Below are 72089 nucleotides of genomic sequence, written 5' to 3'. Positions count from 1 at the left end.
TAGAATCATTCTTAGAAAGAAGATACTTAAGTGCCGCATGATCTGTGTAGATAATGATCTTGGATCCGATCAAGTAGGACCTAAATTTGTCCAAGGCGAACACTACAGCTAAGAGTTCCTTTTCCGTAGTCAAGTAGTTCACCTGGGCAGAATTTAAAGTTCTACTTGCGTAATGAATGACGTAGGGCCTCTTATCTTTTCTCTGGCCTAGGACCGCCCCAAGAGCATAATCAAAAGCGTCACACATAAGCTCAAAAGGAAGGCTCCAATCGGGTGGCTGCATGATAGGTGCAGTGGTTAACGTGCCCTTAAGCTTGGTGAAAGCTTCCTGGCATTGCTCAGTCCACTCGTACGGAGCATCCTTTTGAAGAAGATTACATAAAGGACGAGAGAGGAGACTAAAGTCCTTTATGAATCGCCTGTAAAATCCTGCGTGTCCTAAGAAGGATCGCACGTCTCTGATGTTCTTGGGTGGAGGTAGGTTAGAGATAAGATCGATTTTTGCCTTATCTACCTCGATTCCCTTGGACGAGATGATATGCCCAAGGACAATTCCCTTCTGAACCATGAAATGACACTTCTCCCAATTAAGTACCAAGTTCTTTTCTTCACATCTTTTCAGCACACATTTAAGACTTTCCAAGCACTTGCTGAAAGATGGACCGTAAACAGAGAAATCGTCCATGAAGACCTCTAGATATTGCCCCACCATATCAGAAAAGATACTAAGCTGAAAGGTGACGGGGGCATTACATAGTCCGAATGGCATCCTTCGATAGGCAAAGGTGCCGTAGGGACATGTAAATGTGGTCTTTTCCTGGTCTTCAGGGGCTATCTCTATCTGGTTGTAGCCCGAATATCCGTCAAGGAAACTGTAATAGGAATGACCAGCTAACCTTTTCAGGATCTGATCAATGAATGGTAAAGGAAAGTGGTCTTTCCTCGTGACGGTATTCAACTTCCTGTAGTCAATGCACATTCTCCAACCAGTAGTGACTCTAGTTGGCACGAGTTCATTATTAGCATTGGCTACGATGGTGATTCCGGACTTCTTAGGGACCACTTGAGTTGGACTCACCCATTGACTATCAGATATAGGGTATATGATACCCACGTCCAATAGTTTAAGAACCTCGGCCTTAACCACTTCCTTCATATTTGGATTTAGTCTGCGTTGTGGTTGCCGAGCGATTTTTCCATTATCCTCAAGATATATGTGGTGAGTACAAATCGAGGGATCGATTCCCTTGAGGTCCGCTATCGTCCATCCCAGGGCTCCTTTATGCTCAATGAGAGTAGATATGAGCATACTCTCTTGTTCTTTCTCCAGGTGGGCAGAGATCACCACTGGGTATGTCTCATCTTGACCTAAATAAGCATATTTCAAATCAAAGGGCAAAAGTTTTAGGTCAAACTTCGGCGGCTTGAGGTTAGACGGTAGAGGCACTACATCGGTTTGTGGTAATTCTTCAAATTGTGGCCTCCACCGATTAACTTCAAGTACCGGTGCAGTATTAAGCAAGGCGCATGTCTCCCTAAGCATGTCATCATCAAAATCATGGGAGTGGGCCAGGCATGTCTCTAGATGGTCGGAGGATAAGGTCAGCGGTGTCGTATCTTCCACGAAAGAGTCAATCATGTTAATGTCGTGGAAATCGTCATCATCCTCTGAGTTACTGCTATTATTGAAAAAAATGTTTGACTCTAATGTCAAATTTCCAAAAGACATAGTCATAACACCATTCCTGCAATTGATAATTGCATTTTACGTGGCAAGGAATGGGCGACCAAGAATGATGGGAATCTGAGTGCTCATGTTATTGATGGGTTCGGTGTCCAGGATGATAAAATCTACAGGTTAGTAAAATCTATCGACCTGGACTAACACATCCTCAATTATTCCTCTTGGTACACGAACAGAGTGATCAGCAAGTTGTAGTGTGGTTAGGGTGGGTTTTAATTCACCCAAACCTAACTGTTTGTATACCGAGTAGGGAATCAGATTGACGCTCGCTCCTAAGTCAAGAAGTGCATGATCAATTCGATGGTTCCCGATTACACATGATATGGTTGAGCTACCGGGATCCTTGAATTTCTGTGGCACGTCTTACTTCAGGATGACACTCACTTTCTCAGTCAAGAAGATTTTCTTTTGAATAATTTTTCGTCTTTTGGTCGTGCATAAGTCTTTTAGAAATTTGGCATATGAAGGTATCTGTTTAACGACATCAAGTAGAGGAATGTTGACTTTCACCTGTTTCAACACCTCTAGGATATCCTGAGAGTTAGAGAGAGGTTTTGGTGAAACCAACTGTTGAGGGAATGGAGCAACTGACTTCTCTAGAAGTTCCGGTTCTACTTTTTGTGGGGCATCACTGGATCCATCATTGTTGTCCTCTTCTGGTTCTTGAGGCTTTTCGGGCCTAACCGGAAGAGTTTTAACAATGATCTTCCCACTCCTAAGAGTGGTGATGGATTTAGCATGCCCCATCTGATTTAAAGAGCTGGGATCATTACTCTCTACTACGGTTTAGGATTGGGGAGAGGTTGTGCAGGAAGCATCCCCTTTTCTATAACCGTCATACGAGAATCTATCTTTTGCATAAAATCTGTAATTCCCCGCATTGCCTGAGCCAGCTCTTGTATGGGATTTTGAACCGGTTCCTCTTGAGGTTTCACTTGATTTGGATTTTGATTGAAGAAACCTGGAGGAGTCGCCATTTGTCCATTCCTCCAACTAAAGTTTGGATGATTTTTCCAGCCAGGATTGTATGTATTGGAGTTAGGTCCAGTAAAAGGTCTTTGATAGTTGTTTACGGCATTGGCTTGTTCATTCAACACTCCTCGAAAGGCAGGTATTGTAGGACAGTTTTCAGTTGTGTGAATGTTGCAATCACAGATGCCGCAAACAATTTCATTGACCTTATCCTTCTTTCCTTCCATGGCCTCAACTTTCCTTATGAGCGTAGTCACTTTACACTTGAGATCATCCTCTTATTTCAAGAGATATAATCCACCTTTCTCCTTTAATTGAGTCGGCCTAGACGTGGTGTTCCACTTTGGGTAATAGTCCCAAGATTGTGTTTTTTCAGCCAAACTGTCGAGGTAGTCCCATACCTCGTCGACATCTTTATTAATGAACTCTCCATTAAACATTATCTCGACCATTTGGCGCATGGAAGATGTCAGTCCATCGTAGAAAAAATTTGTAATGCGCCACGTTTCAAATCCGTGTTGTGGGCATGAACTGACCAAGTCTTTGAACCTTTCCCAACATTAGAAGAATGTTTTATCTTCCTTTTGGGCAAAGTTCATGATCGCTTTTCTGAGGGTAATCGTTTTATGATGTGGAAAGAATTTTTTTATGAATTCCCTCTGCATGTCGTTCCATGTGCCAATGGATCTAGGACGCAGTGAATGTAACCACGTCTTAGCTTTCTCTTTTAAGGAAAAAGGAAAGAGTTTCAGCCTAATTGTATCCTCAGATACATTAAAAAACCATAATGTAGCTATAATCTCATCGAACTCTTTCAAATGTAAATATAGACTTTTTGATTCAAGTCCATGGAATTTGGGAAGGAGTTGGATAACTCCTGGCTTGATGTCCATTTGTCCCATGTTTTCAGGAAAAATCATGCATGAGGGCGTACTCACTCCCACCGGTTGTAGATAATCTCGTAAAGTACGAGGCGGGGGTGCCTGTTGCACCTCATTCTCATCTTGGGTATCCTCCACCCTAGGTGGAAGTAGAGGAGGTTGGTCTTCAGCCATAACCTCAGTTAACTCAGGGGATTTCGAGCGGTGTCTAATCCTGCGATGGATAGTCAACCCCTCAACCAATCCTCCTTCAGTCAAGAGACGTCGAGTGTTATCACGGGCCCACTTGGGCATGAAACACTCGCAGCCCTCAATCAAATTCAAAGCCTAATCCTAAGAAAGGAAAAGAATATCTAAAAAGAAAGAGAGGGAGAGTTGGAAGGAAATTACCAAATTGAAGCCCCTAAGTTAAGGACATGCAAAATAAAACAAAATAAGTTAGATTCTAAAAAGAGAAGAACGATCCTTTCAAAGAAAAATAGCAGTAAATTAGTTTCTAAAAGAAGGAATTCCTAAAAGAAAGTGGAAATTTCTAAAATAAATTAGGAAAGACCTAAACTAGAAAGTAAATTATTAAAAGAGAACTGAAAAATAAAAAGTAGGGAAGGAGCTTACTGAATTAGAAATTTCTATCTTAAAGGCATACAAAATAGGAAGGTTAGTTTTTAAACTAAAATTCTACAATTAGAAAGTAAAAAAATAAAAATTGAAAGTAACTTTCTAAAAAGGGGAATAACTAACCAAGTTTCTAAAAATAAAAGAGGAAATTTCTAAAAATAAACTATTTCCTACAAATAGGAAAATACTAGAATTAGAAAAATTTAAACCCTAACTTTAAAAATAGGAAAAAGTAGAGAGATTAGGAAGGAATTACCAATCGAGAAACTTATGTCAAGATCCTATAAAACAGGAAACAAGTTAGTTTTGAACTCAAATAAAAATAAATAAAAACTAAGGTTAGTAAAATCCTAATCTTAAACTAATCCTAAAACCAATTAATTTCAGAGAATCGTAACCGTCAGTCCCCGGCAACGGTGCCAAAAACTTGTTCACTCCCCAAGTATAGGGTTGTGATGTAGTAATAAACTCGGTAAGACCGAGGTCAAATCCACAGGGACTGATACCTGTACGTTATCTGAAACCAAGTAGAACTAGAACTAGGCTAAGATGCAATGTAAATAAAATAGAATTTAATGAATAATTGTGGAATAATTATCTAAAACTTTAAGGAATTCAGAGGAAGAAACTAGGGATTCAGAGGATCCACTTGTAGAGATCAGGGAGAAATTATGCCTGCTTCAGAAATCATGGAATTTAACTAGACTTCCTTTGAAATAGTTTTCAAGAGGTGAAAGGTATATGAATTAGAATGGATTCCATCATCTAACCATGCCCAAGAGACAAAGCAAACAACAGGATTAAACTAATTACCAACCAATCAATAATGTATGAGGATTAGGAAGGGTACTGTCATCCTACCATGCCCATGGAGCAATGATGAACAACAGGTATTCCTGACTTCATAAACATAAAAAGGGGAAAGAAATATTCAAAGCCATTGCAAACCCATTGTAATTTCAGTCACAACAGACCATTAAAGACTAATAAAAATATTCCTTATAATGATCAACTAAATCAAATTAAGTTCAGAAATTTAATTTAAATGCATAGAATAGACTCTCCCATCTCGCTACAGGCTTCACCTCTTAGCCCTAGCTAAGAGGTTTAGCCACACATGATTGGCCTAAACCCAAAACAAATAGAAAGAAAAAGAAAACGAAAAAGAGAAGAAGAGAAGAAGAAAGAACTTATTGTCTTTTCATCCTCCACGTTCCAGCTTCTCTCCCACGGCCTCCTGACATGGGTCCCTGCCAAAACCGATCCCTGTCCTTTCGTTTCTTCCTCCAAAACCGAGCCTTTTCCTTCAAATCGTGCAACCATCCAAGCCCCACTGTCCTGCCTTCTCGTACTCCCTGCTTAAGCTTTCCACGGCTCAGCAGCAGCCAAGGTGCCTCCACGGCTGCCCTTTCTCTCCCCGTTTCTCTTCCTTCCTTCCCTTTTTTCCAAAACTCCTCCTCCCTTCCTTCCTTTCCTTTTTTTCTCTTTATAGAGCTATCGTCCGGGACGGATTTCCGCACTCCCTGCGGAAGTTTCACGAGAGGAAGACTCCTTACACAACAAGGCCAGTGCGTAGGTCTTTCCGCAGCCAAGAAAACGGAAGAAAAACTTTCGCTTCCCTCACTTTCTTTCCAAATAAATAACGTCACTTGGGAAATATTTGGACGAGATACACGATGGACGGTTTGGATCATACCTCTGATCAACTATGGTGGGCCAGAACCGCACGGAAAACCCGGTTTTTCGGGACGCAAAAACAGAGGAGCGTCATTGACGCTGTGACGATGGTGGGGCCCTCTTCACTGTTTTTCTGGGAAATCCAAGCCGTCCATTGGATTCAGGACGAAAAACTGTTCAGGAAAGGATAGTTTTGGTTAGATTTCAGTGTGGCCCACAAGCTGGTTTAGTCCACCGTTCATCTTCCGTTCGATCTTTTTTTTTTACACGTGTGTGCATAATGGGACGAAAAGGACATCTAGGTAGGGATTACGCCCCACCTATTGATCGAATGGATGGTCCGGATTAACAGAATACCCGATGGGTGGGGCCCACTAGCCAAAAATGGCCAGCCCACGTCCGTCTGCTGGACGCTGGTGCGGAAGAAGACGGGTCAACCGTCTGCGGACTGATTTGGTCGTATGGTGCGGCGCGCATGCATGTACCCTATGTACATGCGCTGTACATGCGGAATCATCTGTGATGTACATGTGGAATCCATTCCGTCCATTCCCTTCCTTATCCTATTTAACATGTCGAGAACAAAATTGAAGCATATCCAGATATCAAGCGGGCCCCACATAATGATTAAAGGGGTTGATCTGTCTATTGGGCCACTTCCAGAGGGATCCAATGGATGAAATTTTATGTGTGCGGTTAATTTTTGGTCCTCGAGCCATGAATAAAGTTTCGAGCTAAACGGATAGTGGGAACCCTGTGACCTTGCATTCTGGACCAATTTCGGGCCACTTGAGCTTCAATTTCCCGATTTCCGCTGATCCTCGGCGTGTAGTTCCGTCGATCTTGGTCCCCTGGAGTCCGTCCCTTGCCTTGGTGCATTCTGAACGTTAAATCCGTGCTTTTAGCATCCCGATCCAGTCTCAGCTCGCAATTTCACCTTGCAACACAAACATGATTAAAATGGGTTATTCAATGGTACCATGTTCATAAATCCAGGCAATAAATGGGTCTGATATGTAATATTTAACCCTCAACAACGAGCCCTTTGTAGTGACCTCGAACATGCCTGGATACCGCATTGAGGTGACAAGCCTTGGTGTAGTAATGAAGGTATAATAGGCGTGCATTGATTGGTGACGAGCCCTTTGCAACGACCTGAAAACATATGATCGTATGAGATGCCTAGGACTGACGACCTTAGAATGGATCACTGTTTGGATGATAATATGAGGAAGGTACCTTAGCTTCCCAAACCTGCTGTATGAAAAGGACTAATAACAACTTGGTAATCATGTTCATGCACCGCATTTGCATGTGCTTTGTAGACATGGCGCACTTTGAGGCGATGCCATGCATAATGTAAGATGAAGACGCTGAGAGTGTACGCGTGAGGGCACACATCATTCTGCATACATCCTTGCATTAACAAGAGTACTTAGGACATATTTGATTGTTCTGCTTTATCATTACTACTTGATTGAACTGATAACATGTTAACCTTTGCTTTATTGTTCCACTGAGTTGATCACTCACTCCCACGTTCTGAGGCGGTGTTAAACACCCACCAGACTTTGTCTTAGTTGCTGATGTTGCAGATGTTGAGGCGACTTCTGAGGCAGAGCGGGAGATTGATGATGATGAGGCTGCTTTCTCTTTTATGCAGTTTTCAGACGGGTTCTAGTGAGCCTTGTTCTGATGCGCAGGATGCTGGGATTTCTTTTGGGAATTAAATGATGTAATTTGATACTTGTAATTTTGATAGCAACACTTACATTACAACCTGGTATGTGTATGTATTTCAGGGATTCGCACATGTACACACATATATTTCTTTAAGTCTTCTGCTTGCATTCTTCACTTATCCCTGAATTATATTTGCAATTTGGCTTAATCTATTCCATGTTTTATGCACTAATACAGACAGCATATATCCATTATTAAATGTGTTGCATAAGTGATGTTTTGGAACTCGGGAGTTGAGTTGTGCTCGACCCCCGAATTCTAGGGCGTTACATTAATCATGGTGCTTTCCACCATACCTTGTAGGAATTATCCAAATCTTGGAGTTCACCATGTGTACGGATTGGGCCCCTTAGGAAGGCCCAGTTTATTACATGATAAGAGAGGGTGAGGAAGCACACTTGTTGTACATAGTTTCACCCTCTCAACTCACCTTGTTGTATAGCCATTAGACTCACCCATGAGGCCCATTCTTGATATAAGTATGATGCCTAGGCCATTCATTATCTATAGGAGAGTACATCATCACCCCTTGCCGTAAATGGAAGAGTATGCAATACTAGGTTTGGTATATCCACTATTTAGACCCTATATGGAAGTTTGGGCTAGATCCGCCGTCCCTCTGTGGACCCCACCATGTATTTAGGCCGATTATTGTTTATATCTGATAATCATGCTAGTGTACTTAGTCTAGTAGGACACACTGAGAACATGTTTAGAATTACATCATGATACATGCCCATACACATCATTTATATCCCTGTTGTAAGGAATGATTGATCATAGCATTTATCATTGGGCTAAGTTATTTAGCGGACTCCTTGTGTGACGGAGTTGTCCCACATGATTGTGCGGTACATGCAGGTTTGATGCATGACTTGGTGCCCTAGCGATATCAGGGTTGTGGCTTCCACAAGCATATCGTGGATGGTCTGATTAGATACCTAAAATATTTGGTTCTAGCATTGTAGGCGCTTAAGATGTCCTTGGGTGAAAGTATCAGAACCCTTTTAGTACCAGGAGATGCTCCAACGTTTAGACCGAGTGGATACATGAGCGCACAAGTGTCGAATACTAGTAGGCCGTTTCTCCCATTGTGTTGTAGTCGGTTGTGAAAGGGGTGTAACCTTATCGGCCCGAGTGAGGGGCTTGTAAGCTAGGCTGAGTCTGACCAACTCATAAATGGGTCCACTATCAACAAGCCAGGTAGGTATTGGTAGACTACTGGGCAGGCGGGTAGTGAGGTCTTTTCCACTCGCTGGTAGTGCAGCTATGGAGGTAGTAGCCAGCGTGGAGTGTAATAGACCTCGGTGATATTCCAGAGATGAACTGTATTGACATGTGGACTCAATAAGGACTGGCATGCTTACATTGTATCTTGCATATGATATTTGGCTACGTAGGCCTTGCATCGCATAGTTTTAGTATAGTTGATAGCATTCATGGACTTGCCAGTATTTTCGCTTACTCTGATACTGCATGCTTGGTACATGCATTGCACACACACAAACACACCCTCTAAGCTTCGTTGTAAGCTTATGCACAACCGTTGCATGCAAATGACACTAAGACGCAGCAACACTGAGGAGGTAGCGTGTGGTGATCTTTCTAGACTTTCATTATACCTTTATATTCCCTTTTCGCATTGTACTCAAATGGTTTATTATAGTAGATATGTGGTGATGTTGTTTTGTGACTTGGTTATGCTTGTGGTTATGCTCCTTACAAAAAAAAATCTCATTAAAAATCCTCCTTGTAGGATCACAGGATCGGAATCTGGCATATGGGTGACGGGAGCCAAGAATAGGGTACTACAGTGGCTGTCGGCATCGGATTCGGCGATCGAGAATTCTGTGAGCCCGGTTTCTGAGTTTGGGGCATGGAAACTTTCATCGCTTTAGTAGGAGTTTGAGGATTAATGATTGAGATTCCTACACCGTCCTCCTCTGAATCAGAATGATTTATCCATGATGGTCTGTAATAAGTTTTTATTCCTTAGATTTCTTGCACTTGGATTTATCTCTATATTTCTTAGATAATTGTCTTGATATGTCTTGATACATTTAAATGATCTTATTTATGACATTATCTTTGTTATTTATGCTTTCTATTATGTATCTTTTGATTTCTTTCTTCCTTTGTCAACTTCTGACAAAAAAGGGGGAGAGAATTATAAGAGATTTATGAGAGACTTATGATTTTATATATATATATATATATATATGGAGATTGATAAATGATTTTTTTTAGACTATATTTGTTTGCATTGGATTGCATATGGTGAAAAATTGGATATATATATATATATATATATCTTTTAAACCACAACATATTTTGTATGATGAGTTTGTGAGAAGTTGTAATGTTGTATGATGAGTTGTGTATGATTGTGTTTTGTCACGAAATTGATGAAAGGGGAGATTGTAAGTACCTATACTCAAAGCACAGTTAAGATTGTCAAATTTTGCAGTCCCGAATGGATAACAAGCACTCATGAAGATGTTCTTCGACGACTCATGAAAACTACATAAAGACCAAATCAATATCTCAAAGAAGACTCATCATAAGCTTTATGTTGACTTGGTTCAAAGATTGAAGATGTATGTGTCAACCATCAAGTAGTATAACCTTAGATTGACCTTAGGTTAGGTGTATTTCACATGGTATCATAATGAATATTATTCTAAGTAAAATACACTGAAGTTAGGCCAGCTCGACTTCTAGTTAGGCCAGCCTAACTACCTTCGGCTAACCCAACATAATTCAGGTGAGTATACAGCAAGTTAAAGATTTTCCACGTCAAGTTCGGCTAACCCAACCTTGGGTTCGGCTAGCTGATTTTTTTAAAGATCTTATCCTGTGAAATTCGAGAGTCATTGGAACACTATCTTTGGAATTTGGCCAGTCGAACCTAAAATTGGGCCAATCGAATTTCTAAATCCTTTGTCTATAAATAAAGGCATTCTCTCATTCATTCAGTATATGAAAAATTGTGAAAGATCTCCTCTAAGTCAGAAAGAAAGTCAGGCCTTCCTTAAACTAGTTGTGCAGTAATTCTAATATTTGTTTAGCTCATTTTATTGTCTCTCTCAAGGTAATTTTAATCATTTTTAAATAGAGTAATCCACACTCTACTTGAGATTTAGATAATAGAATTTTCAGCTATTAGGGTTTTTGCTTATAATATTGAAAATACATTAGATCCTTATATTTTTTTTGGGTTGAACACATATACGGCTTCATCAACATCCTAAGAAAGAAGATCGTTGCAATCAAGTTACAGTTACGTCTTCGACTCGCTAATTGAAGATAAGAATTGTATTTACTTTCATTTAATTTTGGATTTTTCTACGATAGCTCGAAAATCTCAGTGGGTTGTTTTGTGGTGAGCCCGTGAAAATCACAAAGTGAATTTTGTTGTGATATCCCGTGAAAATCATAAGAACTGTATAAGGCTGTTAAGATAACCTTGTGAAAACCTTGAAATATTGAAAGCCAAAATTACGAGAGTAGTAATTTTGGGAGAAGAGTAGGTATGGAGTTTAAGCACCTAACCACTATAACTCCTTTGTGTATTGTGGTGAATGCATAATTTTTTAATTAATTGTCTCTTGCTAAGTTTGTTATTATGATCTCAAAATAATCATGAAATAAGGTTGTCCTGCCTAAATCTTTTGGGTGAAGGTTGTCGTACAAACTATTTGGAAACAAGATTTCAACACTCTAAACAATTGAGAGTATTTGTTTCATTATTCCGTATTATATCGAAATATTTTGTATTGTCCTATTCAACGCCTTCTAGGACATCTATAGCTCGTCCTTTCATATTGTTTTTTATTTCTACATGTCGAATCTTTTTAATTAATTCCTTAATTTTCAGATTCGCATCTACTACTTCTTTTCCTAGCATGTTTTTCTTTGTAAAAAATTCAACATTAACATTGGCTAGCTTCTTGTTGACAACAAATGCTTCATCCAACACTTCTTTCAGGTATTTAACTTCATTATTTGCTTGACCAAGTTTTTTTAGAGTGTTTTTATTATGTATATAAAGTTGATCATAAGCCTCATGAATGTTTTCTTCTTCATATGAGGAGGAGGCCTTTTCAATTGGTTCCTCATCTATCTCATCATTATCACCATTGGTCATATTTCCAACTTTAGTTAAGATCTTCCTCTAGGTTGAACAATGGTCGATGTCATCAATAAATGTTTGATGCCATTGAAAATTTTAAAAAATCCGTGTTTGTTGCTAGAACGTTTTGATGTTTTCCTCGATGCCATCGAATCCCATCGAACGTGCGCACATATATATATATATATATATATATATATATATATATATATATATATATATATATATATATATATATATATATATATATATATATATATATATATATATATCGGGTGTAATCAGCATTTAGGAAAGAAGAGAGGTGTTCTAGTCCTTCTAATTTGTTCCTAAGGGTTTCAAGGGCATAGCTTGGGCTTGTGGAGTAGATTCGAGGCTTGTTCGAATCGGTAATCTGTATCTCTTATAATCTCTGCTTTCATAGTGCATTACTCGTCACTTTGTGCCATGGTTTTTTCCTCGAAAAGATTTTTCAATGTAAAATTTAGATTGTTTGTGTTTGAACTTGGTTGTGCGATTGATAGTACTTAGCTTGATTCCTCTCCATTGTTTCCACAGTTTCCCAACATACCCATCTTCAATAGTGGTGCTGCCGCTTCAGCGCAAGTATGACTTCCTTGACACTTTGCTAACAAAGTGCTTTTGTCCACTGACAGAAAAGTTACTTGAGTGAATCAACAAGTTCTATCAACAAATAGGTCGGATGTCATGCATGGGTTTAAAACAAGTTCTATCAACAAATAGGTCAGATGTCATGCATGGCTTTAAAACAAATTCTATCAACAATAGGTTGTGAGTCTATGCATGGGTGAAGCTCATAATAGATTAGCATAGGCGCTTAACCTATTGATTAGGCGTGATGAATCAGTGAGTTGCTTGTAGGGAGACATACGTGTGCTTTTTTGAAGGTTTGGGATTGGAATTGGAAGCCATGCACATGACCACTTAGCATACACAAGTAATTTCTTTTGAGCTGAAAGCAAATATGATCATGCGAACCATCTTTAGAGTAATGAGCATGGGTGCATATAGGCGCTTGGGGTTTACCAAGATAAGGGCATAGACGGGTGGGCCGATTTTGTCATGCACATGGGCTCAAAATCCTTTAGCTTTGTGAAATAGGCCTAAGTGCTAAAATCCTTTCCAACAAACAAAAACTAAGCCCAATCCAAAATTCACATGAGAACATAAAATCGACTGAGTACTCTCTCAAAGCCCCATTTTTGTGGGACTCGTTGACTTGAACTTTTAAAATCCACTCCATCCATCGTGTTTGACTTCACATATTCACCGTAGATATTCACTAAAGGGGACAATGTAAAACCACTCCATCCTCTCAAATCACTCAATTTTCTCTATCATGTATATGTTTACCAAACAAGTTTATTGATATATAGTATTGCACAAGCAACTCTCAATAAACGATTCTAGAGAATTGCTTATTAGGAATCAATTGTGCCAGTACTAGAAGCAATGACAAACAACCCTGAGCATGTTGCTTCCTGTCATTTTCTCAAAATTAAAACGCTCTTGGAATCTTTCTTATAGCTAATTTTTCCGGTATCATTCGTCAAATTACCATCCAACATCTAACTAAATGGTCCCTTTTCTGCCACTTGCAAAACATTACAATACGCTACCATCCTCAACCGTTATGTAAAGGGTACAAACCAAACAGTTTCCTTGTATTGATTCACAACTATATAACAAACCATTTCCTTGTACTGATTCACAACTATATAACAAATGTCGTCACATATTTATAAAATAAAATAAATTAAAAAAAAAAAAAAATGGTATCTGCAAACAAAGGTCTTCAATAAAAACTTCTCCCCAAAGCAAGCTGCAAGTCGAGAGCTGGAAACTAGCCATTGTCGGATTTGAAGTGGCATGTTGAAATTATAAATCTAGTATAATTTATCTACAAACAATCACGCATACATTCATTCGTAAATAGATTACATGTATAGACCTAGATTTTGGTAAATTTGGTATAGACATATGTGAAGCAAATGTATAGGATGGTAATAGCGAGTGTGATCAACATCTGATCCATCAAAGATAGGGTCTTTGCCACATGAACGAGCTTGTGATTTATAGATGAAGGTGAAGATGCGAATTCTATCGAAAAAGAGGGATTGGCATCAATGCTTGGCTCAAATATGGGCTCCCCAATGACACTTTTAAATTCTCCTTGGCTCCATTCCTAAATCACAAGGAAATTATTCAATAATCAGATGGTAGAAGATATGGGTGGAGAAAATGTCATGCCCTTTGGTTTTGAAAATTTCACAGTGATGCACAAACCATGGAAACTGTAATTGGGAATTTTAATGAGTAGCAAAAAGAGTTCATGCAAATAGATATTCTGGTCATATGTTATCCCCATATGGAAAGCACCCACTCAATTGAGTTCTATTTTCCACACGGCATCAAATACTGGTAACAATGTCATCAATGGCTTAGCCTAAACAATCAGGTCTTCAGACTTGGGGTGGACCAATTAAGGCATGTTTAGTTGTCGGGAATCATTCCCTAACTTTTATGTTTCCTAGGCAATGTTAGAGTTGGACTAACATTTCTTGGAGAATGCTTAAATTTTGTTTGGTTGGTGCAATTTTTTATTTTTTATTTTGGAAAACTTGGAAATTAAAGTCTAAATTTTTTTTTAATTTCTCAGGTTTTTCATTTTTCAACAAAAAATTGGAGAAAATTTTTTTAGAAGCAACCAAGGAATATATACGTGGATAATTATAATTATACCGTAAATATAGGTATTTGTACATAATTTTCCTAAATTGACTTAGAATGAACTGAGTATTTAAAACAGGTCAAAATACACATTTAAATCAGATCGGGTACTTTGGATATCAACTTAGTGTGTAACTAACTACCAATGTGTTAGGTTTGTACAACATTAACTGGTCTGAAATATTTGCTTCCCTCTCTACAACAACTAATGCAAAAATAGGCCGATCTACTCATCTAATGGGCCAATCAATTTGTGGAACAATGAGCAACTATCTACAAGATCCAAAATACATGTATAGCCCAAATATTGATTGGATCAGCATGGTTTTTGGGCTAAGTGATGTAGAGCAAGGCGCAGACACTTTCATGATAAAGATGGACCAAAGAAGGCCTGATCGGAGGTGGAAATGATCTAGACCATTAGAACCTTAAAACATTTGTATCTTGCAAGTTGGAATGAATTTTTTGACATATCATATATAATTTTGGGTAGGAGAAGCTACTTTGGCCAACCAACCTGCTATGCCGGATTGCCAACAGTTGAAAGTCCCTTTTATTTTTATTTTTTACTATAAATACTAAGTTTTAGTTCGAGTATAACTTTTTATGCTTTCAATAGTAGGAGTCGTGCCCAACATGAAAAACACCAAGAAAAATTAGAAGAATAACGCGGTTAGGCCAAATTGAACACTTATTATTTTTGGCCAAAATCATGAATTCTGGTGAGAATGGTGACCGTCTACAAATAGTAACTTTACTATTTATAGTAAGTCGCTGTTTTAGGGTGTTTGAGTTGGAGTTTGAGTATAAAACTCCATCCTAGGGTTAAACTTATTGTTTAAAGGATTGTAATTTTGTTTTTCTCATCAATTAATTTATTTCACAGTTATTAAAAATTATTTCTATTTTTTTTTATCCCTTGTGGACTCAAGGAACCTCTGTGAGGAGTCTAGAGAGCCCTGTGGATTCAGAGTAGTTATTCCTTGAGGAAGATGGTGATCGACCTCATCACATCCCTCTCAATATCAATTGGTATTAGAGAGAGGACTCTCCATGGACCGATGGCAACTAATGATGAAATGGACCAAAATCCTATGGACAATGATCCAAGGATTCGTTATCTATTGGAAAGAATTGAAGCTTCCACCGGAAGAGTCAGTTGACCATGAAAGGGTTGCAGGCAACCCTTGACTATATTGTGGGAGCACTAATTCTGCCCCGAGCCCCATGTGATGCTCAGCCACCCATAATTGTTGTACGACACAACTCCGATTTTCGTAAAGTGCTTTCAGAGGCGAATCATTGGGCTACCTTATATGAGTCAAGCTCTAATGACGAGGACATCAGTGGTAAGGTTGAATTTTTCAGTTTTAATAGCTTATTACTTATAAAAGACTTCCTCGATTGGTTTTCTCAAGTATATCATTATTTTGATTACATGGACATGTCAGAACATAAGAAAATGAAATTAGTTGCATTCAAATTAAATTTTGGTGCTTTTGCATAGTGGGAGCAATTACAACTCTCCTGTGCCCGACATAACAAGTCGCCCATCTGATCATGGTGGCGAATGAGACATCTTGTTCAATCACGATTCATCCTTAGTAATTATCAGTAGGTATTGTTCAAGCGATACCAAAATTTTCGGCAAGGGAATCGAACTATCATAGATTACACTGAAAATTTCTAGTGATTGACAATGCGAAATGATTTGTCGGAGACCAAATCACAGAAGGTAACACAGTTCATATACAGTTTATGATCAATAATTTAAGATTGAGTTCAAATGCAATTGGTCGGGATAGTCGATGAAGCAGTTCAGTTGGCAAGTAGAGTGGAAATGCAACTTACAAGAGTTCCTACTCGGCGTTATCCTTCAACTCGACCCCCCATGACGGGTCTCATACATGATTCAATGTTGGGATTACCCAGGTCGGCATGACCCTGGATGGCATTACCTAGGCCATGAGGACTCAGGTAGGCATACCCTAGGTCGGCACGCACCAGGTCAACTTAACCCACCCCTTATCGAGGTGCGACTGCATCCACCCAAGATCTTAGCCAAAGATCTTGGAAGCCTATTACAATAGAGATCCATCCAAGGCCTTTAGAGGACATCCAGGACATGCTTGGGATCCCGAGATCTGCGGTAATGATCTTAGGAGATTCACTATGCATTCGAAACCCAAATCCCTCTACAATACACATTTATTAAATTGGAAGATCTCCTCTACATCACCGCCTCTCCCGAACTATAAATAGGGATACCTCTTACGGTGAAAGGTATGCACAATCTTTATCTCTAAACCCCCAATACTTGACTAGACCCAGATCCCTTTCCTGACTTAGGCATCGGAGGGTCCCCTACTTTATATAGCGTCTTCCTTGTTTATTCTTTGTGCGGGTAAACAGGTCCAAAGGGAGCTAACCAGATTTCTGTATCAACAATTTGGCGTCGTCTGTGGGAATGACATCGAAAGTCGTTCTCATCTCATCGTAGTTTAACAATGGTGAAAAGGAAGAAGAAATCTCCACCCTCCTCTGTTGCACCCGTCCTCGCACGGCTGGAGCAGTCCGCCAGCCACCGAGATTCCTCTTCCCAGCTGCAGGCTGACTCCGTGCCTGCAAGGCCGACACAGCAATCCCTCAGTCCGGGAGGATGACTTACCTCCCTCGAGCAACAAGTTGAGATGTTAAACACAAACATGAACTTCACAAAACAGCTATTGGAGCAGATATAGCCCCGCCCCACACAAAGGGATGGGCCAGTGGTAAGAACAATGGTTCGAGAGCTCCCCTAGTCATTCGATATACCTGTTGTCTCCTATAGGAGTTGGAAACTCGAAACATCAAGGCCGGCGCCTTCTCACGTCTCTGGAACCACCGTACTAGTCGCTTCTGACCTACGCCATGAATTAGATCGAAAGAAGCGTGATAAAGCACCTAAAGCAGCCGCCAAGGTTATTGCTGAGAGAAGAGATCATTGGGAAGTCGAGCTCAATGATCTACGAGGTCATATTGTCGACATGCAATAGGCCTACTACGCTACCGTCCTGATCTCAGTGGAGGCAATACTTGAGGAGACCGAACTTCCATTCACTACCGACATTATGCATGCACAACTCCCGCCCAGGTTTCGTATGCCTCAGATCGCCCCGTACTTCGGAAGTACAGACCCAGCTGAACACTTGGAATCCTTCAGGGCTTGGATGGAATTGCATGGCGCATCAACCTCAGTCATGTGCTGCGCATTTTCACTAACCCTAACCAGAGTAGCTCGAAAGTGGTTCTGGCAATTGAAACCCCAGTCAATCAACTCTTTCACGCAGCTCAACAAGGCCTTCATCACCAATTTCATTGGAGGGAAGAAAAGCCTTAAACCCTTCCCACCTCATCAAGATAATGCAGAAAGAAAGACAGCTACTGAAGGATTACATAAAGCACTTCAATGAAGAAACCATGCAAGTACACGCACATTCAGAAGAAATTGCTTTAACTGCCATGATGGGAGGCCTCGGGGAAGGACGATTCCTCTTTTCGGTTGACAAGAGTCCTCCCCTAATGATGGCTAAACTCCTCAACAGAGCCTAAAAGTACTCTAACGTAGAGGAGATCACTACTTTATGGAAAGCTGATCGGAACAAAGGAAGCTCGGTCAAAGAAAGACGACCTAAAGAAGAATCTACCTCGGCCAATGATAGCAAGAGACGGAAAGATAATGAACCCCTAAGGAACCATCACCCGAGCATGCGACCTGATAGCAGATTCAGTTCGTACACCACTCTCAACGCGACAGCTGAGCAGGTCCTCATGGAAGTAAGAGACAAACAAATCCTCAAATGACTGAACAAGATGAAATCCAATACAAATAGATGAGACAAGTGAAAATACTGTCACTTTCACCAAGACCATGACTACTCAACTAGTAACTGTTTCGACCTGAAAGAGGACATTGAAGCTCTCATCCGTAATGGGCACCTGCGTGAATATGTCAACAGAAAGGAAGAACGAGCTGACCCGAAAAATCAGCAACCCATTAACAATGAGCCAACAAGGAAAATTCTCACAATCTTCAGCGGGCTAGCCAAAGGAGGCGACTCAAACCAAGATCAAAAATCCCACACTAGAAGCATCAGTTGCCCTAGCTCGGAGCTGAAAGAGAAGAACATAATGCCTTGTGATTTGACATTCACTGAAGACGACGCCTGGGGTGTTCACCACCCCCATAACAACGCACTTGTGGGAACTATGACTATAGCTAACTGCGGAGTGTTCCGTGTCCTAATAGACACCGATAGCTTGGCAAACATCCTCTATGCTGAAGCATTCCAAAAAAATGGGAGGTGGACAACCTCGACTCTGATCCATCAAGACTCCCTTGCTTAGATTTGCAGGGGACATGGTCACATCACAAGGATCGATTCAATTCCTAGTCATGGCTGAAGAAGGGTAGAACCAGACTACAACCATGATCGACTTCTTGGTGGTAGACTGTCCCTCCGTATACAATGTCATTCTTGGATGACCTTCGCTCAACACTCTTCGGGTTGTCATGTTGACGCACCATCTCATGATGAATTTCCCCACTGAACATGGTACTAGACTAGTTAGGGAAGACCAACAAGAAGCTTAATAGTGTTATTCAATGGCACTAAGGGCCCAGCACCAGGCAATGGTCATCACCTCTCTCGATCCCCGAGAAGACTCAATTGAAAGAGGGCACCCCATGGAAGACCTCATACTCGTCCCGTTCAACGACTCTGACCCGACCCAAACGGTGTAGATCGAGTCATCCTTGATACCACCGTTACAAGACGAAGTCATAAGCCTCCTTCGATAATATACTAACTTGTTCGCATGGTCTCATCAAGACATGCCTGGCATCAGCCCAAAGGTTATGATCTATAGGTTGAATGTCAACCCCAACTATTGACCAATCCGACAGAAGCGAAGAGCATTCGAGCCCGAACAGTATGTCATAATCGGAGAAGAAGTCAAAAAACTCCACAAGGCCAACTTCATCGAGGAAATTTACTATCCAGACTGGATAGCCAATGCCATCTTGGTGAAAAAGTCCAATGGGAAGTGGCAGGTCTGTGTCGATTATACCGACCTGAACAAAGTCTGCCCCTAGGACAACTTTCCTCTCCTCGAGATTGACCAACTCGTCGACAGCATTGCTGGACATGAACTCCTGAGCTTCATGGACACCTACTCGGGCTATAATTAAATCACTATGCACCCATATGACAAGTAGAAACGACTTTCATCACAGACAAGGGACTTTACTGCTACAGGGTCATGCCTTTTGGACTGAAGAATGCCTAGGGCATGGGAAGCTTGGTAGATGCCTCCATAATCGCATGGGTCCCGGCAGGACTGGCTTCAGCGAGCGAAGCCGACCCATCGACCTCCTTAGCCACCTCAAGAACAGTAGCAGTAAGAGTCGAGGTCGACATGTCTTCCACGACCTCCTGGGTCACAAAGGAAGGAGGTCCGACCTTCCACTTGCTTTTGGGGGTCAGTTTCTTCTTCTTCTGGGCAATCTCGGCAGGGGGAGGTGCCTTACTCTTCGAAGGCCTTACGTCTGGCATGTCCATGGAACTAAAAGGGTTAGCCATAAATCCAGGAAGTATGCTAAATTCCAAGCAAGCAAAAGTTATGCCTGTCAAGACTACATCAAGACCTGATTTGAGCAGAAGCTCGGGCTTGAGGAGCACCCTCCAAGATCTCAACTCCGCGTCCACCGACCTCACTACGACAATTTGAGTAAGAGCTTTTAGACCCAACACAGTAGGATACTTGGGGAGAACTGCCATAGAAGAATGCAAGTCAGAGTAGAAATGACGATAGAGCGAAACAAAAGAAAAAGGGAAGGGAAGATCTAAGCCCGGATGTACCGACCTGGCACAGTGAAGGAGGTCAGGACCCACAAACGTAACCCGGCTATCCCTAGCGTCTCTTACTCCCCCGATGCCCAGTACCACTTATTCTTCCAGTTCTTACTCGAGGTCGGGATGTTTGTGATTATTGTCTTGTCGGACCCCCACCAGAGGAGAAATAATACTAATCATCATGAAGAGGGTTAGATTTCCCTTGGTATAGGTGGAGAAACTCATCCGCGGTCAGCTCGGGCTGATCAAACTCGGACCAATGGACGAATGACCCTACCAATGCCCTCCAAGCATTTGGGATCAGGTACCGAGAAGCTAACCCCAAGTGCGCAAGCACCCATCTCTTTATCCACTAAAGGGGAAGCCTAAGGCCGCACTTGAGGGCGACCTGGAAGATGGCCACCTCGCCTTCAAGGAGCATGTTAGGAAGGTCACCTGATGAGGGAGCTTGGAGTACCACGTAGTCTGGAATGTGATACCCGGACCTTATCCACACTAGGTCAGCCTCCGTCAGCATGGATTCGATTGGCCCTTTTTCTTCTATTTCCAATGAGGATCCATTGGGCCCCTCCTCCACCGGAAAAGTCTCCTCTACCTCCTCCGGCCACTTTTCTGGGGATCTTTCGATCACCCACGACGCATGGGATGCACGAAAGTCCCTGTCGCTCATCATCATCAACAGTGATGGTTGGTTCGACATGGGGCGAAGATCGCCTGCCCCACCATCACGACTGGGGGTCCCCTTCTGCGGATTTGAGGTTTCCGGCATAGTTGTGGGCCCAAATAATGTCGAAAAACCTAGAAGAAAAAAAATAAAAATAAAAAAAATAAAAAAATAAAAAAATAAAAAGGGAGAAGGGCAAAAGTGCGGGAACGGAGCTCACCGGGGAAGAAAGTCTTTGGGAGATTGTCGGAGTTCGCGCCAAGAATTTTCCAAGTGTAAAGAGACAGGAGAAGGACTAGAGCAATAGCACAAAATGAACCCCGCTCGATTAGGGCTTCCCCCCTTTAATATAGAAGACAATCGTACATTATTGACTGCCGCATTCATTGTGGTCGTCAGAACGGTTCCTTGACGCCCGTGCCAGGGCATGTGGAGCTCCATAATTCTCCACACAACTGCACAACTAAAACAGTGCTTCATGCGTCACCGCCCCACTGGTTGGAAGCCAAAAAGGCTCTCTGACAGTGCATGTGACCTCGAGCCACAAGCATACGGTCTCGACCACCATGTCTCATGATTATAGATACACTTCGAATCCCATGCACACCGCCTAAAGTCAACATTAATGAGGAATCGACTAAACACCTCTGGTCATAATTGTCCGACCTACTTCTCAAGTCTACTTCGCAGACTTGAAAGTGTAGGGGCTTACTATTATGGGGAAAATGAGACCGACCTATAGAAGAAGGTCAGGTCAGAACCTTACACTCTCAACCAAACGAATAATGAACCCTTACATTCTCCTCTCTCCACGGCAAAGAGATAAAGAAGGAAGGAGATGAGGAAAATGCACAGTCACCCTAGGAATCCGCTTCCTACTTAGAGTCTGTGGCCGATGAACATGCCCGTAAGAACACTACTTTCGTCGATTCTAAGATCTCCAAAGTTCGTTAGGAGCACCCTATTCCTTTGCTTGACTAAGGAGACAGGTCGGCATTACCAAGGTCGGCATGACCCTGGACGGCATTACCCGGACCGTGAGGACTCAGGTCGGCACACACCAGGTTGGCTCAACCCGCCCCTTATTGAGGTTCGACCGCATCCGCCCGAGATCTTAGACGAAGATCTCGAAAGCCTATTACGATAGAGATCCATCCGAGGTTAGAGGACGTCTGCGACACGCTTGGGATCCCGAGATCTGCATCGAGGATCTCGGGAGATTCACTACTCATTCGGAACCCAATTCCCTCTACAATACGCACCTACTAAATAGGAAGATCTCTTCTACATTACTGCTTCTTCCGAATTATAAATAGGGATACCTCTTATGGTAAAAGGTATGCACAATCTTTAGCTCTAAACCCCCGATACTCGATTAGACTCAGATCTCTTTCCTGACTTAGGCATCGGAGGGTCCCTTGCTCTAGCTAGGGCCTTCCTTGTCCATTCGTTGTGCAGGCAAGCGGGTCCAAAGAGAGGTAACTAGATTTCTGTATCAACAATAATAAAGATAAACAGTCAAATTTGACTCACAGGAAGATGACTAATCCGGCTAGTTCAACCATCCAATTACACAAGTAGAAGATAAATGGTCAGTTACGTTGATACTGCGTATGGATGGTCTAATCATGCTAATATAGAAAATCAATGGCTGGTTTGAGCTAATGTCAGAGCCTAACTGTCATATTCGAATGATACTAAAGGTGAATGGTTGATTCGACCAATACCAGTGATGAATAGTATGATTAACCCAAAAGTGAAGATCAATTATATGATTGGACCAGTATTGGAGATGGACAGTCCAATTGTGATGCATTTGGAGCATGTGGTCCAATTATGCTGATTTTAAAAATCAATGATCTGACTGAATACATGTCAATTTTGAATCCCTGTTGGGATGATCCTCAAGATGAAGAATCGATTGGACCGATACAGTGGATGATTGGCCTCATGAGTCTAAAATTGAAGATCAATAATCGAATTAGACTATTACTGAAGATGAACAATTTTATTGGGTAAATACTAAAGATCAACAGTTGAATTATATCAACATTAAAGAAGAATAATCTAATTGTGTTAAAATTGGAGATTAATAATCTGATTAGTTTGATATTAAAGATTAAAATTCCATTTGGGACAATATTGAAGACTAATGATTAGATTTGACTTATATATATATATATATATATATATATATATATATATATATATATATATATATATATATATATATATATATATAATTTATCATCGGGTTAATGTTATAGATGATTATGATATGGGCCCAATGATCAATTATCCAATTGGGCCGATATTGATGACCAACGATGCGATATTAAAGATGAAAGCCAATTAGATCCAATTGAACTATTCATCTTTAAGATCGGACTCTTGATCATCAACATCAACATAATTGGACCATTCATATCTATTAGTCATCCAATCAAACTGTTATCTTCAATATCCAACCAATCAGACAATCGATCATTACTATCAACCCAATCAGACCGTTCATCTTTGACACAGATCCAATATGACCCTTCATCTTTATTGTAGTTTGATGGGTGGTTCATATCAGAGTAAAATGGCGCAGGCAAAAAAATAAAAAATAAAAACAGTACAACAAATGTTCATGTTTAATTTGGTCTTGGTACTTAAAATTACAGCTAAAATTTTAGCTAAAAAAATGTACATGGCAAAAGTTTGGAAAATAAGAAGTTCAAGTTTAATGCAATTTGGACTTTAAAAAAAGTGAAAAAAAACAGCCACACACACACACACAAAATGGCTGATGGCTTAGGTGGGCCCCACTGTAATGTGTATGTGAAACCCACTTTGACCAACAGATGCATCAGTCCACGTTTGGTGCGCAAAAATCAGGCAGGTCCATGAATTGGGTGGGCCATACCTAGGGAAACAGTTGGGAGAGAAACGCCCACCCTTGACTTTTAAAGGTCCCACTATGATGTTTACTCAAAATCCACTCCTACCATTAGATGCATCATCCCAAGTTAGGCCCGGGGCTAGAAAATCAGATTGACATGTGATTTATGTGGGCACCACCAAAGGAAATAATTGGCAAAGAGACATCCACCCTTGATTTGTTTTTTCAAGGCCCATTGTGATGATTATATGAAATCTACTCCAATTATTAGATGACATATCAAATTTTAGGCTGTGGACCAAAAATCAGGCCCACTGATTTAGATGGGCCATATGAAGGGAAAATGTTTAGAGGGTGACTGTTGCCTTGTACACGGTTTCCAATCATATGGTCTACCTAAACCATGAATATGGCTAAATTTTGTGCCAGATACTAAAATAGGGTGATGAACGTGATGGTTGGTGTGGATTTCACATACACATCATGATAGGACCACCCGAAACACTGAACACTTTGCTCACACTGTTGGCAGATAGTTCATATATGGTAGAGTGGTGTTTATTGCCACTGCCAAAATCCTTCCTTCTCAAGTAATTCTCGTATGAATTAATCCATCTCTACTAAAAAAATTCGATTTACACTCAATTATATAAATAGTTGTGATGGGGAATCTATTTTCAAATTGCATCCAAAAGTAGCTGAATAAAGCATGTTTCATTGAAAAAACGAAATGTGTTTAATTTGATTTGCCCAAAATTATTATTATTATTATTATTATTATTATTATTATTTGCCCATCTTTTCAAATATACAGAAATTTAAACGTTTGATCAATTTTACAAATTATTTTTCCAAAAAAAAAAAAAGTGTTTAAAGACGAAGTTTCAGTAACAGAGGTTCAAATACTTGACAAAGTGTACAACAAGGTGGTTCCACATCCCTAATGTGTTTAGAGACACATATCGATACTCTGGGATGGTGTGACTGATGATAGACAAGCACTAAGAAAATCTACAGGTCTCTTACATTAAATTATTGAAATAGTGAATACATCACACAAACTGAAATTTCCACCAACTTACCTACTCATTCGTACGTGAACACCAACTAGAAGGATGAGATGAAACATAGCCAACGGTTTGAATTCATTAGTAGCTTGTTCAGGAATTAGATGATTAGGTTGTTCAACCGGTCTGATTTCCAAACATAACTCATTTAGGTGGGTCCTACATTTTGGACAGTTTAGCTTGAGTTAATATATGCTACATATATAGCTTCCGAGTTAACCATGATAGTGGGCCAGATAATAAAATAACTCCTCTTTCTGAATTTCTTGAGAGATCGGATCCATAAGTTCAATATGAATCAAAAATTGCTTAAATCCACATTATAATTTATGACAGCCATAATTTTATGACCAATTATCAAATTCACGCATATGATATGTAGTGGGAAGCAATTGACAAACACTGTGTCCTAACCAATCAATTGAGGTTGACGTCACCAAGATTCATAAGAAGAATAGAAAATATACTGCCTGCCAGTTTAAAATTTTATATATATATATATATATATATATATATATATATATATATATATATATATATATATATATATATATATATATATTAGTTGGGGTGGGCTGCCCATGTATGAGGAAGTTTTTATTTTGAGTCAAGTTCAAAGTCCGAGTCTTTGCTTATATAAGCTCATCAGTCTCTTCTAAATAAAAATTTTCATGGAATAAGTTTAATATATTTCTCAGTTGTAGATATTTTTTATATTTACGATTCATTGGTCCTTCTGGATTCGAGGGTTATCTTAGAGGAAGATGACAATGATTTTTTTTTTTTGCTCTTCCACCATACACCCACTATGTTAAGGCACCAGCACGGATTGTTTCGGCCTATATATATATATATATATATATATATATATATATATATATATATATATATATATATAGTTTTTTTCTCCCCTCAATGAATCTTGTGGCTGGAACAGACATGCACACAAATAGAGGTGCAGGTGTCTATAGGTGATCAATTCCGTTAGAAGGGAGGATGAATACCAAGATAAGTGATAAAATACCTACCGATCAATTGTATGAAGACAGTTTATAGAGGTTTGGTACCCCTACAGGACACACTTACAAACACAAGTGACAATCAAGCATGGGGGACATCTGACCGTGTACAAGGTGTACGTCTCCCATGAAGATGAGCATATATAAAAAAAAAAAAAAAATCGTCAAGTTGGGTAGCCCCATATGCTTGCGTTAGGTTGGGTTCTAATTTCTGGGCCTGGTTTTGGACTTGAGCTTGAGATAAAATGTTAGGATCATCATAGATTAGGTCTTGTTTGGGTTCTCTTGTAATCTTGTTAGCAAGGCCACCTAGTTCCAGCACATTCACCTCTCCAAAAAATGGTAAGATGATTCCCGAAAAGGTATGTGAGGATTTTCTTCATGTCAAACTGATGTTGTAGGCCGGTTCGCTCATCGGGTGGGCCAGATGTATATTTTGAACATGAAAAGCCGGTCCTCTTTTTCTATCTAATCATTTTTTTTTTTCATAAACACATTGCCTGCCTAATGAGTGGAATGACCTAAGGTTTGTACCGGGCACATTCGCAGTCGCCGTACCTTGCCGGTATTTGTCGCCGTGCCTTTGAATGTCACAACAAGAATCCCCTCACCAGATTTCCACATGACTTTCATGGAAGCCTAAAATTATGTAGTACTAAAAAGTAAAAAAGGGTGGAGATTTTTTTACCTGGAGATGTCCTCCTACGGTGACGATGATAGCGCCTGCAGTCGCACTAAAAGAAAACGATGGATTTCGTGACTGGACACGGAATTCAAGGTCACTATTGGAAAGATGGAGAATCAATGCATGAGGTAGATCCTCAACGATTTCGCTTTGTCCATCCAACAATGGACTCCCATCTCGAACATCATTGCTATTGTATTTGTGAATGCAAAGAACTGATTCTCTCTCCTCAATTCTTTTCTGGCACCGCTTTCTTGTATGTTCCATGAGGATTCGGCCCACATTCTCAGCAATTGCTTCAAGCTTAACGAACAACTTCCCCATATTTTCACTGTATATGAATCAATACATGAGCAGATATGTCAAAGGGTTCAGATTGCTCACACCTGGCCTTCTCTAATTTTTGAGGCCCAGGTGCTGAAACCCATTATTGGGTTTCACAGAAAAGGCCCAACAAAAGTCACATAACTCAACCACATGTTGTGTTGAAGAAAAAGGGGAGAGAGAGAGAGAGAGAGAGAGAGAGAGAGAGAGAGAGAGAGAGAGAGATGATCAAGTGCTCTTAGATCAGTGTAACTTATAGTGCTCCTAGTTACATCGAGATACTTCAACAGTGGACAGTCCATTGGCAAGCACACATTTCATGTGCTACCATGTATACATCACAAAGATCAGGCTTTCCTAAACAACAGATTAGCCTAAAAAATTGGATGGCCATGATTATTGACATGTATGCCTCCAATCAACCATTCAAGGAATCCATATGTTGGGATCCATCATGATTTCCAAGACTCACTTTCAGGAGGCAAACTTAATAGGGCTGTCAATGGGCTGGGCTTCGGCCTGGTAAAATAAAATTTTGGAATTGAGCCATCCTAAACAGTTTAAAATCTGGGCTGAAGCCAACCTCAGGCCCCACCTGTTGACAGCCCTAAATCTTAACCATCCCAAATGTGGATCCAAAAATGGATGGCTATCAGGAAAAGAAAAAAAAATAGTCTCCACGACATGGCACCCTTTCTATTTTGCCATACACTATATATGTATACCCATGTTGCTAGAATAATCAATAAATACTTAATATATATAATATTCCTTTTGAAACTTTCTGGAACTGGCTTGACTTGACCCAATTTTAACTAGGTCTAAGTTGATGGACCGGACCTGAACTTCATTAGACCCGAATTTTAATAGTGTCCAAACAGTGAAGTGAAACCCAACCTGATTTTTTAATGGGTGGAAAAAAGTTAGACCCAAACACGTTAATATTGGTTTGGGTGCAGATCCCCCTGGTTTTGGGTACCATTGACAGCCCTAGCACTGCAATGGGCAGTCCGCGTCAATTGACCATACCATCCCGGAGTTGAGATGAAACTGGGTGTACCATAACTTACAGTGCTCTAAGAGCATTGGATTTTCACTACACTCAGGTCAATGCAAACTTTCCCGTTTTACTAGGGCTGCAAATGAGGTTCGGGTCAACCCCAACCCTATGGACCCAGCGCGAGTTCATTCGGTTTGTCAAGGTCCTCACATCAGGTTCGGGTTGGAAAATGCTAACCTGATTTCAAACTGGATTGTGTTCAAGTTGAAGAAATTCAGGTCGGCTCTGGTCTGGTTGGGAATAACCCCATGTATTTGTGATGTAGAGAGTCGCGGACAATTTCATGGCCAAGATGGATCAAAGAAGACTCAGGAGCGAAAGTGATCCGTACTGTCAGAACCTTAAAACGGGCATATCTCGCAAACTAAAATGAGTTATTCAACATATCATATATGATTTTAGGGTAGGAGAAGCTACTTTAGCCAACCAACTTGCTAAGTCGGGTTGCCCATGCCGAATTTGCGAGATTCTATCACATCGATGGTCGAAAATTGATTTTAATTTCGTTTTTGCTATTTATAATAAGTTTTAGTTTGATTGTCACTCTTCATCGGTTGGGCTTTAGAAGTTGCGTCCAACATGAAAAGTGATTAGAAGAATTAGGAGAATAGCATGGTTGAGCCAAATAAGACACTATTTTTGGTTGAAAAACCATGAGGTCTAGTGGAAATCATGACAATCTATAAATAGTAAGTTTATTATTTATAGTAAGTCATGATTTATGGGAGTTTTAGTTGTATTTTGATTCCAAAACTTCTTCCTAGGGTTCATGTCACTATTTAAGAGGTTGTAAACTCGTTTTCGAGAATCAATCAATTATTTTAGAATTTCTAGAAATTATTTTCGACCTTCTTCTTTGCACGTGGATTCAAGGTATCTCTGTGAGGAGTCTAGAGAAGCACCGTAGGTTCGGAGTACTTATCCCCTTGAGGAAGACGGTGCTCGACCTCAACACGTCCTTCCCTGCGTCAATTTGGTATCAAAGTGAGGCGTTGTCCTCGGATCTATGACTTCTAACGACGGGTCGGGCAACGATCTCATGGACGATGCTCAATGGAATCATCTTTTAATAACTTTTGAAGCAGCGTGACGAGAGAATCGGTAAACCATGCAAGGACTGTAGGCTTCCATCGATCGCATTGAAAGTACCCTAGTTTGTCAATTAGCGTGAGTGTTGAGTCTGCTAGACAAAGAAGCTCCATAGGAAGATCAATCAATCGTCTGCCTCAACCGAATGTGCGTCTGAACTTGCCACAGGTAAATCTAAGCCTCACATCCCATGTCCCAAAACACCAGTTAATTAAAACCCTTAAAATTGATTGAATATCTTAGGGTTTTTAAGTTAGAAAACTTTTTCAAAATTTCAGAAAATCTCTAAGTTTTCTACTTCTGTCGATTTATCGATAAACTGATCGATGTAATCGACAAATGCTGTCGATGTCCTCGAAGCTCACTCGATAGCATCGAATGAGGACTTAAGTTGTCTAGCAACTGCATATACTTCTGCACAGAATTATCGATGTATTGATAGCTGTATCGATATCATCAAAATTTGAATCTCGAGTCTATCGAAGTTGACTCGATAAAATCGACAGCAGAGATATTGTGTCCATGTTTTTCTATGGAAAATCACAAAATCTTCGATATATCAAAGTTCTCCTCAATATCCTCGGAATTCAAATATCGATGATATCGGAAGACCTTCGATGATATCGGTCTTGGATACACTGTTAACCAACAATATTTTTAGGTAGTTTTTATCTTGGATTGAGGGTCACTCGATAGAAGCGATATTCAAATATCGATTATATCGAGGATGGGTCAATTGCATCGAGAATGGACATAAACTGTCTAGCAAGCTTAACTAAAAAATCCATTGAATTTATTGATGCATCGACACGTCTACCAATATTATCGACATTCAAATTCCGATGATATCGAGTGTGCCTCGATCATATCCTTGACCTGAAATATTTCAAAGGCAAGTCTCTCTCATTTTCAAAATGTCGAGGAATCGATCCTCGTATCGATGAAATCGGAGTTCGAAATCCGATGACATCGACGTAGGTTCGATTCTCTCAACCAGCTGGAAAAATGCTTCAAAAGCGTATGACATTTGAGTTCGTGTCATCAAGCGGCCAGTCGATGCAATCGAGAGTATACGCTTGATGATATCGACTCTGGTTGATGATATCGAACTTTGTCATAAATGTGACCATTTTATATCTGTTGGAACTTTTTGCCTATTTATAGAGAGCTTGTGCTTAGTTGCTGGCAGAGAAAGAAGAGAGTGCTTTTGAGTGTTTAACCTTAGATCATATACCCAAAGCCCTTTCTCTCATGGAAGTTCGTCCTCCAATCCACCTTCATCATTGACATTCAAATAGAGTGGACTGGGGAATGAACTTCTGCATTCAAGGATCCTCCAGCTACCACCTTAATGACAAATTATTAAGCTGGGATGCCTTGAATGCATAGATGATTGGAATCGCTCTATCTTCCTAATTGAAAAATATTCAATAGAGTATGATTTCATTATAACCTTGACCCAACCCGTCACCATGTATTGGTACATCTTCTGAGTTGCAGATCAAGGAAGCTGAAGTTCTTCATCAAATGAGGAGATCTTCAACAAATGCGCTGAAAGGGACTCATCTACTTATTTGTAAGTTATTAGAGTCCAGAGGACCCTTGTGATCATTCCTTTGTAGGATTGGGTCTAAGGTGTTTCTCACCCCTTGTAAGTCCTCTAGGAGGCATCCAGCGAGAGTGTATGTGGTGGGTGCTTTGTGTTGACCCTTGCTCTGTGGAGAGCATAAACGTTAGGTTCCTTGAGTGGATCCTTGGCCAGTGCGCCTAAAATCGGGTGCGTTGTGTTGACCCTTACTCGTATGAGCATAAACAAGTGAGGTTCCTTGAGTGGATCCTTGGCCAGTGTGCCTAAAATCGGGTGCTATGTGTTGACCCTTGCTTGTAGGAGCATAAGTTGTCAACCTAGGTGTAGGTTGTATTGGTTAGAGGTGAACCTGATTTAAAACCTCGGGTTTGAGGTGAATCGTGTGAAACCTCCTTAGTGAAATTTGGTACACTCAAGGGTTGAGTGCAGTTGCCAGGAGTGGAGTAGACAAGTAGTCGAACCACTATAAAAATGACTGTGTTTGATATTGTTATTGTCTTCCATTACTTATGTGATTTCCTTAAGTATTTTCATATTTGATTATTTGAGGTCACACCTCACACACACAATCATATCCATCATAAACTAATTTGCACATTGTTCATTTCTCAAATAGTTTGTGATTGGATCCTCTACCGGGCTTGGAAGCCAATAGAGTTACTTTTGAGTAATCCTAATGTATGCTTGCTGTTAGGATTAGAGTGATAGGATTTTAAATTGTTATAAAATTTTATAAAAGTCCTATTCACTCGCCTCTAGGACATATTAGCATATTCCTACTTCAACTAAAGGGATCATTACCGCAATTTCACGCATGACGAAGGCCCTAAGGCAACTCCGTGTTCATGGCAGTGATCCCCCCAGCAGGTGTTGGAACTCATAATCGCACTGATCGCAGGATAGTGCTGGAAATGAACCACAAGATCATTCCTGAGGAGGAATCTAGCGATGAGGAGGTTGACAAAATGATCCTCTAATATCCCGAACAATGCGATAATCGAGTAGATTGGACAGATCGAGAATTCAGGATGAGGGTCAATCTTCCTAACTTCAATGGTCAACTTCACATTGAGGATTTCCTCAATTAACTTTCTGAAATTGAACATTTTTTCGACTATATAGAAATTCCTGAAGTGAAGAAGGTCAAGCTTATGGCCTACAAATAGAAACACGGAGCTTCAGCTTGGTGGGACCAATTGCGACTCACATGGATGAGGTAGATGAAAGCACTTATCTGCATATGCAACATATAAAGCAACTACTCAGCGCACGATTCCTCCCTAGTGACTACAATTATGTACTATTCCAACAATGTCAAAATTTTCAGCAGGGTAGTCAGTCGGTGAGAGACTACGTAGAAGAATTCTACTGCTTGGTGGCATGTAATGATTTCATCGAAACTGAATCGCAACAAGTCGCCCGATTTAACAATGGATTACATATGGCGATCCACGATCAGCTCCAGATGCAACTCGTTTAGATGATGAATGATGCAATCAAGTTGGCTACTCAAGCGGAAGCACAGCTCGAACCTCCCAACACATGGACCTATCCTATCACGAGGGCCGTCGCGACAGGTCCATCCTAGGGAGTTTCACAACTCAAAGGAAAAGAACCTATAGAAGCACGCATTGAACCTCCTACACCCGCGAACCGAGATCAGGGAAGTGGGCAAGTTAGGCCCCAAAGAGTTGTAACAACTGTTGTTGGTCCAAGCAAGATCCCGAACCCCTATGGTCGGCTAAGTCCCGACTATTACTATAATTGTGGCCAACCGGGCCCTATCAAATACTTGTCTCCTGTGACAAGTGACGAACCTCACCATCAATGATGATAGTGTTGAAAATGCTGATGAAACCCAGATATTGAAGGATTGGAGCACACCGCAGAGGATGAAGAAGAGGAGACAAATTGGGTTCCGTAGGATCATGGCTAGTCACTCATAGTGAGACGATTATTGTATGCAACAAGGAAAGAAGTACACCTACAATGACATAACATCTTCCAAACTAGCTGTACGGTAAGGCCCGTATCTTAGACTGTACCGTTCCATAGGCTTCCATGGTCCTCCCGATCGAATTCCAGCAACTTGAGACCTGTAATTGGCGTTTGCATGCGACCGTAAGTTGCATCCCAAAGTCTGAGTTGGCTCGACTCGAAACTTGTATCCTAACGACTGCGTCGTCCCGCTGTTCCAACGCCGCATCTCGCGCACCAATGCGATACTCAAGCCAGGAGTTGTAGGCTCGCGTTTATTTTAAGGAAAACGTCGCGCATTGTGAATTTCAAGAGAATCTCTACAACCCATCACATCAATCAATCAATTACAAGTCAGGTACACAACCTATCCCTCTCTTACCAACAAGGCATGGCTCCCGCCCCTCTCCCATTCCCAAAGTCAACTCTCTCTCTCTCTCTACCCATCCCTTTCTTACAACATCCATTCCTCCCATCCCATCTTTCTTACAACACCTTCTCCTCTCTCATTCTCACTACCATTTTCCAAGCTTCCATGAGAGAAAATCCTAAGGAGAGAAAATAGCCAAGAGAGGACCCATCTTCCTACCCCCTCATTTCACCATCCAACCCTTCAATTCTCATCTTCCACCATTAAAGAAGAAGCCAAGGAGCTAAGGAAGCCAAGGGACCAAGAAGATTAGCAATTGGTGGGTGTTTATAGGATTAGATTTGCATTGAGACAAGTGGGGCTTACCGATCGATGGTATGGATCTCACTTTAGACTATAGGTGTGGCCGATGGCCCACCATGACTCATATGTTTATTCCATGATGGGGCCATTCTCCATGGACCCCATCATGATGTTTATTTTTTCTAGTATGTAAAGGGTCATCTAGACCTTGCATTTTGGTAAAGAAGGGATCTCCACCGTTGATTTTCATTAGTGGGCCCACATGTAATGGAACCCACTTAATGTATCTTATAATGAATGGAAGGGAGGGCCCATAATGTCAGGGTCCCTCCCATCACATGCGACTCTCTCTCTCTCTCTTATAATGGAGTGGGCCCCACCAATATATGTGTTATATCTATTATGTCCATCTGATGGTGTGGCCCACCGTACAGCATGGGATGATCCTCGCCATCCACTGTTGGGACGGTGGGAATCCACCTGGACGCTGGTCAGTTCGCAAATATATATATATATACATATATACATATATATGATATGTATTAGAGATGGGCCCCACGTGTGAAATATAATATAATATAATATACACACACACACATACATATATATGATATGTATTAGAGATAGGCCACACGTGTGAAATATAATACACACACACACACACACACATATATATATGATATGTATTAATGATGGCCCCACATGGGACCCACCCATCTGGATAGGGATTGGCTGGTGTATGTGTACAATAGCTATATACATGCTGTCTTTACGTCACTAAGCTTTGTGGGACCCACCGTTGATGTATGCATCTTACATCCACACTGTCCATGTCTGGACGGTGGGACGCACCTGGCACGTGTGGTCTCCACACCGTCCATGTCTGGACAGTGGGACGTACCTAGCATGTGTGGTCTCCACACCGTCCAGCAGGTAGGACGGTGGGACTCCACCGTGATGTATGTGTATTATCAACGCCATCCATCCACCCCATTCATCTGGACGGTGGCCTGGCCACTCACATCGGCTATATAGCTGCTACTTTGTCGCTAGCAGTTTCTGTGGGCCTCACATGAGGCTTGTGTTACATCCAAACCATCCATCCCATTTTGTGAGCTCATCCTAAGGCTTGAGACAAAAAAAATGACGTAGATCTATCAAGTGGACCACACTGTAGTAAACAGTGGGGGATTGAACGGCTACCCTTAAAACCCTTTTGGGTGCACAGAAGCTGTGGATTAATATGATATTTGTTTTTCCATTGAATTCAGGTCATTGTGACCGTATGCACTGATTGGATGGAAAATAAATGCTATGGTGGGCCTGTGGAGTTTTAACGGTGGAAATCATTATCACCACTGTTATTTGTGGTATGGTCCAGATAATTTCTTGGAAATGCTCTAAAATGATCTTTAAAATATAGATGAATGGTGTAGATGGTGCTGCCCGTTGATGCGGCCCATTTGATGTATATGAGGCCCATTGGTGCGGCCCATTGATACGACCCGTTTGATGTATATGAGGCCCATTGGTGCGGCCCATTGATGTCGCCCATTTGATGTATATGAGGCCCATTGGTGTGACCTATTGATGTGGCCCACTTGATGTATATGAGGCCCATTGGTGTGGCCCGTTGATGTGGCCCACTTAATGTATACGAGGCCCATTGATGCGGCCCACTTCATGTATATGAGGTCCATTGGTGCGGCCCGTTAATGCGGCCCACTTGATGTATGTGAGACCCATTGTTGTGACCCAGTGCGTTGTAAACGAAGCCCATATGATGAGGCCCATTGTGATATATTTGAGACCCATAAGTGAGGCCCGAAGAGATGTACATGAGGCCTTTGTGTGAGGCCTAATGTGATGTATGTAATGATGTTTATAATGGTCCATGCCTTGGGAGCAATGATGGTTTGACGTCCACATTGTAAGGACAGTGATGGTTAAATGTCTGAATTGTAGCTCTCCCTAGGGCCCATTATTAGGCCCATACTTGTTGTGTATAAGCTGTCTAGGCCCATCTTTGTTATGAAGATAGTTCATCACCATATAACATGCTTAGTATAACTCTATGATTCATGCTCATACGCATCATATGTATGCTTGATATAAGGAGTGATTGATCATAACATATGTCATTGGGTAGATTGTTTATGGGACTCCCTCATAGGAGTTACCGACATGAGTGCGCGGTATGCACAGGATTTGTTGCATGACTAATAGTGTGATTCATGCATCTCGCATCGGTGTGACATGATGACTGTACACCCTAGTGACATCAGGGCCGTGGTCTCCATAAGCATATCGTGGATGGCAGGATCGGACACCGAAAATATTGTTATTAGCATCAGGGCACCATAAACGTCCTTGGGTGAAAATTTCTAAACCCGATGTTACTAGATGATGACTCTGACGTCGAGACTGAGTGGATACATGAGCGCACGGGGGCCGAATACTAGGAAGTCACGTCTCCCACTGTGTCGTGGTCAGTTGGAAGGGGGTGTGGCCTTACCCGCTCGAGGGTAAGGACATTACAAGGCTGAGTGTGACTAGCTCATGAATGGGTCTACTATCAACGTGCCGGATAGGTATTGACAAGCTATTGGCCAGGCAGATAGTGAGATTTCTTACGCCCACTTGGACTGCGCGCCTGAGGAAGGGGCAATGTCATTTGGAGTGTACTAAACCCCGGTGATTAACCACTAAGAACTATATTGATATATGATCCTCCAGAGATTAGCTAAATTGATATATGGATTGGTATGTTTGAGCTGCATCTTGCACATGGCATTAGCTGTGTAGGCCTTGTATTGTATGGCCTTGGTGTAGCCGATAGCATTCATGCCTTGCATCACATAACCTTGGTATGACTGATTACATTCATGGACTCATCAGTATGATTCCGCATTACTCTGATATTGCATTCTGAGCATGCTCATATTGTACACACACTTACATCACCATCTAAGCTTTCTATAAGCTTATGCATGATTGATGAGTGCAAGTGATGCCAGGACGCAGCCGTAGCTTAGTCGTAGCCGGAGCATGCAGTTGAGCTTTAGGAGTTTCCATTATTATTATCTTGTATTTCCCTTTATACGCATTGTATCTTAAAGCTTTTTATTATAATGGATTTTATGATGGTGTTCTTGTGGTTTTTGTTCGTGGGTTATGCTTATAGTTGCGCTTATTACGAATTAAATTGATGTTGAAAATCCTCCTTGTAGGATCCCAGGATCGGAACCTGGTGCAGGGAGCCGAGAATGAGGTACTACGGAGGCTGTCGGTGCCAGATTCGGCGATTAAGAATTTTGTGAGACCGGTTTCTGAATTTGGGGGTGACAGAAATTGGTATCAGAGCATAACTTGGGAATAACCGAGAACAACATCACATGTTTACTATGAGCTTATGACAATTAGGTCCCGAGTATGTAACCTTCTGGTTTAGTTCCCTAACGTGCATGGCTTCGAGAGTTCTCAAGGATGATAGGCGCATTTGTTCTTTCCTATAGGACATGTCGCCCAAGAGAGCTACCCGAGCGACTCTCGCTCACCACCTGAGGCTCTCGCTCTACCACCTGCGCCTCCCACTCCATCACCAGAGATCCCTTATCCCCAGCCTGAGGATGTCGTTCCTTCACCTGAGACTGGTGCAGATCCGACCGTACCCGTGAGTGCATCCCAATTATAGCAGATGTTGCAGGCTGTGGCGGCCGCCCTTCAGGGACAGGGCAGGCACCCCATTGTTTTGCCAGCACATGTAGAGCAAGAGTGCATGAGCGCCCTTCTTGGAGAGTTCTGACAGCTCGATCCGCCACCTTTCCAAGGCGAGCCAGATCTGATAGTAGCAGAGAGATGCGCTCCGAGGTGGAGAAGATTTTTGATATGATGGCATGTACGACCCAGCAGCGGATTCGGTTAGCCATATTTCTTCTCGAGAGTGAGGCTAAGCACTGGTGGACCTCTATTACCCGTGTTGCGGGGCCTGATTTTATCTGGACATGGGAGGATTTCATAGATCAATGACCAGCAGTACTTCCCTGACCACATTCGTCGGCAGCGAGTGTTAGAGTTCGAGATCTTGGTGCAGGGAAACATGTCTGTGGCACAGTATGCAGCACATTTTGTAGTGCTATCAAGGTTCACACCGTATTTGGTTGATGATGAGGAGTGGAAGGCCTGCCGTTTCGAGAACGGCTTGTGTTACAGTCTTCGAGGTTGTGCTATTGGGCATGAGTTCCAAACTTTTCAGGCAGTAGTACAGAGGGCTCAGATTTATGAGACTGAGTAGGCTAGCATGCAGAGTGATCAAGATCAAAGGAGAGACCTAAAGAGGCATGCCCTCTCCGGAAGCTCGCAGCAGCATCGGCGGCCACAGAGGCACAGGAGCCACTCATCCGTCAGAGCACCAGTAGCACCATCGACACTTCCAGCACTACCCCAGAGGCCGTTTACAGGGACTTATTTTGGATGTGGTGGGACAGGACACCTTATACATGAGTGCCCCCGCCCTTAGCAGTAGCAATGACCGAGAGGGCCACAACAACCTCCACCGCAGTAGTGACCACAGCAACAGTGACCCCAGCAGCAGCGACTGCAACCACCTCAACCACCGGGGCCGCAGCAGCAGCAACAACAATCACACCCTCAGAGGGGACAGACACCTCCCTAGCCAGCTCAGGGTAGGTTCTATACTGCTCAGCAGGACCTGCAGTCTTTCAGAGGAGTCGTTGAGGGTATACTCCAAGTCTCTGCATGCATCACCCGAGTATTATTTAATTCTGGTGCTTCGCACTCATTTATGTCTGAGGATTTTTGCCGATTGTCTGGATTGCCGACAAAGTCTTCTATTGAGGGGTTAACTGTATCGAGGCCCTTGGGGAAGACTATAGTATTAGGTCGCTTCTGTTCGTCTTACCCCATGTTGGTGGGAGAATTTTCTTGTCTGCCGACTTGTTTGTGCTACCCATGTCAGATTTCGACGTTATCCTAGGCATGGATTGGCTTGCCAAGTACCACACCGTCTTGGACTGCTCCGCGAAAACAGTCACATTCTGTATACCAGGCTTGCCTTAGTTTCAGTTCGTTACCAAGCACAGGGTAGAGCCGTTGTCTTGTCTAATGTCCTGTGCAGTAGAGGAGCCCTTAGTAGCAAGCATTGATCAGTTGCCGGTAGTCTGCGATTTTTTCAATGTGTTCCAAGAGATTCTGGGAATGCCGCCACACTGGCATATTGAGTTTCAGATTAATCTTGTGCCTGGTACCACGCCTATCTCGAAGGCCCCATACCATGTGGCACCGATGGAGTTACGAGAGCTGCAGCGATAGTTGGACGAGTTGCGTAAGTTGGGTTTCATTCGTCCAAGTAGTTCACCTTGGGGAGCATCGATACTTTTCATCAGGAAGAAAGATGGCTCATTGAGGCTCTGCGTTAATTACTGTGAGCTTAACCGGGTCACGATCAAGAACAAGTACCCGCTCCTAACGATAGATGATTTATTTGATCAGCTGTTGGGTGCACAGTTCTTTTCAAAGATTGACATGTGTTTCGATTATCATCAGATTCGAGTTCGAGACGAGGACATCCCGAAGACAGCTTTCAGGACGCGCTATGGTCATTTTGAGTTTCAGATCATGTCCTTCGAACTGACCAATGCACTCGCTATATTTATACAGTTGATGAACGAGGTCTTCCGTCCGTATCTTAATTAGTTTGTTATGGCATTTAGCGGCGACATTCTGATATATTCGAGAACCCGTGAGGAGCATGTGCAGCATCTGGAGATTGCTTTGCAGACCCTCCGTGCCCACCAGCTGTATGTGAAATTGGAGAAGTGCGAGTTTTGGCAGAAGGAGGTGAACTTCCTCGGTCACGTAGTGATGAGGGAGGGTGTTGCAGTAGATACCTCGAAGGTTGAGGCAATGCGTCAGTGGGGCCAGCCCACGAGCATGTCCGAGATCCATAGTTTTCTTAGTTTGGCAGGCTACTACCGGCGTTTCATTGAGGGCTTCTCCCGTATTGCAGCCCCGTTGACCAGGTTGACTCGGAAGGGCGTAAAGTTTGTTTGGATTGACGCCTGTGAGTGAGCATTTATGGAGCTGAAGGACCGCCTCACGTCCACTCCTGTCCTCACTCTTCCCTCTAGGAGTGATAGATTTGTTGTATTTACCGATGCTTCGCGTATTGGCTTGGGTGTTGTCCTGATACAACACGGGAGACTAGTGGCGTATGCGTCTCGCCAGCTCAAGGTGCATGAGCTGAACTACCCCACGCACGATATGGAACTGGCAGTAGTCGTCTTCGCACTGAAGGTGTGAAGGCACTATCTCTATAGGGTTAGGTTCGAGCTCTTCTCCGACCACAAGAGCTTGAAGTACCTATTTTCTCAGTCTGAGCTGAACATGAGGCAGAGGCGTTAGATGGAGCTCTTGAAGGATTATGATTTTGATCTCCAGTACCACCCAGGTAAGGTAAACGTGGTGGTGGATGCCCTCAGCCGTCAGTCACGAGGCCTGATAGCACACATGATGATTCAAGAGTGGAGGATGCTCGAGGATATAGCAGAGTATGACTTCAAGTTTGGTCTGCAGTCTTTTATCGTTCAATTATCGAGCATGTCGATTCAACCATCTCTTGTTGCAAGGGTGATCGAAGCTTAGCAGATAGACGAGTTGTTACAGGGTTACTGAACAGAGGCAGCATCTAAAAGTCAGATTGGTAGATTGGTTCTGATGGTGGACTCGCTTCAAAGGCCAATTATGTGTCCCAGATATTCCTGAGTTGCGCAGAGATCTTATGACCGAGGTATATCGATCGTAATTTTCTATCCACCTTGGCTCGACGAAGATATACTGTGATATGAGGCGACAATATTTTTGGGTAGGGATGAAGCGTTAGATCACCAATTTTGTGACCGGGTATGACACGTGTCAATGTGTCAAGGCCGATCATCAGAGACCCCCTGGTTCATTGCATTCGTTGAGCGTCCCGACGTGGAAGTGGGAGCACGTGTCGACAGATTTCATTATGGGTTTGTCGAGGACTTAGCGAGGTCATGACACCATCTGGGTTGTCATGGATCGCTTGACAAAGTTGGCACATTTTTTTACGATTCGTGCAACTTCGTCTTTGGACCAGCTTGCTAGGTTATTCATCGAGGAGATTGTGAGACTGCACGACATTCTGGTTTCGATTGTTTTTTACCGGGACCCGAGGTTCACGTCTCAGTTTTAGGAGAGCTTTCAGAGAGCGATGAGGTCTGTTTTGCAGCTCAGCACCGTGTATCATCCACAGATCGATGGCCAGGCCGAGAGGGTCAACCAAATCCTTGAGGATATGCTTCTGGCCTACGTGATTGACTTCAGGGGTAACTGGGATGAGCATCTCCGATTGGTTGAGTTCGCATACAACAACAGTTATCAGGCGACCATTGGCAAGACTTCTTTTAAGGCCCTATATGGTAGACCGTGCAGATCATCGAGTTATTAGACCGAAGTTGAAGAGTGGCTTCTCCTAGGTCTCGAGCTTGTGCAGCAGATATCAGAGGCCATCGATATCATCAGGCAGAGGATGCGCACAACTCAGAGCTAGCAGAAGAGTTTTTGTTGATCGTCGATGCCATCGCTTGGAGTTCGCTATTGGGGATAAAGTGTATCTCAAGGTCTCGCCCATAAAGGGCGTAGTTCGATTTGGAGAGAAGGGCAAGCTTGCCCTGAGATTTATACGACCTTTCAAGATCACTGGCCGTGTTGGCACTGTGGCTTATCGGCTTGTCTTGCTATCTCAGTTGTCTAACGTCCACAACATTTCCCATATATCTATGTTAAGGAAGTGTGGGTTAGACACCACTCCTGTTATTGATTAGCAGCCGCTGGATATTTGCAAGGATGCTTCTTACATTGAGTAGCCAGTTCGTATCCTTGATCGGAGGAACAGTTCCTCTGGACCAAGGTTATTCCCTTGGTGAAGGTGTAGTGGGGTCACCATTCTGTTGATGAGGCATCGTGAGAGCACAAGGCCGAGATTCGAGAGCGCTATCCCCATCTCTTTGATGATTGATTATGTGTTATATCTTGTATACTGTCGCCATTTTATATGATGATACTATGTTTCCTCTTCCTTATGAGTTATGTCTAGTTGCGATGATTATGTAAATTTCGAGGATGAAATTTTTATTAGGAGGGGAGGGCTGTAAGGCCCGTATCCTAAATCGTACCGTTCCGTAGGCTTCCACGGTCCTCTCGTTCGAATTTCGACAACCCGTGACATTTAATCGGCATTTACGCGTGACCCTAAGTCGCATCCCGAAGATCTTAGTCGGCTCGACTCGAAACTTCTATCCTAGCGACCGCACCGTCGCCGCAGTTCCAACACCGCGTCTCGCGCACCAATGCAATACCTAAGCTAGGAGTTGTAGGCCCACATTTATTTTGAGGAAAATGTTGCATATTGTGAATTCCGAGAGAATCTCTACAACCCATCACATCAATCAATCAATCACAAGTCAAGTACACAACCCATCCCTCTCTTACCAACAAGGCATGACTCCCACCTCTCTCCCATTCCCAAAGTCAACTCTCTCTCTCTCCTCTCTCATTCTCACCACCATTTCCAAAGCTTTCATAAGGGAAAATCCTAATGAGAGAAAATAGCCAAGAGAGGACCCATCTTCCTACCCCCTCATCTCACCATCCAACCCTTCAATTCCCATCTTCCACCATTAAAGAAGAAGCCAAGGAGCTAAGGAAGCCAAGAGACCAAGAAGATAGGATTAGATTTGTATTTTGATGATGAGACAAGTGGGGCCTGCCGATCGATGGTATGGATCTCACTTTGGACCCTAGGTGTGGCCGATGGTTTACCATGATTCATATGTTCATTCCATGCTGGGGCCATTCTCCATGGACCCCATCGTGATGTTTATTTTTCCTAGTATGTAAAGGGTCATCTAGACCTTGCATTTTGGTGGAGAAGGGATCTCCACCATTGATTTTGATTGGTGGGCCCACATGTAATGGGACCCACTTAATGTATCTTGTAATGAATGGAAGGGAGGGCCCATAGTGCCGGGTTCCCTCCCATCACACGCGACTCGCTCTCTCTCTCTCTCTCTCTCTCTCTCTCTCCCCTTTATGATTGAGTGGGCCTCACCAATATATGTGTTATATCTACTCCGTCCATCTGACGGTGTGGCCCACCATACTGCACAGGATGATCCTCACCATCCATTGTTGGGATGGGAATCCACCTGGACGCTAGTCAGTTTACAAATACGCACACACACACATACATATATATGATATGTATTAGAGATGGGTCCCACGTGTGAAATATAATATATATATATATATATATATATATATATATATATATGATATGTATTGGAGATGCCCCACATGGGACCCACCCATCTGGATAGGGATTGGCTGGTGTATGTGTACAGCAACTATATAGCTATGTGGGACCCACCGTTGATGTATGCATCTTACATCCAGACCGTCCACTGTCTGGACAGTGAGACCCACCTGGCACGTGTGGTGTCCACACCATCCAACAGGTAGGATGGTGGGACTCCATCGTGATGTATGTGTATTATCAACGCCATCCATCCAGACCGTTCATCTAGATGGTGGCCTGGCCACTCACACCGGCTATATAGTTGTTGCCTTATTGCCAACAGTTTCTGTGGGCCCCACATGAGGCTTGTGTTACATCCAAACCATCCATCCCTTTTGGTGAGCTCGTCCTAAGGCTTGAGACAAAAAAAAAAAATGAGGCAAATCTATTAGGTGGACCACACTGCAGTAAACAGTGGGGGATTTAGCGGATACCCTTGAAACCCTTTTGGGTGCACAGAAGCTGTGGATCAATATGATATTTGTTTTTCCATTTAATTCAGGTCTTTGTGACCATATGCACTGATTGGATGGAAAATAAACGCTATGGTGGGCCCTGTGGGGTTTTAACGGTGGAAATCATTATCACCACTACTATTTGTGGTATGGTCCAGATAATCTTTCGATATGATTTATTTTCTTGGAAATGCTCTAAAATGATCTTTAAAATATAGATGAATGGTGTAGATGGTGCAGCCCGTTAATACGGACCATTTGATGTATATAAGGTCCATTGGTGCGGCCCATTGATGCGACCCGTTTGATGTATATGAGGCCCAATGGTGCGGCCCATTGATGCGGCACATTTGATGTATATGAGGCCCATTGGTGCGGCTCGTTGATGCGGCCCACTTGATGTATATGAGGGCCATTGGTGCGGCCTATTGATGCGGCCCACTTGATGTATATGAGGGCCATTGGTGCGGCCCATTGATGCGGCCCACTTGATGTATATGAGGCCCATTGGTGCGGCCCATTGATGCAGCCCATTTGATGTATGTAAGACCCATTATTGTGGCCCAATGCGTTATGTATGAAGCCCATATGATGAGGCCCATTGTGATATATTTGAGGCCCATAAGTTAGGCCCAAAGAGATGTACGTGAGGCCTTTATATGAGCCCTAATGTGATGTATGTAATGATGTTTATAATGGTCCATGCCTTGGGAGCAATGATGGTTTGACGTCCACATTGTAAGGACAGTGATGGTTAAATGTCGGAATTGTAGCTCTCTCTAGGGCCCATTATTAGGCCCATACTTGTTGTGTATAAGCTGTTTAGGCCCATCTTTGTTATGAAGATAGTTCATCACCATATAACATGCTTAGTATAACTCTATGATTCATGCTCATACGCATCATATGTATGCTTGATATAAGGAGTGACTGATCATAGCATATGTCATTGGGTAGATTGTTTATGGGACTCCCTCATAGGAGTTACTAACATGAGTGCGCAGTATGCGCAGGATTTGTTGCATGATTAATAGTGTGATTCATGCATCTCGCATCGGTGTGACATGATTACTGTACACCCTAGGAACATCAGGGCAGTGGCCTCCACACGCATATTGTGGATGGTAGGATCGGATACCGAAAATACTGTTACTAGCATCGGGAAGCCATATATGTCCCTGGGTGGAAATTTCTAAATCCGATGGTACTAGAAGATAATTCCAACGTCGAGACCGAGTGGATACATGAGCGCGCGAGGGCCGAATACCAGGAGGCCGCGTTTCCCATTGTGTCATGGTCGGTTGGAAGAGGGTGTGGCCTTATCCGCCAGAGGGTAGGGGGCATTGCTAGGCTGACTGTGAGTAGCTCGTAAATGGGTCCGCTATCGACGTGCCGGATAGGTGTTGGCAGGCTATTGGCTAGGCGGATAGTGAGGTTTCTTACACCCACTTAGATTGCGCGCCTGAGGAAGGGGCAGTGTCATTTGGAGTGTACTAAACCCCAGTGATTATCCACTAAGAACTGTATTGATATATGATGCTCCAGAGATGACCTGGATTGATATGTGGATTGGTATGCTTGAGCTGCATCTTGCACATGACATTGGTTATCTAGGCCTTATATCGTATGGCCTTGGTGTGACTGATAACATTCATGCCTTGCATCCCATAACCTTAGTACGGCTGATTACATTCATGGACTCATTAGCATGATTCTGCATTACTCTGATATTACATTCTGAGCACGCTCATATTACACACTCACTTACACCACTATCTAAGCTTTCTATAAGCTTATACACGATTGATGCGTGCAGGTGACGTCAAGGCACAGTCGTAGCTTAGTTGCAACAGGAGCGTGCAATCGAGCTTTAAGAGTTTCCATTATTATTATCTTATATTTCCCTTTATACGCATTGTACCTTAAAGTTTTTTATCATAGTGAATTTTGTGATGATGTTCTTGTAGTTATTGTTCGTAGGTTATGCTTATGGTTATGCTTATTACGAATCAAATTGATGTTGAAAATCCTCCTTGTAGGATCCCAGGATCGGAACCTGGTGCCGAGAGCTGAGAATGGGGTACTACGGATGTTGTCAGCGCCGGATTCGGCGATTGAGAATTTTGTGAGCCCGGTTTCCAAGTTTTGGGCATGACATGTACGATGAATCAAAAAATTTATGATGTGATCATTGACAGTGGGAGTAACAAAAACATCGTCTCCAAGATCATGGTGGAAAAGTTGTGATTAAAAACGGAATGTCATCCCTCCCCATATACGATCTGTTAGATTAAAAAGGTCAGTGAGATGATGGTAACTGAATAGTGCACTATATCCTTTTCAATTAATAAACATTATAAAGGCGAAGTAGTATGTGATGTAGTTGGCATAGAGGCCTGTCACATATTACTTGGTCGGTCATGACAATCTGATCGTGACGCCACTGATAAATGGCGAGATAATGTGTATATTTTCATCAAGGACAACAGGAAAATCATATTAGCCCATATGGATTCAGAAAACACACTCGAAACTTCTAAAGTAGATGGTTGTTTTCTCTTAACCATATGGGACTTCGTGGAGGAATCCAAAGAAACCAAATAGGCATATGCATTAATTGTAAAAGGGAAGGAACTCGAGCCCACCATCATCCTTGAGAAATAAAAATCCATGTTGCATAAATTCAAAGAAATTTGACTCGATGACCTTCCCGATGGATTACCTCCCGTGCGAGATATTAAATACCATATCGACCTTGCCCCCGGGTCCAGCTTACCAAATCATCCTCACAATCGGATGAGTCTGAAGGAATGCGATATTCTGCATGGGAAAATGGAGGAATTGATTCCCAAGGGTCTTATCGGAAAAAGCATGAGCCCATGCGCCGTCCCGGCTCTATTAACTCCTAAGAAAGACCAGAATTGGCGCATGTGCGTCGACAACTGGAACATCAACAAGATTACTATAAAGTATAAATTTCTCATACCACGATTAGACGATATGTTGGACATGCTTGAGGGCGCAAAATTATTTTCTAAAGTGGATTTAAAGAGCAACTACCATCAAATTTGAATGCAGTCGGGTGATGAGTGGAGTATGGCTTTTAAGACCAAAAAAGGTGTATATGAATGGATGATCATGCTCTTCTATCTTTCAAATGTGCCTAACACATTCATGAGGTTGATGAACCAAGTTATGAAGCCATTCATTGGGTAGTTCGTTGTGGTTTATTTTGATGATATTTTGATATATAGTCAGGACGAAGCAAGCCACATTGAACACTTCAGGAAGATTCTTCAAGTGATCACTGAAAATAAGTTGTATCTCAATTTTTAAAAATGCAACTTTTTGACTGATAGCCCGTCACTTTTGGGCTTTGTTGTGGCGTCTATGAGAATCCAGGTGAATGATGAAAAAGTGAAAGTCATCAGGGAATGGCCAGTTCCAATAAACATTCATGAAGTATAAAATTTTCATGGATTAACGACATTCCATTGTCGGTTTGTGAAGAATTTTAGTACCATTATGTCACCAATCACAGATTGCATGAAGAAGAGGCAATTTTAGTGGATTGGCGAAACCAACAAGAGCTTTGCTGAAATTAAGTGCAGGTTGTCCAAAACCATGGTTCTTATACTTTCCAACTTCGACAACCTATTTGAAGTCGAATGTGATTGCTTCATATGTCGGAATTGAGAGAGTTTTGTCTCAAAAAGGTAACCCAGTAGCCTTATATAGTGAAAAGCTTAGCGATACATGTAAAAGGTGGTCGATCTATGAGATCGAACTGTACGCAATGGTCCAGGCACTAAGCATTGGTAACATTACTTAATTTAGAGAGAGTTCATTCTTTACACAGACCATCAAGCTCTCAAATTCATTAATAGCCAAACTAACATGAATCGTGTGTATAATAGGTGGATTTCATTTATGCAGGAATTCATGTTTGTTCTGAAACATAAGTCTGGGCAACAAAACAAAGTGGTTGATGCACTTAGCCGTCGTACAACTTTGTTATTCACGATGAGCATTGAGGTTGTCCGGTTCAAGCGCCTCAAGGACATATATGCCGATAACGACAATTTCAAGGACGCATGAGTTAGATGCCAAGAAGGTCAGCCCAGTGATCTACATATGCAAGACATGTTCCTCTTGAAAGGAAACCAACTATACATCCCTAAAAGCTCACTGAGGGATCAAATAATCCAAGAGCTACATGAAGGTGGCCTTAATGGCACCTTGGACGGGACATGACACAAACTTTTGTTGAAGAGCGATACTATTGGCCACAGTTAGAACATCACGTGGGTAGAGTCTCGAAATACGGGTCCCTACACCCCGTACCTGTACCTGATGGTCGTTGGGAGGACCTATCTATGGACTTCCTATTGGGTCTCCCACAAATATAGCGTAACATGGATTCAGTGTTCGTGGTGATAAATCGTTCATCAAAGATCATTTATTCCATCCAATGCAAGAAGACCCTCGATGCAACACATGTGGTGAATCTATTCTTCAGAGAGGTCGTGCGACTACATATGATTCCCAAAACTATTACTTTTAACCATGATACGAAGTTCATTAGCTACTTGTGGCGGACTTTATGGATTAGTTTGGTACACGACTTCAGTTCAACAGTGCCTGCCACCCATAGACCGATAGGAAAACTGAATTGTGAATTACACATTAGGGAACCTCCTTCGATGTATTTTAGGAGAAAAACTGAACCAATGGGATTTAGCCTTGTCTCAAGTGAAGTTTGTGTTGAACAACATGGTGAACTGCTCAATAAGGAGGTCCTTGTTCTAGATTATTTACGGTCGAGTGTCTTGCCACACACTTGACTTAGTCCCTCTGTCCATACTTCCAGACATGAGCGTTGCAGTAAAACATATGACAAACAAGATCATGGGCATTCATGCGGAAGTGTAAACTAAGTTACATGCCTCGAACGACAAGTACAAGGAACAAACTAACAAGCATCAGCGACAAAAGGTGTTCGAGGTGGTCGACCAAGTTATGGTCCATATACACAAGGAGAGATTTTCGACCAAGACATAAAATAAGTTGAAGAACAAGAAACTTGGATCAATACCGATCTTCCAAAAGATCAATGACAAGGCTTACATTGTTGATCTTTCAGATGACAGATCTCACATACTTTCAACATTGCGAACCTAACCGAGTATCATGAATCAAAGAAGGACGAGAACTCGAGGATGAGTTCTTTTAAAGTAGAGGGGATTAATGTAGAGCGAGTCGCGGACAATTTCATGGCCAAGATGGACCAAAGAACGCCCAATTGTAGGCATAAGTGATACGGATAGTCAGAACCTTAAAACAGACATATCTTGCAAACTGGAATGAGTTATTCGATATACCATATATGATTTTAAGGTAGAAGTTACTTTAGCCAACCGACTTGCTAAGTCGGGTTGCAAATGCCAATTTTATAAGATTCTAACAAATCAATCATCAAAAATCGATTTTAATTTCATTTTTACTATTTATAGTAAGTTTTAGTTTGATTGTCACTCTTCATCTGTTGGGCTTTAGTAGTTGTGTCCAACATGAAAAGTGCTTAGAAAAATTAGGAGAATAGCATGGTTGAGGTAAATAGGACACTTACTATTTTTAGCCGAAAACCATGAGGTCTAGTGGAAATCATGATCGTCTATAAATAGTAAGTTTATTATTTTAGTTGTAGTTTGATTCTTCGTAAGGTTCATGTCACTATTTAAGAGGTTGTAAACTAGTTTTGAGAATCAATAAATTATTTTGAATTTTAAGAAATTATATTCTATTTTCTTCTTTGCCTAGTGGATTCGAGGTATCTCTGTGAGGGGTCTAGAGAGAAGCTCCGTGGATTCGGAGTACTCAACCCCCTGAGAAAGACGATGCTCAACCTCAATTTGGTCCTTCCCTACATCAATCTGGTTCAGGTTGGGTTCAGGCTGAGCACCTTGGGTTGGAATTTGGGTCTGCTTGAGTGGTAAGTTGGGTTCTCTTGAGGTTAGGCCTGGCTAAGGTTGACCATCAACTTGACCAACCTCACTGGGCTGCACTACTATAGTTTGCAAGGAGAAATCCAAGACCTGATTGTACACAATAAACTGGGACAGGACAACACCAGTGTTACACTGTGCAAAACACTTAAGCTTCCGGGGACATAGTCATACTAATATGCGAAAACTAAAATACGCTGATTGAAGCATAAATATCTTATATAAAGTAATTTACTGTCCAAACACCTTTCAATGAAACCTTCTTAAGTCCCATAGAAGGTTTGGATCAGTCTAATGCCCATCATCCTGGCGGAAATCAACTTATGAATCGATTCGATGGCATAAACATAGGGGTGAGTATGTAAGGTTTCAATGTCACAGTTGAGGTTTGGATCTGCCTCATCGGCAGGCGTTTCCATTTCATACTTTCTAATGTTGTAGCTCACTTGAAATTTGTATATTATGTCGTGGCACACCACATTGTTAGGATCATATTTTGACATGAGTTGGTTAAACTGATGCACGGAGTAATGTCACGGAAGCGGATTGCGTCCTACGGAGCTCTGGAGGCCGCTGTGATGTAAACGTATTACCCACTCCGTCCATCACTATTTAAATATCGTAAAAAAAAAAAAAACCGAGGCAGAAACAAGGCTTAAGTGGACCACAAAGATGAGGATTGAATCGACCACCGTTAAAAACTTCTTGGGAGCTTCAGAAGTTTCGGATCAAGCTGATATTTGTGTTTTCACTTCATCCAAGTCTACATGACCTTATGAATAGGTTGGATGGTAAAAGTAAAAAACATCACAGTGGCTCTTAAAGAGGTTTCATCGATGGATGTCATTATCACCGCTGCTTCCTTTGGTGTGGTCCACTGGAGATCTGGATCTTCTTCATTTTCTGGATCATCTCCTAAAATTACCTGAGAAAAGGTATTAATGGCGTGGATAAAACCCTTAAATCATGGTGGACCACACAGAGCCTGGCCGGACGGATTACCGTCCGGGCGGGGGTAGGACGTAATCCGATTCCGAATGACACACAAACATTACAGTGGGCCCTGCGGAGAGTTTGGTTACACTGCACCTTGTAACAGGGGGCGTAGGAAACTCTCGTCCGAGCTCCCATCCTACCACGAATGGATAGATAGTTAACAAAGTATTTTAAAATTTTAATATATTTACTACGTGGCCATTTATGATCATCAGCACATGTTCCATTGTGGCCCCAATGGTATGAAATATGCTCCGGTGATCATTGGTCCCGACATGGCAAAACGAACAGATATCGATATTTCGGTTGCTTTTCGGTCCTTACCTGAACGTCCGATACGTTTCGGCCCCGATTTCTTCTGCGAGTTTTTCTTCCATTTCCTTTTCCGACCGAAACCAAAACAAATCCTCTCGAATTTCGTTCCGCCGCCCAAAATGTCGTTGCAGTTCCGATTTCTTCTGCATCGGGACCTGTAACAGCCGATCCGATCCGTTGATAACCTCTCCGATTTCCTCGGCCGAGATCCCGTGTTCGATAATCTGGAATGCTCCGAGACCCGTGGACGATTCAAGAAGGCGGTGGACAGAATCTTCGTCACGGTCTAGGAGGGAAGGTAGATTGATCTCGGCAGGAATCCGGCGGGGGATTCGGGAAGCGAGGTAAGGTTCCGGCAGGGTGAGGTCAGGGACTTTGAGGGATTTCTCGAGGAATTCGGAGAGGATCCGATCGTCGATCGCTGCTGATCGAAGACCTTTGGCGGTGGCGATGGGAGAAGGAGGAGGCGCAGATGAGAAGAGATGGCTCCGGGTGCGTAAGATCGCAGCTGCCATTGTGAGCGGTGTGGAGAGCCAAGAGATGGAGGCGTGATTAATCAGTTAAGTGCGAGCTTTTGCTTTTCTTTAGTTTTTGGTCCGCATGAGGTGCACTTTTGGGTTTGCATTTGAGAAAATGACCGTACTCACCTCGAAGTTCAAGCAAATTACCAAAAACGCTACGACACTCCTTATATTTTCGGAACGGCCTTCTAACAGCTTTTGAAAAATTACTTGCACCAAAATGCCCTTGCCTTTGTTTCAATAGTTATACAGTTTTCCAGAGAAGAAAAAGTTACGCCGTATTTAATGCTAAGAAAGTGATGTGTACGGAACACTTTTTTACGTGTGGGTAAGGACTAAGCTCCTGGGGCCCACATTGATGTACGTATATAATCCATGCCGCCCATCCTTTTGTCGTGTCATTTTAGGGCTAGGGCCCAAATATCAGCCTAATTCAGAGCTTGTGTGGGTCACATAATAGAAAATAATGGTGACAATGGAACTCACTGTTGAAACTTTTCAGGCTCACTGTGATGTTTGTTAGAAGTGGACACTGCCCAAGTCAGGTCTTTTTTGGGCCTACGCGGAGCAGGCTGACAAGGTGGACGAAATGGATCACCCCATTGTGGGCCTTAAGCTATGATACCAATGGTTTGGTAGAAAAGGACGTGAATATATTTAAAACCACGATCCATACAACATGATAACCACGACTAATATAACATAGCAACTACGACTTATGCAAACCACGACCCAAATGGGCCCACATTGATGTATGCGTATAATCCATTCCGCCCATCCTTTTTGTCATATCATTTTAGGGTTAGGGCCCAAATATCAGCCCGATCCAGTGCTTTTATGGCCCACAAAATAAAAAAAAATAATGGTGACCGTTGAAAGTTTTTAGGCTCACTGTGATGTTTGTTAGATGTGGACATTCCCCAAGTTAAGACTTTTTGGGCCCACGCCAAGCAGCCGACAATGTGGATGGATCGAATCACCCCATTGTCGGCCTTAAGCTATGGTATTAATGGTTTAGTAGAAAAGGAATTGAACACGTTGAAACTCACTAACCATACAACATGACAACCACGACCCATATAACATGGAACTTACGACCCATGCAAACCACGACCCAAATGGGCCGCAGTTGTATGGATCATAGTTGTCATGTTATATGGGTCTTAGTTGTCCTGTTATATGGGTCTCAGTTGTATGGATCGTACTTGTCTTGTTATGTGGGTCATAGTTATCCTATTATATGTGTCATGGTCGCAGTTGTCCTATTATATGGGTCTTAGTTGTCCTGTTATATGGGTCTCAGTTGTATGGATCGTAGTTGTCCTTTTATATGGGTTGTAGTTATCTTGTTATATGGGTCACGGACGCAATTATCCTGTTGTTTGGGTCTTAGTTGTACTGTTATATGGGTCTCAGTTGTATGGATCGCAGTTGTCCTGTAATATGGGTCGCAGTTATCTTGTTATATAGGTCGTGGTCGCAGTTGTCTTGTTATATGGGTCTTAGTTATCCTATTATATGGGTCTTAGTTGTATGGATCGCAGTTGTCCTGTTATATGGGTCGCAATTATCCTGTTATATGGGTCGCGGTCGCAGTTATCCTGTTATATGGGTATTAGTTGTCCTCTTATATGGGTCTCAGTTGTATAGATCACAATTGTCCTACTATATGGGTCGCAGTTATCCTATTATATGGGTCACGTTCGCAGTTGTCCTATTATTTGGGTCGCAGTTATCCTGTTATATGAGTCATGGTCACAGTTGTCCTGTTATATGGGTCTTAGTTGTCCTGTTATATGAGTCTCAGTTGTATGGATCGCAGTTGTCCTGTTATATGGGTCACAGTTATCCTGTTATATGGGTCGCAGTCGCAGTTGTCCTGTTATATGGGTCTTAGTTGTCTTGTTATATGGGTCTTAGTTGTATGGATCGCAGTTGTCATGTTATATGGGTCGCAGTTATACTGTTATATGGGTCGCGGTCACGGTTGTCCTGTTATTTGGGTTGCAGTTGTTTTATTATATGGGTCGTGGTCGTCATGGGTAGTGATTATCATGTTATATATGGTCCACAATGGGGTGATCTGATCGATCCACCTTGTTGGCCAGCTTGTCGTGTGCCCAAAAAGTCTTGACTTGGGCCCACATTGATGTTTATTAGAAGTGGACAATGCCCAAGTCACCATTATTGATGTTTCAACAGTCACCATTATTTTCAAAAAGTCCTGACTTGGGCCCACATCTGATCCATTGATGTTTCAACAGTTACCATTATTTTCTATTATATTGGCCACACAAGCACTGGATAAAGCTGATATTTGGCCCCTAGCCCTAAATGACATGGCAAGAAGGATGGGCGGCATAGATTATACACATACATCAATGTGGGGCCAAGTCAGGACTTTTTAGGCCCACGGCAAGCTAGCCGACAAGGTGGATGGATTAGATCACCCCATTGTGGGCCATATATAACATGATAACCACAACCCATGAAAACCATGACTTATATAACAGGACAACTATGGCCCAAATAACAGGACAAATACGACCGCGACCTATATAACAGGATAACTACAACCCATATAACAGGTCAACTGAGATCCATACAACTGAGACCCATATAACAGGACAACTACGACCCAAATAACAAGACAACCGCGACCGCGACCCATATAACGGGATAACTGTGATCCATATAACAGGACTACGATCCATACAACTGAGACCCATATAACAAGACAACTAAGACCCAAATAACAGGACAACTGCGACCGCGACCCATATAACAGGATAACTGCGATCCATATAACAGGACAACTGAGACCCATATAACAGGACAACTAAGACCTAAATAACAGGACAACTACGGCCGCGACCCATATAACAGGATAACTGCGACCCATATAACAGGACAATTGTGATCCATATAGCTGAGACCCATATAATAGGACAACTAAGACCCATACAACAGGACAACTGGGACCGCGGCCCATATAACAGGATAACTGCGACCCATATAAAAGGACAAATGCGATCCATACAACTGAGACCCATATAACAGGATGACAAAGACTCAAATAACAGGACAACTGCGACCCCGACCCATATAAAAGGATAACTGCGACCCATATAACAGGACAACAACGATCTATACAACTGAGACTCATTTAACAGTACAACTAAGACCCAAATAACATGACAACTGCGACCGCGACCCATATAACATGATAACTGTGACCCATATAACAGGATAACTTGATCCATACAACTGAGACCCATATAACAGGACAACTAAGACCTAAATAATAGGACAACTACGATTGCGACCTATATAACAGGATAACTGTGACCCATATAACAGGACAACTGCGATCCATACAACTGAGACCCATATAACAGAATAACTAAGACCCAAATAACAGGACAACTATGACTGTGACCCATATAACAGGACAACTACGACTCAAATAACAGGACAACTGCGACGCGACCCATATAACAGGATAACTGCGACCCATATAACAGGACAACTGCGATCCATACAACTAAGACCCATATAACAGGACAACTAAGACCCAAACAACAGGACAACTGCGACCGCGACCTATATAACAGGATAACTACGACCCATATAACAGGACAATTGCGATCCACACAACTGAGACCCATATAACAGGACAACTAAGACCCATATAACTGGACAACTGTGACTGCGACCCATATAACAGGATAACTACGACCCATATAATAGGACAACTCCAATCCATATAACTGAGACCTATATAATAGGACAACTAAGACCCATATAGCATGACAACTATGATCTATACAACTGCAGCTCATTTGGGTCATGGTTTGCATAGGTCCTAGTTGCCATGTTATATAGGTCATGGTTGTCATGTTATATGGATCGTGATTTTCAACGTGTTCAATTCCTTTTCTGCCAAACCATTGGCACCATAGCTTAAGGCTGACAATGGGGTGATTCGATCCATCCACCTTGTCGGCCAGCTCGGCATGGGCGCAAAAAGTCCTAACTTGGGCAATTTTCACTTCAAACAAACATCACGGTGAGCTTGGAAACTTTTAACACCACTATTATTTTCTATTTTGTGGGCCATAAAAGCTCTGGATTGGGTTGATATCTGGGCCCTAGCCCTAAAATGACATGACAAAAAGGATGGGCGGAATGGATTATACACATACATCAGTGTGGGCCCATTTGGGTCGTGGTTTGCATAGGTTGTAGTTGCTATGTTATGTTGGTCGTGGTTGTCATGTTGTACGGATCGTGGTTTTGAACATGTTCATGTCCTTTTCTACCAAACCATTGGTACCATAGTTTAAGGCCCACAATGGGGTGATCCATTCCATCCACCTTGTCGACCTGCTCTGCGTGGGCCCAAAAAAGTCCTGACTTAGGCAGTGTCCACTTCTAACTAACATCACAGTGAGCCTGAAAAGTTTCAACAGTGGGTTCCATTGTCACCATTATTTTCTATTATGTGACCCACACAAGCTCTGGATCAGGCTGATATCTGCGCCCTAGCCCTAAAATGACACTGAAAAAAGGATGGGCAACATGGATTATACATGTACATCAATGTGGGCCTCACGAGCTTGGTCCTTGCCCGCATGTAAAAAAGGGTTCCGTACACATCACTCTCTTGGCATTAAATACAACATAACTTCTTCTTCCCTAAAAAACCGTACAACTATTGAAATAAGGACAAGGGCATTTTGGTTCAAGTAATTTTCCAAAAGCTATCAGAAGGCTCTTCTGGGAATATATGGAGTGTCGTAGCATTCTAGGTAATTTGCCTAAACTTTGAGGCGAGTACGGTCAATTTTCCTTTGCTTTTACAAAGTGAGAGCCACGTGGGTGGAACTTTGACGAGATCCACGCCATCCATCAGATACACTGCCTTATCTTAACCATTAAACACAGAAATCATGGTAATCGAAAAGTTAGATAGTGGACAGCAGATGAAACATTTGACATGGAACGCTCATTTTTTTTAGGGCCCACCGTGGTGTTATATGCCATCCAATCCATTTATCTGATGTGCCTCATCGAATGAAAGAGTTATCCACAGTATTCTAAAACTTAGGTGCCTAGCACCACATTAATTCAGAGGTTTAATGTATAATTTTTTTATGGCCCACCTGACCGTTGGATTAGCTTGGTTTGTGCTTTGCCTGATGGACGACATAGATTTCCTGCAATTTAAGTCGTTTGCCTAGAGTTGGAAATCAATCGTGAGGAAGTAAGTAGCTCTAGTCACGATAGATTAAAGAACTTTAAAAGCAAATCAACATTTTCAGTCTGATCATGTGATCAGCATGCTGGTATCAAAATTGAATATACGGCTCAATTCAAATAGAACACCTATAATCTGGCCAAGATTGGTAGATATATTGGAAATCAACTGCATGTAACAGAGATCTGATAAAATCAATGGCCTAATCAGTGTTGCTACTTAAGATGATCTGATGATTGTCAGAAGGTGGGGTTCATCCTGTCACACCTCTGTCTTTCATATAAAAGACTTCTTCTCTTTAATACAGATGAAACTAAAAAGAAATTGGTAGAATTGGCAGCGAATAATAACCCTAGAACATCTCTCTAAATGGAGAACTCCGCTTAGAGCAGTACACAAGTAGAGTTAGCTCGGTAACTCGCTCGACTTGACTCGAAAAAGCTCGACTCGACTCGACTTAAAATGATTTCGAGCCGAGCATGAGCTTAACCCCGCTCAACTCGAATCGACTCGAACTCGACTCAGTACAGGGACCAGGGTATATATACCTTGCTAATTTCCAAAACAAAAAACCCTAAGCCCTAACCCCATCGCCCATCCCTCTTAGCGCCCGTTCAAAAAAAAAACCCCAACCCTTAAAAAAAACCCTCACCCTCTCTTTGCCATCCCATCGTCCATTCGGCCCATCCCAGCGCTCGTTCGGTGTTCCCTTATCTCCGGCCATCCCAGCACTCATTCCTCTCTCTCCCATTGGTCGTCCTAGCCATTCAATCATCTTGTCCGACTGTCCCTCTTCTTCCCTCACCTGTCCGACGACCTTTCTGGTGGCCACAACGACCGTCCGGCACTCCCTCTTCTTTCCTCTTTCTCCCTCTCGTGCTCACATTGCCCTATCTAGTGCCGGTCATCCCTGCTGGTCGTCCCTGCCCCGCATGGTAAGTACCTTTGATTCCTAGTTGTTCTAAAAATCACTTTGACTTGAATCAAAAATTCTGCTCAAACTCAGCTTGAAATTTGCTCGAACTCGGCTCGAACTCGGACGAGCCAAGCACGAGTTGTTGTTCCGAGCTCGAAGGCTAAGCCGAGCCGAACACGAGCTGGGCAATACTGGGCTCGACTCGACTCGTGTACAGCTCTAACTCCGCTTGATACTCAAACTGAATCCAATGTATGAGTGTAAACTCGAATTGATTGCTATTATGAATTATACTAAGGAATGTAAATGACAAATAAATGTAAAGATTATACTAAGGAATGTAAATAAAAGGTAATATAAAGATACATTTAGTTTGGTTTGGTTGGTATGAGACATTTCTTCTTGATGAATTCTCTGGTTATTTATAGTTTAAATTGATCATCTACATATTTTTCATGTTCTGATGGTTTTTATAATCGCTTCAACATATATGGCCTTTTGGAGACTTCCTTCTAAACTCACCACATGTCCTAGTAACCACTTTAGGCTTCCTTACTGACTTGACAACATTCCACTCGGTCGTTTGGTTAACCTCCTGGATGACTCTTGGCTGCTTGGTTTGCTTTTGAATTCCTTTCATCTGCTCACTGTCATATCATCCTGTCAATTGTGATACTGTAAAAAACACTCCAATTAGGGTTGCCAAGAACGGTCAGAAATAGGGTACAACATTGCCTTCCATATCGCTTTTGCCTTTGGCAAAAGGTGAATGAGATTTTAATTCGTTATTTGGTGCAATAAATGTGATTGTTCAACTATGTAAAAACATCAATTTTAGACATTTTTGTCGAATTCAACCATCTTGATCGTGAAACGACAAATTTGACCATCTTAGTTGAACTCAGCCGCCTTGGTCGAATTTAGCCATTTTGATCAAGAAATGACAAATTTGACCATCTTGATCAAGCTCAGTCGTCTTGGTAAAAAAATGACAAATTCAGCCGTCTTAGTCAAATTTGGTTATCTTGATCGAAAAACGATAAATTCAATTGTAACAATGGAAACTATCGGTCAATTCATTCCGAATAGGGATATGCTTGACTGAGGTAATAACATAGTCGCTAACTTGACCTGCTACTTCCTGAACCATCTGAATAATTTGGTTATGATACAATGATGTGATTCAACCATTGGAGGTGGTTTAAGGTTACCTAGTTTTTTCTTCCATGATACTATGGATTTCCAAGGAAGAGATGCCCCCAGTTACATCTTGGTTTTACTCTTTAGAAATAAAAGTTTTGACCTCCCTCTTTAATCACCTAAACTTAGCGGACAATGGAGCATTTTGACCATCCTGGATTAGAATAGGAGGTGTGCTCCACTGTAGAGGAGGTATCAATGGTGGCCGAACTATGTTACCAACAAACTTCCTTTCAACATTATAACGTGTCACTATCGGTACCCTTTTTGTAATGATGGCCATTAATCGGTACATGGCCTTGGTTTGGGTAGCCATCCATTTGTTTACAGTCTTAGTTTGAACATGGAATTGCTTGGCTTGGGTGTGTACAAGCTCTGTATGAACTCTCCCACATTCCTAAACATGCTGAATACTCATTTACTTATCCCGAAATTCGACCGTTATCTTTTCAAGGGATGCAGTCTAAGAAGTCAATGCCCTCTTCTAGTTAACGGGACTGAGTGTCGGACTAGTGTTTATATTCAATGATTCGGAGGCCTCTTGAAGCAACATGTCCTCGGTTGGAGGTGGTGCGATTGGCGTCGAGGGTTTAACCCTAACAATTTGATTGCTTCTTCTATTTGTATATCTGATTGGTCGATTAGCAATGTCGTATCGATCAATAAACTGGAGAAAGGGTCCCAATGAGAATGCTAAAAAATCTTGTTGTTAGTTCAATTACAGTCATGTGATTAGTGTGGGCATGGTAGAATTGAATGTGCAGCTCAATTCAAACTCAACATCTACAACCCTAAGTGCTAAGATAGGAATGTACGTCAGAGATCAACCATATATGACTGATATCTAATAAGATTATTGCCTATTCAACCACTTGTAGAAGGTTACTTAAGATAATCAGGTGCTTGTCAGAGGGTGGGGTTCGTCCTCTAAAATTAAGTCACATCTCTACCTTTTGTACAAGAGGACTTTTCGTCTCTTTATTACAGATGAAACAAAAAGGAAATTCTTACAATCGGCCGTGGAGAACAACTGCAGAGCACCTCTTTAGATAAAGAACTTCGCTTAATACTCAAATTGAATCTAGCGTATGAGTCTAGACTCAAATTACATCTAAAGATAACAACTACTTGATTATTGTTGTTCGATGTTGTTTTCTCACATAGTGTGTGGGCGTGTTGGAATTGGATTTGCAACTCCAATTCGAAAATGAACAATAATGACCCCGAGTGCTAAGATAGGCAGACAAAAAGTGTATGATCGAGATATGAGGAGATCGGTCGCCTATTTGGCCACTCACTCAATGCGTAAATTGGATTAGGTGATATTCGGAGGGTTGGGTTCGTTCTCTGATGATGGGTTATTCCTTTTCCTTCTGTATGAAAGCACTTTTTGATATAGACAAAGTAGAATGGGAGAAGGAATCCTTACAATTGGTCATGAAAGATAGATGTGGAACACCCTTTCCAATTGAGGAGTTGAATCCAGCACACTAGCATGAACTCCAATTACAACTAAGGATTATCAGCTACTTGATTATTGCTAAAGACTACACTACAAAATGTGAATCATCAGGTTAAAAAGTAAATGATTACACTAAGAAATATAACTCGCTTAGCAGGAAAAGTAAAGGATTAACTGTGAAACGTAAATTGATTGGTAAATTGAAAGGATAATTGAAATATAGTGTTTGGTTTAGTATGAGATTGAATTTTATGCTGAATTCTCCTTCTATTTATAGCTTTAATCAAGCTGTTCTGAATCCTTCCCACTTTTCGATGGTTATGGTAACCACTCTCCATCACTTGGATTCTAGATGCTTCCCACGTTGTACTTATTTTACTATCTTCGAGCCATTTGTCATGCGATCGTGCGAACTTGATCGCTTTTCCTTATGTCACGTAATCATCTGACCTCGGTCGTTTCCCTTCTTGACCGCTCTAATAATTCACGACAACAATTGATACGTTGTTATTCCACTTTTCGAGGAGTCACCGTACATATTCGCAGGAAAATCTCCTGGCACACCATGCATGTCCGTACAGATCACACGTAACTGACTTTGATTGGCCGATGCGGACTGTGGCCGAAATGGGTACAAACATCGCCCCCTTGTTGTTGTCCTTTCGGTGAAAGCAACAACAACGTTTGAGTCCTTATTAATACCATAATAAATGTGTACACATGCCACCCGAATGCGAACTGCCTTCGACTATTTTCATCAGTATCGGTCGCGTCGACTCGAGGCGTCAGATGAACTCGATGCTTACACATGTCCACTCTAGGTATCGTGTCGAAACAATAATTATGCTCCAATAAATTCTCTCTCTATCTTCGGCCAATATAAGCACTAGTTTAAACATTTTCCATTTACACATTTCAAATTTACTTCATTCTTGCAATTTTCTTCCCAAACCTTCATTTCTCACTCTTCCTTCTGCAATGGTTGCTTCTTCTTCCTTTGCTCCTACATTCGATCAACGCAACATAATGGTTGTTATGGAACTTCTTGCAAAGAGTGTACTGAAGATACAATCTTCAAATATCCTCTGGGTGATGATATCCTCTACCTAGGTCCAACATTTTTTTCAGAAGTTATGACTTATGAGGTTTAACCTCTGAATCCCTTTTTTCTGATCTGCCCGGGAGGAGATTTTGATCTGATCTAGATCTATGCCTAACACTACAAACAATCTAAAGACTCCTCAGACATGGCTGAAGACTCTCCGAGATTTAGACAAATGGTTCATCTGACTGTCCTCCCAATATGCAGCATCATGGAGGGACACTAGTATTTATGAATGCATAAAACTCTCCATCCGAGAGTATGCTGCCGAACCAGCCCTTCTAGTTGCTCTTTCATCCTTTTGGAGCACGTCGACCAACACCTTCCATTTTAGCTTTGGTCCAATGAGCCCCACCGTCAATGACATATGTCACTTAACCGAACTAATACCCTTTGTTATGACATATTATGCCGGTGTTGTTCCCAGATAGTGTAAGGATTTCCCAATCAAGGCTCATAAACCCTATACTACATTTATGAAGGCCTACTACAAGGTTGAGGGTCTGGTCAATGATGACGAACACACAACCTTCCTTCTCATTTGGATATGCTAACACCTCTATGTGAGTGCTTAACAGGTCACTAAAGAATATGTTGCTCTAGCTGAGCAACTTGCTTGGAGATAAAGGATCGTCCTGGCACCATATGTTCTTGGCCACTTATATCGGGGCCTTTACGAGACTACCCGTAAGGGACTACATTATGCGGAAGGCTTGTTGTGGCTCCTACAGATGTGGTTATATATATATTTTCGTCCTACCTTCTTCCATCATACCATGCACAGAGGGAAACCATACTCTTCCTTTGGAGACCGACTCCTCCATACCCTATCGTAAAATTTTACAACCAAGCAATACCTCAAGGGCTTCTTCCTTCTTAGTAAGACTAAAGAGGACTCGTCCTTTATGCCTTTCTATGAGGGAGAAGTATATGGACCAACATGGCCCATTAGACAGTTTGAGCCAATGGACTAATATCCAATTGGTCGATCACACCAAGCTTGGGCTAGTTATATTCTCAGTCGAGACCTTGACTATGGAGGGATGATCGAGATGAGCAAAAATACCAAGGTTGGGATTGAGCAATACTACTCATCATTACTTGCTTGGCAATTCGGTCTCGTTCATTGCCTTACATGCCCTCTCACCCACAAAACTTGCAACTAGCCTCCTTACGATCGTCTTGTAGTGACCGATGTGGAGCTCTAAGTGTTTCTCAGCAACACATACCACAAGGAAGCACTTGCCTTGGTGATCTCCAGCTATCCTAACTCACCGATGGTAATGGATAACTTTCCTGCATGGTGGGATCTTCACTATGACAAGTTGCTTGGTTCCAAGAGTGCATTTGAGTTTAGCAGCAATTCACCTCCATTTAGAGGTGAAGAGCAATGAAATAAGTGTTGCTCCTCCTATCATTCCTATTGCTAAGAGGACGACAAGCCGGCCTAAGATAAGATCGGCCACTACTCCACTTGTTCTAACTTCCTTGATCGAGGTTGCTCTCTCGGCTACCCAGAAAGTCACAGAGGAGGATCCAGTTGCTCTAGTGCCTAATCTGAAACAAACAATGGCTCTGAAGAAGAGCTCAGACCTAAAAGATATCTCTAATCAACCCCCTAAAGTCCCTGTTTTTTCACTCCAGCGCGTCAACCCTCTCAAACCTCAATAACAAACAAAGGCTCGGCCATTGTCGGCATCTATTAGGTCCCATCGACCATTAGGTACATCTTTGGTCGAGGCTATATCTTTCTTCGAAACATATTTAAAAATAAAGTTTGGCTTGGTGTTACTATTACAGATTATTCAAAAGAGATCGATGAAGGCCTAAAACAACATAAAGAAGCCCATTTTAATAAATACTAGAATAAATGGTGGCAGGATAGAGAGAAATTGAATAACCCTGATCTTCCTTTTGGTGAGAAGTATCATCCGCCCTATCATCCTAATCCACCACCATTCCCTACTTCCTCTCGACCGCCAACGACCGTAATAAAAAAATCCTCAAGCCATTAAAGATCGGCCCTTCATCTACGTTGTTTGGTCTAACTTAGGTGGAGATCACTTGCTTGTGTATCTGATTTTATTGACTTACTTGTTTATGCACCTATTGACCCCTCTCTGGCTTTCTTGTAGTTAATTGGGGATTAACATCGGCTGAGAAACAGATAGTTGTTGCACAACCGCAACAACAACGTTTGTCAACAATAGTAATAACAAGAGTCTCGATATCAATAATTCCTTTAGTAGTAGTTTCAGTAATATCAGTAGCAGCAGTATCAACAACAAGCTCATAAGCTCCAGTAAACTCAGCGACTCCAAAAGTTCCCGACCCTATGATTATTAAGGTTGTGACTATTGATTCAAAAATGATGGTCAATGTAGGGGGTATCCATCCCAACAACCTACCTGAAGTCAGCAATCTTCCTGACAACTCAGAGTGCATGATATAAATCCCCCTAGCCCTGCACCAGTTGCTTCGAGCGAGGTCACGACGCCTTCCTTTAGCCCTTCATTGTGAAATTTGCCCCTCCATTGCTGCTCCTCCCACCACTTGCAATGGTTGAGAAGATTCCCACTTCGATCGAACCTGAGATCGCGGTCACCGAAGAGGTGGTCGTGGAAACGGTTAAGACCGAGATGATTGTGACCGAGGAGGAGGGAGTCACATTTACTTTAGTCGAGGTCGTTGAGCCAGCTCCGGCCAAGGCCAATGAGTCAACTGCGGTCGAGATTAAGGAAACTGCTGCCACCTCAGTCGAAGTCAACGAAAACCTTCCTCCAGTGGCATATATCATCTCTTCATTCCGAAGGGCTTTAGCTGGGGAGACCATAATATCCAAATCACCTTCTCATCCCAGCAGTCTGCAAGATGTGATGGTCGAACTCCAAGTTCTATTACAAAGGGGTTTAGATGGATCTCTTGATGCTGAGTCAATCAATAGACTTGACCACTTCGTTGAAGCTTACCACATTTTCTCCTGGCCAGATTCGACCCTTGTCGATAATATACCTGTTATCCAAGAACTTCAGGGGCTGCTCAGGGTCTATTTCCATGTTGGTGCTGTTGTCGACGAACTTGAAGTGGAGTGAGCTGCGGCCGAATCCAAGAGGACCTCTACAGACGCCATTGCTCATGAGCTTGCGACCGAACATACCGAGCTAAATTCATTTCAAGCGAAGTTGGATAGCCTTGAGATCCGAATAATGGCTCTTGAAGCGAAATTGACAACGTTGAAGTAGGAGTTTGCAAACCAACACACAGAACATCTTCAACACAAGAAGAAGGTCATTTGACTGACATCTTCTATTCATTCTCAAACAACGGATATTGGTCAACTTTCTCGGTCAGTGGCCAAGGAGTTTGCATTGTAAGCAACAAAGGGCTAGTTGGGGGCAGCGAAGGAAACACTACAATGCCTTTTATCTTCCCATTTCTGAGTTGTAACTGTGTATTTTCATTCATATATATGGTCGTTGAGCCATTTTTTGGAACTTTTCATGCATTTGCTTTTTCTTACTCTTATTGTGTGTAACCGATTGTTGACTCATTCCTAAAAATTTGGTGGATCATGGGTTACTCCCGAATTCAGAACTCTAATTGCCCTCACATTCTTACTAAACAGGAGCAAGTATTGACTTTATTGCCAAGATCTTTATAGATCATGGGTACCAAACACCTGCTATTTAAACAACATCTAACCTCCATTCATTCCTACATTAACACTTCTTGAGATCTTGCTCTGTATCGATGACTTCCAATTCATCTTCCCTTATTGCAGGCACTAAGTCCTATCTGAAAGAAATCCTCGAATGGGGCCTAAAGGATTATTCTCTTTCTAGCCTGCTATTTGATGTTAATGGCGTTGCATTAGATGCTTCTTCTGCGGTTGAATCAGATGCTACACTCAGAGAGCTTATTAAAAAACTAAAATGTTTATATGTTATGGGAATACGCTACTATGATATGACCTTTACTCACTAGGTGAACTCAGCTTATCTACTACAATAAGACGTGGTCAAGGAAGATTCTGCTGAAATGAGTGGTAAGTAAGAATTGGCCCGTTACGAGCGGCTGTAATGTGCCCAAGCACACCAATTCAATCACACCATGCTGCAAATACTACAATCTTATCAAGCTAGACTGATAAAAAAGTTGGACGAGCAAGATAACTCTTTTTATGCTAAGGAGATGGTTATTCCAGCGGACTTATCATTCCTGGACTAACAAATCGCCCTATATCAAATGCGATCGAAAGCAAGCTTTAATGCTATGAAAGTGGCCGAGAGACTCCGTGCAACAATCTTTCTACCGACTTAGCTGAGACCCATCAGCTTCATCCGAACCACAATCAGCCAGAAAATACTGATTTGGTTGCATTCATCGAGTCTTAGATCGCTTTTTATTAAGACCATGCTGAATCTAGTGAGGCCGAAAAGAAATCGACCGATCTGGAGAATGCAGTCATCCACCTTCATCTTGCATATATCGAGCGCACCTCTGAAGAGCTCATGAGTCAGCACGCCTCATGAACGGAGAGGTGAAAGTTGGCGAGGGAGGCTAGAGCCTTGGTTGCGGAGGAATTTGAAAAGCTCAAGTCGGCCCATTTATAGCTTGACTGTCTGACCTACCAAACTTTATTATTATTATTATTTATAATTATCGACTAGCCCTTCAGGGCTTTTATTTAAATGAAATACTTTTTTCACTAACTTAATTTGACCTGATTCCTAATAACTTCCCACATTGAAGGGAAGCGATATTTTAAGAAGCAGCCGTTTATAGAAGCCCTTGCAATATTCTTGTTCATATCTTTTAGGGGATACGCTCCTCCCTTAAGGACTTGCTCGATGACATATGGTCTTTCCCAAGTGGGCGACCATTTCTTGCCTAGTGCGTGTTCTTTCTGGCCGATAGCCAGTACCATCTTCCAGATCATATCGCCTATTCCGAAAGACTTTCCTTTCATCCTTTTGTTTTATGCCCGCACCATATTCCTTTGTTGGCAATGATTGAGTCCAGAGCCCTGATGTGAACCTCGTCTAACTCCTCGAGCTTGGCCAACATTGCCTCTGTGAACTCGGGAAGGGTCACCTAAGCTTGATATGTCGTTCACAATGAGGGGACCACAATTTCCATGGGTAAGACTGCATCATTCCCATAGGTTAATGCAAATGGACTGACCCCAACGCTGGTACAAGGTGATGTCCTATAGACCGAAAGAGCATCAGACAGCTTAATATGCCACTCTCGAGAGTTTTCTCGAATCATTTTCCTTAGAATATTTTTTATTAATTTGTTGCTAGACTCGACTTGGCCATTAGCTTGGGCATAACACGTAGTCGAATGTAGAATTTTGGTGTCATATCTATAGCCCATTGCTCACACTTTCTTTGTTAAAAAAACTGCACCTCGGTTCATGGTAATAGACTCTAGTATCCCAAAACGATGGATGGTGTTAGTTTCGATGAAACCAATGATTTCTCTATGACCAATTTTCCTTAGAGGCTTTGCTTCCATCCCCTTAGTAAAGTAATCGGTCGCTACTATGATGAAAGAATCCATATGAGTTGAGGGTGGGTGGATTTGACCGATCAAGTTAATCGCCCAGCCTCAAAACAACCATCGCTTTAATATGCAATGTATTTCGGTGGCAGGTACATGTTTTATCAGTCCATTTATTTGGCACACCTCACAACCCTTCGCAAATTAGATGCAATCATCCATCATCTTTGGCCGTAAGTAGCCATAACACCTGAGTGTAAGCTTCATCTTTCTTCCTACCTGATAGGCCCCACAAACCTTTCGTGGACCCCCTCTATGACGAACATAGCTTCTTTCTTTGATAAGCACCGAAGTAAAACTTTGTCGACACATTTTCCTTACATTTCATTATTGACCATCACATAATTTGCAGCTGACTTTCATACTTTCCTATCATTTCTAGTATGTGGGCTCTACAAAAAGCCCATGAGATGATCTCTCTAACCATCCTCATCTATTCCTATTTGGCACACTTCCATCATACTCTCCTTATGCAATGCATAAGGCAAAGATTTCCTTTGGACAATAGTCATCCAATCGGCTGATCCCCTCAAGACTTCAAGTCCCGTGGCTAACTGTGCCATTTCATTGGCATCAATGTTATACTCCCTAGTAACATGCATCAACTCAACCTCTTCAAATTGGTCGAGTAACTGGACTGCTAAAGCATAATATGGTTATAAGGATGTGCTGGTGCACTTAAGCAATCCGACCATATGATTTATTACTAAATATGAATCTCCAATAATGGTCATGTTTTTTACTCATAATTCCAATAACAGTTCTAAGCCAATTATAATGGCTCTATACTCAGCTTGATTGTTAGTATATTCGAACTTTAATTGGAATGCAAATTCCTACCGATTTCCATTAGGGGCAACCAAGATGATTCTTGCTCCAGACATCTCATGTGTCCTTGATCCATTACAAATTAATTTCCACAGCTTGAGTTGCACAAAGTACATATCGAAGATACCTGAGGGAATTTGTTCTTCGAGGTCTGAAGGATGGTCAGCTAAAAAGTCTGCTATGGCTCAACTTTTCACCGCCTATTGTGGTATGTAATGCAAATCAATCTCAATCAAAGCTAATACCCATTTACCAATTCGACCACTTAAAATTGGCTGCTTTAACATGTATTTGATTAAATCAGTAACATCTATTATATTTACTCTCTCAGCTAATAAATAATGCCTTAGCTTAGTGGTCGCGAAGTATAATGATAAGCACAATTTCTCTATGGCTGAGTAACACCTCTCGGCATCGAGCAACGTCCGAATCAAATAATAGACTGCCCGCTTCTTCCGCATTTCATCATCTTTTATTAGGAGAGCTCTGATCGATTCTACGAAGGATGAGATGTATAGCCCAAGCGGTCGATTCTTGATAGGGGCATCAGCATAGGCAGCTTCATCAAATATTCCTTAATTCTATCGAAAGCTAGCTAATGTTCAGCTTCCCACACAAACTCGATTCGCTGTTTTAATTTTAATAATGGAGAAAAGATGTTAGTTTTACCTACATAGTTGGATATAAACCGCTTCAAGAAATTGACATGCCCTAAGAAATTTTATAACCCAGCCTTATTTCCTAGTAGCCGTACATTAATCATGGACTGAGCCTTGTTGTGATCAACTTCAATCCCTCTTTAATGTACTAAGAATCGTAAGAAATTACTGGCCGAAACTCCAAAAGCACATTTCAAAGGGTTCATCTTTAATTTATGGAGCCTATCCATTCAAAGGACTTGCACAAGTGGGCCAAATGCTCATATGCATCGGTCGACTTAATTACCACATCGTCCATGTAGAGCTCCATAAAGCGGCTAATCATGTCATGGAAGATAGCATTCATTGTCCTTTGGTATGTGGCCCCTACATTCTTTAATCTAAATGGCATCACTACCCAACAATATGTTCCCAAAGGCCCTGGACATCTGAATGCCATTTTCAGCATATTGTCTGATGCTATATAGATTTAATTATATCCAAAATGTCTGTCCAAGAAGGACATAATCTCGTGCCACGCAGCCCAATCAATGAGCTGATTGGCTACAAGCATGGGATATTCATCCTTAGGAGTGGCCAAGTTTAGATTTCTAAAGTCAATACAGACTCTTAACTTACCATTCCTTTTTATCACCAGGATCACATTTGACATTCATTTTGTGTATTTGATTGGTTGGATGAAACTAACTTTTAGGAGTCACTCTATCTCCTCCTCAATCAAGGGGGTGACTTCAGCTGTCATCCACCTAGGCGGATATTTATGTGGCTGATAGCCTTCTTTCATGGGAAATCTATGTTTGACTAGGGATATATTAAGTCCTAGCATTTTATGGTAATCCCACACAGAGCAGTCAATGAACTCCAAAAGGAAATTCGTCAACTTCTCTTTCTCGGGTGGTCGCATCAAGTTGCTTACAAACGTTGGTTTTAGATCATGATCCATCCCCAAGTTGATTTCGACCAGCAGATCCTGGACCTGTGGTTGGATATCTTCTTTTTCTTCTGAGATTTCTTCAAACTCAAAACTATCTTCCTCAGTTAATCCCTCTAATTGCCCAAATTCACAAAACAACTCTCATTAGTTTCCTTTAGGCTTTCTTCAAGCTTCTTTATTCTGGCCGTGAAGTCGGCCCCATATGCCTTGGTCCTTGGCATCTTAGTTATGTAATCTCTTTAATAGTGTAGCGAGGAACTGGCCAATATAAGATAATGTCCTTCGGCCAGCTATCGTTAGCCGAGGTGACTTTCAGAATGCTTGTACAATGATTTTGGGATTCTTTTTTCACTGTAATCCCGATAGGTCGACCAAGCTTATTCCTTCTGGTGAACCTGATAGGCCCCACTTTTTCACTGTAATAATAAGCCTTGTTGGCGTTTGATGTAACTAGGAAAGGTTTGTTATTGATCAAGACTAGCTCAACCTTCTTTTTGTTCCAAAAGACCACAAATTGGTGGAGAGAGGATGGGATGCAAGAAAAACAATGAATCCAATCTCTCTCCAATAATGCATTATAGCTCGATGAGGTATTGACAACACAAAATAGAGCCAAATTTGTTTTCATGCCCACAGTAAGATCAACTGGTAGGACACCGTACATGTGTGTGATATGACCACAAAATTACTGACGGTCACTTCTGATTGGATTAGATAGCCCGTAGTTTTTCCTAAATTGGCCATCATCTTCCATGGTAGCAAATTTACTACGACCCCATTATTGACCAAAATTATGGTGACAGTGCAGCCGTCGAAGTGAAATGGTATGTATAATGGCTTAAGGTGTTATGTCATATCCTGGTTGGGATTGTCAATGATAATCCTTTCGGATATGCCCCCAACTTCTACAGTAACTTTGTCGACATGTGGTGTTTTGTCGACTTTGGATCCATCTTCTTTAACCTCCTCAAATGGGAAAGAAGCATGTTGAATTATTACTGGAGAAGCACATTCCTCCACATCATCGGCCATACTGTTCGGTTAAGTGTGCTTGGCTTGAAAATTGGACGGTAATGTGAAGACCATATTACAATGGAACATTATGGGAGACAATGATCTAAATAAAATTTTACCATTTGAACCTTGCCCCCTTAGTGTTTTAGATTCCATTCTCTCGAATTGATTGGCTAGGTGTTCGGCCGTTGGGTCCATGGGTGAGAAAATTTTAAGGATGTCAGCAGTTGATGAGAGTTCATTGCCATCCACTCCTATATTGGAAAACAATCTTTGCTGAGGTAGTCTAAAAAATTCCTATAGCTATCTTCCTTAAAATCTTCTGGTTGAGTCATGCCATGTGGCCCTCCCTGTGCCATAGTTGGTAGCATTGCTTCGATCGTGTTTACTTTAAATTGTTCATCAGGAACATGAGCTTTCCAAAAGGGATGGGGTGCTTTGGCCCCTGGTTTAGGAAGTATGTTTCCTTTTTTCCATTTCCCTTATAGCAGCAACCCTTTGTCTTTGCCATCGACGTTTTTTTGTTATTGTTAGCACTTCCGGTATCATTAGAAACTTTGGATGAATGACTCGTTTTGAAACTCCTTCCTATGTAGCAGGAGGCTTGACCATCCTTGGCAAGGGTGGTCCCCATCATGAGTAAAGGGTGGAGGCCGACTGTATTAGTCGAGTGTGATTGACATAGATGTGGTGCTCTTCCCTCACTTTGCTGAGAGAAAATTTTGACCGAGATGCAATTTCTTAAGCTCATCAGTCACAGATTTGAGTACCTTGGTAGCTTCTTCTAGTTACTATGATCGATCACTTTGAGGACGTGGAACACATCGTCTCCCTCGAGTAAACTAAGGGACCCTTTTTGCTGAATATCTGAGCCAAGATTGACCTTTGGTCGAGGTGATCTCTCAGATTGGCAGTTACCATATTTACTTCGATATTGGCTAGAAATGGATCGATATTGATTAACATCGCCTCTTCACCTTTATCAAAAAACTTCAACAATCCACGATCGATGTGGTCTTGGATAACATTCATGAACATAACGCACTTGTTAGTCAAATGAGACCGAATTCCATGCCATTTGTAGTACTCAATCTTTTGCAATTCATCGGGCAGAGGTATCTTATGATTGATAGGAACTTTAATAAAGTTTCTGGCCAACAGTATATCAAATATTTCTTCAGGTCGGGTGATGTCAAGGGTGTACACCTTTTGAGCTTTTTGTGTAGTCGATGCAGTCGATTCTGCTTTGACCAATGCTGAACAAACCAGCGGCTTCTTGACCACTACTTCAGGTATCGCAATCTCATAATTAGGATCATTATAATAACTCCCTAGTGACGAGTTCGCTCTCTTAGCCCCTTCCTATAGGAGTTCCTCATAACGAGAGATTTTTTTGGTTAGATCATATAGGTTTATAAACTCCGTACCTATAAACTTCTTTCGGAGTTTGTACTCAAGCCCGTCTTATGCTAATTACACAAACTCAGCTTCAGTCATGACTACCTTACAACATCTTTTCACCCGCTTGAACCACATGATATAACTCTCATAGGGTTCCCCATGCAACTGTCGGAATCGAGCGAGATCGGCCATGGTAATTTCCCTATTTTTGAAGAAGAACTGAGCATGGATTTTCTCTTCTAGCTATTACTAAATATGCATGTTTAGCAATAAATTTGAATACCAAGTAAAGGTTATTGCGGTCAGAGAGTGATTGAACAATTGTAACTTAGAATAACTTAGAATAATCATTATTGACCAATTCACCATACTGCATTGTGAAACAACCGACATGCTCAATGGTGGATTGACCAAGCTCGCCCGAGAATGGGGTAAAATCCGTCATATAATTCCTCAACAATGGATATTGATGATCTACCCACTCATGGTATGGTTTGTGGTAAATTGGAACGATGTTGCAGCCAAGGACCTGGACAACAACCTCTTGGACAATATACATGATTTGGTCGCGGACCACCCGCCGAGGATCCAAGATTGGTGGGTGGAACAAACTG

The 72089-nt window shown here is 41.9% G+C and overlaps 1 protein-coding gene and 1 non-coding gene across 2 annotated transcripts; one reads left to right on the top strand and one right to left on the bottom strand.

Moving 5' to 3' along the window:
• Positions 1-3226: 3226 nt before the first annotated feature.
• On the top strand, positions 3227-3333 carry LOC131224418 (small nucleolar RNA R71). Its single transcript, XR_009160904.1, has one exon. It is a non-coding gene; the product is annotated as a small nucleolar RNA R71 (small nucleolar RNA).
• A 10136-nt stretch (positions 3334-13469) lies between these two features.
• LOC131223817 (uncharacterized) lies at positions 13470-51211 on the bottom strand. The gene is made up of 3 exons (XM_058219328.1): positions 50623-51211; positions 26735-27062; positions 13470-13973 (listed from the first exon to the last, which is right to left on the bottom strand). The coding sequence occupies exons 1-3, from the start codon at positions 51126-51128 to the stop codon at positions 13740-13742; spliced, it is 1068 nt and encodes a 355-aa protein (XP_058075311.1). The 5' UTR covers positions 51129-51211; the 3' UTR covers positions 13470-13739.
• Positions 51212-72089: the final 20878 nt, after the last annotated feature.

The sequence above is a fragment of the Magnolia sinica genome, chromosome 13 (genome assembly GCF_029962835.1).
Source record: "Magnolia sinica isolate HGM2019 chromosome 13, MsV1, whole genome shotgun sequence".
Taxonomy (NCBI): domain Eukaryota; kingdom Viridiplantae; phylum Streptophyta; class Magnoliopsida; order Magnoliales; family Magnoliaceae; genus Magnolia; species Magnolia sinica.
The sequence above is the reverse complement of the archived record's forward strand: the minus strand, read 5'-3'. Positions and strand labels throughout refer to the sequence as shown.

Coding starts and splice junctions, on each gene's coding strand:
- LOC131223817 (XM_058219328.1), bottom strand. CDS start 51,128: ATGGCAGCTGCGATCTTACGCACCCGGAGCCATCTCTTCTCATCTGCG. Junction 27,063..50,622: donor GAAACGTATCGGACGTTCAG/GTAAGGACCGAA, acceptor ATTCATATACAG/TGAAAATATGGGGAAGTTGT. Junction 13,974..26,734: donor CCGTAGGAGGACATCTCCAG/GTAAAAAAATCT, acceptor CTTGTGATTTAG/GAATGGAGCCAAGGAGAATT.